We start from the raw sequence: 72,089 nt of genomic DNA on the forward strand, positions 1-72,089 counted from the left end.
TTCATCTTCCCGCACCCCTGATTCCTCATCAGACCCCTCTAGCTTCATCTTCCCGCACCCCTGATTCCTCATCAGACCCCTCTAGCTTCATCTCCCTGCACCCCTGATTCCTCATCAGACCCCTCTAGCTTCATCTTCCCGCACCCCTGATTCCTCATCAGACCCCTCTAGCTTCATTTTCCCGCACCCCTGATTCCTCATCAGACCCCTTTAGCTTCATCTCCCTGCACCTCTGATTCCTCATCAGACCCCTCTAGCTTCATCTTCCCGCACCTTTGAGAAGTAGTTTTCATCATGGAGGCCATACCTCTAGGCACATGCTTTCTTAACTATGTAACATGAAGTATGTAAATCACTTTGTGTTGCTGTTTCTATAGGAAATATAATATTTTCATACTAATGTGGGTGAAAACTCGTCTTTCAGGATGAACATGTGATGTCATTTTAGCCTCCAAGGTAAAAAAGTCCGTTTTAGCTGCTGAACAGGAAGAATTGGTCATGAATATATGTACTGTAAATATATATGTGTGTTATACGTTCACGTAACCTGGTCTGTCGGCGCGGTCCCAAGGACATGAGCTCCGTACTATGGAGCAGAGACGCGGGAATAGTCTCTGTGTTACTCGTAATGTTCTTCATGGGTGAGTGACATCTTCCGGTCAGTTTTTCTTGTTTTTTGGTGGTGGTGGTGGTGGTGGTGTTGGTGGTGGTCTTCTTTTAAGAACTCTACGAGGCACCGACTGCATGGGATGTCTATGTCATGAATTTATTATGGAAACTTCTCCAGTGACCAGTCACCCACCCCATAGTAGGCGCGTCCCTCCCCCCCCCCCCCCCCCCCACATCTATTTTGTTTCTATTTTCGTTGCTGCTAGAAACTTTGAAGATCCATCATGGAGAAGTGTTGCCTGTCAGTCTATGAACTTAATTTTTTCCTTAATAATAATATAATAATAATGTGTCTATGTTGTATTGAGTTCCGTGTCGTTAGTTTGACCCTCCTGTCTTCCTCTACCCGAGCTATGATAGGCTATAGCTCCTCCCATCTCTCTCATGTTAGCAGCCATTTTCTCCTGTAGTTCAGTACAAGCTTAGTATATCCTGCTGATATATATATATATATTTATATATATATATATATATTTATATATATATATATAGATATAGATATAGATTCCTTTTCACACCATTGTAACAAGCATTTCTACAAGATTTCTACCTGGAATAAACCTGGAATCTTGACTTGGTGTAAGTACTGGTAAAATACAGATACAGAGACCGCCTGTAAACTCTGCACTTACAGCCAGGATATTGAGTCAGAATAATGTCGCCCCATGTGGAAATGTCCAAAGTTTCCACTAAAAATGTCATTGACCCCCTACAGTGAATAGCACAAACTAAAAATTCAAAAAATGCCATCATTTCAGATTTTTTTGTAACATCACTTATCAGAAAAAATATATAAAATTATCAAAAAGTCACATAAACATTCTGTACAGCTCCACAGACCAGATAGGAAAAAAAATATTGGTGTCAGAATATGGCAATTCAGAGCGTTTACAACTTTTAAAAGTGTAAAAACTATATAAATTGGGCATCTAGTAATGGCGCTGACCTAAAGCACCACGACAAAGTCAGTTTTACCACCAGTGAATGGCTTCTAAATAAAACCTCTAAGGTCTGGACGCGACTCTAGCATTCAGTCCAATCAATGGAAACGCGGTCACGACTCCTGCGCACTCTAAAAGGAGACGAAAACTCAACAACACCTGTCTGTTCTCTGTGATCTCGCAGCTCCTCTTCCTCCTCCTGTGGACTCGTCCTCCCCGGCGTGCGGCTCTCCGGTCATCTCCAGCAGGATAGTCGGGGGCTCGGATGCTGTGGATGGGGAATGGCCCTGGCAGATCACTCTGATAAATCAGGGATACTTTATATGTGGGGGAAGCCTGATCTCCAACCAGTGGGTGATGTCCGCCGCTCATTGCTTCCACAAGTGAGTACATCAACTTACCACATGGCGGGAACTTCATAGGAACATAATCCCATCTGATTACTGGTGGTTTGTGCTGAGATCTACATGGTGAAATGATATGTTAGCTAGATACTTAAATAGCTACATAGGAGAGAGTAGATTTATGAGCCATACTTGTAGTCCGCTGTTGCCATCTGTCTCCTCCTCTGGATCAGCACTTTGGGGTTATAGGTCATAGGTCATGGGTTGGATTTGATGGACTCTTCTACCACCTACACCATGTAACTATCCCAGGACCTACATATAGTGATCCCTATACCCCGGCAGTGTGACGTCATTGTGTATAGTGCTATTACTCAGGAATAGAACAGCATTATGTAGGAAGTATATTGTAGTCTTATATGGACACTATATGGGAGTATTATATAGACACTGTATTATTTTATATATTCAGGGATTATATTTATTAGGATTTTTGCTCAGGGACCTACAGTATATCATTGTGTTTGTTACATTCTATATGTTCATTGTATTCTATTTCCAGACCTTTCAGTCCATATAACTACACTGTATACTTGGGGAGATACCGGTTATTATTGGTGGATAATCATACAGTCGTCTCCAATATCAGTGACATCATCCTACACCCGCTGTATACAGGTGTTGGGAGTAAAGGGGACATCGCTTTGCTGAAGCTCTCCAGACCGGTCACCTACACCCAGTACATCCTGCCCATCTGCCTGCCATCATCCAGCGTCACCTTCCCTTGCGGAATGGAGTGTTGGGTCACCGGATGGGGATCAATATCCTCAGGAGGTGAGAGACGAACAAACAACAATCTGTGGCTGGCAGCGGCTCCACCAAAGCCATCGATGTCTGGCACAGGCTCATACCCTGCAATGGGGCATCAATGAATCCTGTAGATCAGTAGCCTGTCTTTTGGGCCATACTCTACGTCAATGTGGTTAAGGATGAAGCATACGGAGCTATATAGGATGGCATATTACATTCCAATGAATCAGTACTGTCATCATCTTGGTCTATAGTTGTTGACTGATATCCGATATCCTTATCTCCTTGTCGTTGGGGAGTGTGATCCAGGTTTTCACATGTACTTACTGATTAAGATCCATTCATTCCTCCATTTCCTAGTGAATTTACCAAAACCAATGACTCTTCAGAAGGTGATGACTCCCATCATTGAAAGAGCAACGTGTGATGGGCTCTACCATGTGGGCTCCACCACCAGCAGCAGTGTCCCCATCATCCTGGAGGACATGATATGTGCTGGATATAAAGATGGAGGCAAGGACTCCTGCCAGGTGAGTGCAGATGGATGATGGATGGAGGCTGCCGCCCGTAGGGGCGCTGGGATGTGTACTGACCATTGGTATCAGATGGAGCAATGTGTATCCGTCTATGCTTAGTAGTCACGGGTTATTGTGAGTTTTTAGATTGAGATGCATGGCATTTATACTACGAAAACTTTATAGTATGGTCCCATATCACTGGACAGAACATAAAAACCCTACAGGCCATCCACCAGATCAGGATGGAGACATATTCATATGAAATATTCATGTCTTCCAGGGAGACTCCGGGGGACCCTTAGCTTGTAAGGTGCTGGGTGTCTGGTACCAAGCTGGAGTTGTAAGTTGGGGAAATGGATGCGCTGTAAGCTATCGCCCTGGGGTGTACACCCTGGTATCTGCCTATACCTCATGGATTCAAAGCTACGTATCAAATGTAACCTTCAGTAACCTTACAAATATCCCTCCGCCATCCCTTCCATGTGACACAGGACAAGGATCTACATCTACAACATCCTCAGGTAAGAAGGAGACGCTACTGGGACCTCATTACTCCGAGAAGGGTTTGAGTTAGATGCTTAGAAAAATTTGGGTTTGTCCAAAATGAACCTTAAATGAACTGCACTATGACATTTGCCGCTACAATAGTGGGACTAGTCTTTTGCTTGATAATGTCGCATTGTTTTCTGATACAGTTGTTGATGTAAAAAAGGCTAAGACTAATTCTTTGTGCACAATAACATTACTGATTATATAAAAATATAGAAATCTTGTAACAAATAAGAAAGCAGTAGCCTCTTCATTCACGTCCCCGCCTACCTTGGTAGAACTCGATAGACAGTTGTATTTCTAACCCATGTTAGATGTGTATGCAGGGGGAACCAGAATAGGGGGACACCTGACATTTCTATAAGTATAGAAGAAAGAAGAGCAGGCTGATATAATTATATAGCACATATAACATAGACTTTTTCCTTACCCGGTATATGAACGTATTATTAGGGGCTACGTGCGCCATACTGATACTGAATTGGTCATGTAGGGATCTGTACTTTAACCTATCAACAGATTATACAGCGCTATAATAAGAAATTCAGCCATTGGCACTTACAATTTTTGGAATTTCACTTAGTTTGTTAGGATTTTTATTGTAATAATTCCATGTTGATCCTCTGTTCTTGCAGTGACCAGGTCTTCACCCCAAACCACTGCCAACCAAACCAACTCCACCCCATCCCCAACTGCTGGTAACACTGGGGTTAAAACCTCCACATCAGCCACAGGTAAGGAGGAGACGCCACTGTGACCCCCAATACCCCAGAAATGTACAGTATGTATGCCATCGGCATTTTTTTAGGCTTGCATGTTCATTATTAGCTGAGCTTGAGAGGTGGGGGTGGTGGTGGTGGTGGTGGGGTTTATACTTACTGCTTTGGTCTTCTGTCTTTCTTCTATCTCTACCATCGCTGCTCAGCCAATCATCGGTGTCTTGCCTCATCCACAGATTGGCGTGTGGTGAAGATAAATGTGGTGAAGATAGATAGATGTGGCGAGATGTGGCGAGTGGTGAAGATAGATAGATGTGGCGAGTGGTGAAGATAGATAGACGATAAATAGAAGACTTGATAATCTCCCCCACCCACCCCAACAGAGCAGAGAGACTGTCACTTTCTAAGGTTCCCACTCTGCCAAGCAGGGGTCCCCTGATTAAATGCTCAATTGTCTCCCATTGATTTCAGTGGGGTTTATTAGTCGAGTCGAGCACGCAAGCTGCTCACTCAGCACCATTCATTATGATTTACATTGTAATAATTCCATGTTGGTGCTCTGTTCTTCCAGGGACCATGACTTTACCCCAAACCACTGCCAACCAAACCAACTCCCCCTCACCCCCAACCACTGCCAACCAAACAAACTCCCCCTCACCCCCAACCACTGCCAACCAAACCAACTCCACCTCATCCCCGGCCAGCAGTTCTGTGTGCGGCTCTCCGGTGGTCAGTAGCCGGATTGTAGGGGGCTCGGATGCTGCGGATGGGGAATGGCCCTGGCAGATCAGTCTACGGTACAAAGGTTCTCACATCTGCGGAGGGTCCTTGATCTCCAACCAGTGGGTCCTCACCGCTGCTCATTGCTTCGAAAAGTAAGTCTGACATATAGAGATGTTCTTTCCCATGAGCCACCAGGTAATGTGTTTTATTGATAATAATTTCCTCTGGTGATAACAGCTCCATTGATGCAGATGATTACTATGTCGCTCTGGGGGTATACCAGCTGTCCGTGATGGATAACCATGAATATAATGCATCTGTAGAGCAAATTATAACACACTCCGCATATACAGGTACAGGGAGTAGTGGAGACATTGCCCTTATCAAGCTGAAGAGCCCTGTCACCTACACCAGCTACATCCTACCCATCTGTCTGCCATCTTCCTCAGTCTCCTTCCCATCTGGCATGGCATGCTGGGTAACCGGGTGGGGAGACATCAATTATGGCGGTGAGTCTACAACAATATGTGATAGAAACATGGATTGCCAAAATGTTGTGTCTTATTTTGAATTGATGTTGGGGGGTGGTGGTATTTGGGAGCGGGGTTAGCAGGGTGACCCCTTAAAGCCCCCCCTGCCCCATCTAGTCCTCTAATCAGTAAAGTAAAGTAAATGAATCCTTTAAAAAAATCTGCAGCTTTTAGCGAGGGTTTCCCACTTCTTGCGGTGGCTTATCTGCCCTAAGAAAAGATGGAGGACGTTGAAGTCCAATCACTCTCTTCCCTGACATCTGACATTTATATCCGGCCTTGAAAATGCTTCTACAATGCGTTATATATAGTGTGGAGCTAAGGGTGGAGGGTGTGCTATATAGACTATGGGGGGGGGGGTTATTAACACTCCGGCCGGGCGTACGCCAATGGAGAAGGCACAGATTTGCCCCTCCTCCCTGGTGTACGCCTGACATATCCCCCCCTCACCCGATGGGCGGACAGGGGAGCAAAGCGGGGAGGAGGCGTGGACCCATTGCACACCAGATTTACCACTGTGTGCACCTCTGATTGAATCTGTGTGCATGCAGGCCAATTGGGGACGGGACCTAATTTGTTCTCTGCTTTTACACTTTCTTCTTGTTAGAAAAGCATCTTGACAATAAGCAGATCACCATCAGCTTCAATCTGGGAGAGAACCGGGGAGTAGGTGTTTGGTTTCTCCGCAGCGCTACCACACAAAACATTAAGATTAAAGGGAATCTGTCACTAGGTTTATTACTTAAATGAGAGCAGCATAAACTAGTGACAGAAATGCTGAACAGATGGGTGTATTACTTACATCATTCTGTTCACCTGTTCTCCTAATATGCAAGAGAATAGGATTCTTCCCGCACCCCTCCCCCCACCCTCCAGCTGCTGCCTGACAGCTGACTATCTATACACAGCATGGATAGATAACTGCAAATCAGCAGCTGGTGGGCGGAGTTTTCTGCTTCTCATGAATATCCAGGACTACTGAGCTCATGCACATAATGGAGAGGACTACTTATTGTCCATGTTATTCAGGAGGAGATCTCTGGATCAGCTGCACAGAACAATGTAAGTGATACATCATTCTGTTCAGCTTCTCTGTCACTAGTTTATACTACCCTGAGATAGGACGCCATAAACCTACTGACAGAGTCTCTTTAACGGGCTGTCTGTGTAATTGTAACATAAGATAAGAAATGAATTCTTTATTGTAGTTGATCTCCACTCTAACCAAAGATTTAAGAATATAGACTAGATGGAGCAGGTGGTCTTTTTCTGCTGACCACCTTCTATGTTTCTATGACTGGATGGATGAAGTTCCTCACAATCCCTTTTGTGATACCACAGAACACCTACCATATCCTGAGACTCTTCAAAAGGTGATGATCCCACTGATCGACTACAAATCATGTGACGCCATGTACCATGTAAACTCTCTTGTGAATATGAACATCAGCATCATCCAGAATGATATGATATGTGCCGGGTACCAACAAGGGACAAAGGATTCCTGCCAGGTACACTGATTCCTGGATGTAGAGTTTCTCGCTAGGTTGATGGGGATAGTTGACGGGATTCTTTTTCTGCTTGACTTGATATCCAATGTGCATGGATGGTCAATGGTTTACACCAAACAGTAACCCAGGATAAGATGATGAAACTCACTTCCCGTTGATCAGGTCTTCACCAAGTCTGTTTCTTTTCCTCTCAGGGAGACTCCGGAGGACCTTTGGTGTGTCACGTAAACAGTGCATGGTACCAAGTCGGCATTGTGAGCTATGGTGATGGTTGTGCCTTTGCAAACCGCCCCGGTGTCTACACATTGACTACGACCTACCAGACATGGATACAAGGCTACATCCCTGAACTAAATTTTACTAACCTGGGAAGGCTAGTTGGTCCCACTGTATCTGGAAATGGAGGCTCCAAAGTGCTGGGTCAAGAACTGGTTCTTCTGATTCTTCTTACCTTGAGTTTCATGGTTTATCATTTCATTTAGGTAATAGCTCTGAGCATTGGGTGGGAATATTACTGAGAAGTGAGCGACGAAGACAGACAAATGTTTCTTATCCCCACTCCCAAAATCTCTACCGCCCCCCCACCCAGACTGCTTTGCTATAGGTGACAGTAGGATGGTCTCTGGAGAGCTCTACTCCCCAATAGTGATGAGCGAACATGTTCGTAAATGTTCAAATGTTCGCACAAACGTGCCACTAATTCTTTGAGTTCGCCGATCACGAAAAATTTGTTTGACGAATCGGAATGGTTTTAACAATCATTTTTGAAGATATTCGAACATGCAAACATTTATTTTGCGATGTACGCAACTGCGTAAGCTTCCAATGAAGGCGTGAGGAAGGAAGGGCACAACAGGTAATGTAGTAGCCACGGTCACTACTGACATCACTGTGATTGGCTGTACGATTAATGTCATTACGTACGTTACGTACATGCTATAAAAACGCAACGCTGAGGTAAATTTTCTCACAGCCTTTCCTGATTCTTGTGCCGTTCAGTAGGGTGAGTGAAAGGAGCAGGGACAGCATCTGAATGTAGTTAGGCCGCAATATTCACAGTGGTAGTTAGTCAGTGTAGGGAGGGAGAGCTTTGTACCTGATAATCTGTACGCATGTGTGTAATGTTCGTGAATGTTCGGCGAACACGAAATGATCACAATCGTTTTTTTATGGTCGTGTTCAGGATCCGAAGCGAACATCAGGATGTTTGCTCATCACTACTCCCCAACTCTTCTGCTGTAGGTGTCCAGATGAATGATTATAGTGTGCAATAGATCTACGAAATGTAAAGCTGCTCCTGTGGTTATTGGTATATATGGTATGTTTATGTATGTAATGTATGTAGAATGTGTGGTACAGTATATATACAGTGTGTGTGCACTTTTGTATGTTAGGTGTATGCATTACATGTACATGTGAATTTATAAAGTAAGTGTATTCGGTGTGTGTGTGTGTGTGTGTGTGTGTATATGTATGGTTGTGTGTTTGTATTTATATGTACATTGGTTAGTATTGAGTGTTTTTACGTATAGTATATGCATATTGTATAGAAATATTCTCTGTATTCTCTTCTGAATATGAAATAAATGTGTTTTATGTTGTTATTTAACCTTTTTTTAGTCCTGAATTACTTTTACTTAATAAGAACCTAATGTACTTTAATAAGCAATGGCTTTAGAGAAGATGGACAATATAGAGGGATAACAGTAAAGAAGAAACAGTGTTAAATTAGGACCTTAGAAAAAAGAATATTGAGAAGAATAGTTTTAGAGTAAAGGCACTCAAGAGAGGAAGAACTTCAGAGAAGTTTGACCTCAGAGAAAGACATTATAGCAAGGCAGAAGAAGAATGACCTCTAGAGAGACAGAACTAAAGAGAAGAACTAGAGAGGAAGGGCTATAGAGAAGAAGCACTCTAGGGAGGAAGAACTAAAGAGAAGAAGCACTCTAGGGAGGAAGAACTAAAGAGAAGAAGCACTCTAGGGAGGAAGAACTAAAGAGAAGAAGCACTCTAGGGAGGAAGAACTAAAGAGAAGAAGCACTCTAGAGAGGAAGGACTAAAAAGAAGAACCACTCTAGAGAAAAAGGACTAAAGAGAAGAAGCACTCTAGGGAGGAAGAACTAAAGAGAAGAAGCACTCTAGGGAGGAAAAACTAAAGAGAAGAAGCACTCTAGGGAGGAAGGACTAAAGAGAAGAAGCACTCTAGAGAGGAAGGACTAAAGAGAAGAAGCACTCTAGGGAGGAAAAACTAAAGAGAAGAAGCACTCTAGAGAGGAAGGACTAAAGAGAAGAAGCACTCTAGAGAGGAAGGACTAAAGAGAAGAAGCACTCTAGAGAAAAAGGACTAAAAAGAAGAACCACTCTAGAGAAAAAGGACTAAAGAGAAGAAGCACTCTAGGGAGGAAAAACTAAAGAGAAGAAGCACTCTAGGGAGAAAGGACTAAAGAGAAGAAGCACTCTAGGGAGGAAGAACTAAAGAGAAGAAGCACTCTAGGGAGGAAAAACTAAAGAGAAGAAGCACTCTAGGGAGGAAGGACTAAAGAGAAGAAGCACTCTAGAGAGGAAGGACTAAAGAGAAGAAGCACTCTAGAGAGGAAGGACTAAGAAGATGAAGCACTCTAGAGAAAAAGGACTAAAGAGGCACAGGCATACACGTTTCGATCTACATTAATTTCTAAAGTTGTTTAAACTGCCGGATATCAAAGTGCCCAGAGAGTAATATAACCCTGTACAAACTCTCTATAAATATACTGTAGTCCTCTGCACATGACTGTAACTCTCTCCACGTGGTTTGTCTTCTTTTAGCTGTTTCTGAATTATGAGTGAAGTGACCACTACCATTACCCGGCCCATAGGACATGTCACAAATACCCTAGGAGGTAACGCAATCTGTAATGAAGATCAACAATGGCCGTACCCAACATCACAGCTCAAGATGAGAAACCGCGATACACTGGAGGACACAGGAGAGCTCAGGGGATGGTGATCCAGGTGTGGGGCCCATGGGATGGACGACAGAGCTATCTGCCATTAGCTAAATGCTACAATAATCTTATATGGAAGTGTATTCATGAACCCAACCAGACACGGGGTTATCGATTAACCTGCTGAGATGATTTACATATCTGTATTAGTCCCCGTACATAATGTTACAGCAAGAATTATCTATTCCTCTGCAGATAATGTAAGGAAAGAATGTACCGGGCAGTTCTCTTACATCAGGTTTCCGGGTAGCGGATACTGTGAATCTCCTATAAAACATTCTAATAGATAAGATGGACGGGACAGAAAATGTGCGGCCGTTCTCTTAAAGCAATGGTTCCTCTTTTGAGAACATTTGGTAATAGTGGGTTAATAGAAAGGGAAGATGCCGGGAGGAGTTCTTCCTTGTAGCTGCTCTCCTGAATGTTATATATGCCACCAATGGCGAGGAAATGCCCATAATGCCCCCCCTGTATCCAGCTGCCTGAGCCAGAGTGGGGGGTGCACCTTGCCTTCTTGCCAATATGTATAAAATTATGAAGGTTTTACTTCTGGGTTACTTTATTTCCAAGGTTAAATACTTGCTGCAAGCAGAGGACAGACGTCCCCCAAGGTGCATAAAAAACCTCTCTAATAATAAAGGACACCATTCACACCGGAAATACGTTGGGGGATGAGGGTCCTGGGTTTCTATGGGCCAAGGTTGGACTTCTTTTTATAATAGATTCACTGAAGTCGACTCTTCAGCAGATTTCTGTCGACTGTATCTGTGCGGGCGGAGGATAGCGCATGGCGTATGGATAGCTTCTCACCTACCATGGACTGCCGGCACTACTGACTCCTGCTGTATAACAGGGGAATGTGTGAGCTGGATATGCTCTCTGTATGGATAGCTTCTCACCTACCATGGGCTTGGTGGCACTACTGACTCCTGCTGTATAATAGGGGAATGTGTGAGCTGGATATGCTCTCTGTATGGATAGCTTCTCACCTACCATGGGCTTTGGTGGCACTACTGACTCCTGCTGTATAATAGGGGAATGTGCTTCATACTGGAGTGAGCTGGATACGCTCTCTGTATGGATAGCTTCTCACCTACCATGGGCTTGGTGGCACTTCTGACTCCTGCTGTAATGGGGGAATCTGGTCCATACTGGAGTGAGCCGATATGCTCTCTGTATGGATAGATTCTGGCCTACCTTGTAGCTTGGATTACCGGGCTTGGCAGCACTGCTGACCCCTGCTGTATAACGTGGGTATGTGCTTTATCTGGTCCATACTGACTGAGAGCTCATTGTCTCTGATCCCTGGGGAACGTCACAGAATTGTAATATTATGCCATGATATCCACCAGGAGACTCAGCGTCGTAGAAGTGGTGTGGTACAATAGCAGTGACAGCCACAGGTTAGAGGGCATCTGATGGACAACTTAGTCCTGGCCTGGTCAATTTTACAGGAGATTGCTGGCAGCTGTATGTGGCCTGCGGACACCAGACCAGAACTCAAATTAACTCTTTACCATCTAAGTAGATGTCTACAACCAGTTGAGGTCCTAAAGCCGATTAGGCAGAACTCTTGTGAGAGGTCCCATTTCTAGACCTCAAAAGATATAGAGAGTAATTAGTTGTACTGAGATCGCCAGTCAAAGGCCCCATTGGTAGGATAATGATTTCAACCTGTTTTTGTGTGTCAACAAACCATGTGATCAACTTATCTTAAGGCAGTTTTATTGCTCTAAAGGGAACCAGGAGCGGACCCCACCTGACCCCCTGGTAGAGCCCCCCATATATACCCCTTCCTGTCGGTCCCGTCACAGAGAAATTGCCAGCTGCTCGTCCGTGCACCCAATATGCAGATTAGAAGAGATAGAGTCCAATGTCCATAGGAAATCGCTAAGCAGGACTAATAGGACTCATCTCTTCTAATTTGCATGTTGGGTGCACAGAAGAGCAGGCAGCAATTTCTCTATGGCGGGACTGGCATCGGGAGCGAGATCGACAGGAGGGGTGTATAGGGGGCCCTACGAATGGGTTTCACCCGAAGTGTGGAGGTGACAGGTTCCCTTTAAAAGGTACCTCTAGGGCCTGTCCTGGGGCCTGGGTGTTCAGACCCTGACCAATTGCTAGACTAAGGGTGCGTTTACACAGACAGATTTTGGAAGCCAAAGCCAGGAATGGATTTGAAAAGAGGATAGATCTCAGTCTTTCCTTTATGACCTGATCCCTGTTTATGGTCTGTTCCTGGCTTTGGCTTCAAAGATCTGTCAGATAAATCTGTCTGTGTAAACGCACCATAAGCAAGAAGAATAACATAGCTGAGCATTGCTTTTCTCCACTTCTAGTGCACTTGTCCCAAGATGGTCCGATAAGTTTACATTATGAGATGTTCTCGGTCAAGCCACAGAGCTGGGATAGAATGTGCGTATAATGAACTTCTCCCAGTATATTTTAGCAATTAGTTAGGATCTAAACCCCAGACACCAACCAATCAGAACTTTTCCCCTAGGACATTTCAAAAGTTTTTTGAACACTCTTGTCCCTTTATAGAACCTCATACTGTACTTTCTTCACTGTTGACCACTGTACTTGGCCTGGCTGTGGCCTGGAGCCGTTGGCTGATCTAAGCACTCGGAGATGGCCATTGGCCATGAGGAACTTGTGGTGGCAGACCTCAAGGCAAAATTCTCTGTTTAGACCGCTGTCCATCATCACAAGTTCAATCTGTAATATCTCTCTTTGAGAATAGAAAGCAAGTTGTAGATTGTGCTCAAGAGATGGGTAAGTGATGGAGGGAGACCATTGAGGGAGACTCCTGGCCCACTGTAGCTTGGGTTCAGGATCTGGATGAAGACCCAACACTATGGTCCTCACTCCATCCGCCGTTCTTAATCTCTCATAGGCTTAAATCCAAGAATTACATAATAAAAGATTGTACAGTGTGAACAAGAACTAATAGTACTGTAAGCCGTCACTTTCCTGAGATATCGGAGGGCAAAGTCATTGTCAAAGCAAACTATCTAGAATTGCTTCATGCACCAACCTCCATGTGATGTCTGATAGCAATTGTCAACCGATAGAGGTTTATGATATACCAATAAAGAGTGATAAGGGGGCTAAAGTATGGTCCCCCCCCCCCTCAAACAAACCATATAACCATATGTCCAACATAGGCAAATCCTTCCAAGAAATGATAGCAGCCACCAAGAATCCACCCGAGGAGCTATCATGGACTTTGCTTCGTATATTGGAGATTTCAGTATTTTGTCTAAGTTATATATTTACCAGTAGGTTGAAAAAGTCAAGTAATACAATCTATACAATCTGTACAAAGAAGCTATAAATAGATAAAAAATAATGTTTGCTTGTAAATCAAAGTTCTAGCGTGAGAACATCCCACACAGCAGCGACACCTTCTATATCTGAGGAGTCCACTGCTCATCTTCCAGAGGCGACAAAGTCATCAGTGTGAAGACATGGAGAAGAGCCTGCTCTATATACTGGTAGCGCTATGCCTAGGTAAGAGACTTTCATATATAGGTGCAGGTAACACCTTCTACATCATCTATGAGATGGGTCATCATTGTCCATTTCCTGGTAACCTTTTTTCACATAATGTTTAGACCAGTGCTTCTCAAACTTTTTCTACTGGAGCCTTACCCAACAGACCAAGGCAATGCCTGGGCCTCACGAGACTGACCATGAGGGTGCCTGGGCCTCACCCAACAGACTAAGGCAATGCCTGGGCCTCACGAGACTGACCATGAGGGTGCCTGGGCCTCACCCAACAGACCAAGGCAATGCCTGGGCCTCACGAGACTGACCAAGAGGATGCTGGGGCCTCACCCAATAGACCAAGAGGGAGCCTGAGCCTCACCCAATAGACCAAGAGGGAGCCTGGGCCTCCCCACACTGAGCATGAGGGTTCCTGGGCCTCACTATTTGTGGTGAAAGTCCATTTAAAAGCTGAAAATAATGCTAGGGCTCCTACCACCCTTCTCCCAAGTTCTATATACTAATAAAGCAAGTACAAAATAAATTAATAATGTTGTTAATATAGAGATTTCTGCAAATAGCAAAAGGACTGTGCAGATCATAGTTACTTTGTGAAAACTGGCTCCTCAGCTGGGCCTCACCAACAACTAGGGGGCGCCTCACAGTTTGGAAGCAGAAAATAATAAGAAAGTGTAAGGATCTGAGCAATTGACAGAATGTAATGAGAAGCAGGGTCGAAGCATCTCCAGAACGTCCGGTCTTGTGTTAAGGGAATTAAATCAGATAATTTAATTTATTTAAATTTTTTTGTGATTAGCTTCAACAATTCTAGCAGAGGGGTCAGGGCCCTTTGTTCTTGTACTTACCAAGCATCCAGGCACGTTCTGTATGTCTAGCTGATCAGCCCTAAATGATTTAGTACCCCACTGTGCCCCGCTCCAGTCTGTGGACAGTTCCTATGTGGAGCTCTGGTGACCAATCCTGGTACCCTGGAGTTCACTGTTCATTCTGGTCCTGACCACTGACAGGAGCGAAAAGCAGGTAAGTATTACTCCATCACATGCAGAGGAGCAGGTAAGTAGTGATTTTATGTACTGACACTTATCTCCTTACAGTCCATGAGCTGGGCAATATGCATCTAGAGCTGGCAGTATAGTGTGGAATATTAATCAGCATGAAATCCAAAATTAATTTTACAATTCAGTGAAATCTCCAGAAAAAAATATTGTGAGGCTCATAGGATGCTGGAAGTGACGGCTAGCCCAATAGATGCTGGAAGTGAAAGCTATCCCAATAGATGCTGGGAGGGAAGACTAGCCCAATAGATGTTGGAAGTGAAGCCTAGCCCAATAGATGCTGGGAGGGAAGACTAGCCCAATAGATGCTGGAAGTGAAAGCTATCCCAATAGATGCTGGGAGGGAAGACTAGCCCAATAGATGTTGGAAGTGAAGCCTAGCCCAATAGATGCTGGGAGGGAAGACTAGCCCAATAGATGTTGGAAGTGAAGCCTAGCCCAATAGATGCTGGGAGAGAAGACTAGCCCAATAGATGCTGGAAGTGAAAGCTAGCCCAATAGATGCTGGGAGGGAAGACTAGCCCAATAGATGTTGGAAGTGAAGCCTAGCCCAATAGATGCTGGGAGGGAAGACTAGCCCAATAGATTCTGGAAGTGAAGCCTAGCCCAATAGATGCTGGGAGGGAAGACTAGCCCAATAGATGTTGGAAGTGAAAGCTATCCCAATAGATGCTGGGAGGGAAGACTAGCCCAATAGATTCTGGAAGTGAAAGCTAGCCCAATAGATGCTGGGAGGGAAGACTAGCCCAATAGATTCTGGAAGTGAAAGCTAGCCCAATAGATGCTGGGAGGGAAGACTAGCCCAATAGATGTTGGAAGTGAAGGCTAGCCCAATAGATGCTGGGAGAGAAGACTAGCCCCATAGATGTTAGAAGTGAAGGCTAGCCCAATAGATGCTGGGAGGGAAGACTAGCCCAATAGATGTTGGAAGTGAAGGCTAACTTGATCAATTCTTGGACTGAAGACTAGCCCAATAGATGCTGGGACTTAAAAATAACCCAAAAGATACTGGGATTAACGACTAGCCCAATAGGTTCTGGCAGTGAAGGCTAGCCTAATAGATGTTGGGAGTGAAGACTAGCCCAATAGATGCTGGGAGTGAAGGCTAACTTTATCAATTCTGGGACTGAAGACTAGCCCAATAGATACTGGGATTGAAGACTAGCCCAATAGATGTTGGAAGTGAAGGCTAACTTGATCAATTCTGGGACTGAAGACTAGCCCAATAGATGCTGGAAGAGAAGCCTAGCCTAATAGTTGTTGGGAGTGAAGGCTAGCCCAACAGATGCTGGGAGTGCAGGCTAGCCCAATAGATGCTGGGAGTGCAGGCTAGCCCAATAGATGCTGGGAGTGCAGGCTAGCCCAAGAGATGCTGGGAGTGCAGGCTAGCCCAATAGAAGAAAAACCCTCATAAATCTCATACTGCCTCAATCCTGAGCCAGTGCTGGGGTGTACCCTGGTGGATGTGCCATGATGACATCTCGTACGTTGGATTCAAGATGCTGCAGCCATCACGATCACTTGGCCGCTTAAACTATTGATTGGATATCTCTTCCTATATTCTGTGTATAGTAAAGTCAGTCTCCAAACAGGGACAAAGTGGTTGCAGATCTGTAGAGACATTTATTTGGGAAATTAGTGGTGGTCTGATGTCCACAGGATAGGGGATAATATACTGGTAGGTGAGGGTCAGTCAGATACAAGAATATTGTCCTCTTCATAAATGGAGTGCAAGGCCAGGCCTCTATTCATTTTCTATGGGCTGAGCTCCGTGTCTGATTTCATTAGCCCATGGACACATTATGTGTGGGCCTCCACCTTTCTGGACATATTATGTATGGGCCTCCACCTTTCTGGACATATTATGTATGGGCCTCCACCTTTCTGGACATATTATGTGTGGGCCTCCACCTTGGTGGGCATATTGTGTGTGGGCCTCCACCTTTCTAGACATATTATGTGTGGGCCTCCACCTTGGTGGGCATATTGTGTGTGGGCCTCCACCTTGGTGGGCATATTATGTATGGGCCTCCACCTTTCTGGACATAGGTGTGGGCCTCCACCTTTCTAGACATATTATGTGTGGGCCTCCACCTTTGTGGACACATTATGTATGGGCCTCCACCTTTGTGGGCATATTATGTGTGGCTCTCAACCTTGGTGGGCATATTATGTGTGGGCCTCCACCTTGGTGGGCATATTATGTGTGGGCCTCCACCTTGGTGGGCATATTATGTGTGGGCCTCCACCTTGGTGGGCATATTATGTGTGGGCCTCCACCTTGGTGGGCATATTATGTGTGGGCCTCCACCTTGGTGGGCATATTATGTGTGGGCCTCCACCTTGGTGGGCAGCCTCCCTCCCTCCTGGTCCCAGTTAGTGTGCTGTCACCTCTATGTGACGTGTGGTGATGCTACTGAGACCACTCACCACACATAGCAGAGCAATAGAGGGAGAGGGTCTTCTCGGTGGTTTCCCCTTATGTAATGATGGATTTTCTTACTTTCTGTCTTTCCCTCAGCCTCGTCCCCCTCCAGGGCTCAGCCATCATGCGGGTCTCCAGTCTTCTCCAGCCGGATTGTCGGTGGTAAGGACGCTGTGGATGGAGAGTGGCCCTGGCAGGCTAGTTTCCAGTATACCGGCATCCATCTCTGCGGAGGGTCCTTGATCTCCAGCCAGTGGGTGCTGAGCGCCGCTCATTGCTTCCCAGCGTAAGTTTCCTCCATCCATCTCCTGACCTCTTATCGCCTCAATGGCATCAGGAATAGAATCTATGAAGACTTTCCCATCCCCCCGCTATTCTCCGTCATCTACTGTTTACAATGTTCATCTTTTATTCTGCGATCACACGGCTGCTTTAACCTATAACGGGGAAAAACGCTGCAAAGAGTCCACAGAAACATTGCAGCTTAGCTCATCCTAGGTGGGGGTTAGTGGTTCGGGCCCATGATCGGGGGTTTATGCGATAGCCTGGCTATGTCCTGTAGATCCCACAAAACCCAGGAAATCAGGCTGCCAGCATTTCATTCAGTATAAAGTATAAAGCAGGGGCACTGCTGGGAACTGCAGGGCTGTCCAAGCCCTGATCCCCAAACAAGCAGTACTTTGCATACAGACCACACCTTTTATACCTATTAGAATATACAATTACAAGCAGGTTGTTATTAGGGAACCACGGTAGCTGGTTGGTGTTAGTTCACTGTGTGGACTTGGGGAGATATAAGGTGAAGGCCTCCAGGTGTTGCAGATACAATTCCCATCATGCCCGGAGGTGGGTGGGGACAGGGTGTCTGTGGGTTACTGATCACATGTTACAGTAATGAAGCACATAGATGCAGCTGTGCCGGGATGAAGCAGATGGCACTGGAGGACTGTAGGACTGACCATGGTGAAGGTTCCTATACGGGCAAAGAAAAGAAAACCTGCTTCCTTCTATATTCTAGATAGACACAAGTGCCACTCATTTCTCTGTGATTTTTCAGGGAGTTGCTTCTTGCTGACTATGAGGTGCAGCTGGGAGCGTACAGCCTCGCCCTGGACAATCCGCACAGCGTCCGGAGGAAGATCAGCACCCTTCACAGCCATCCCAACTATGATATCACCCCCCCTGAAGGGGACATCGCTCTGGTCAAGCTGGACAGTCCGGTCACCTACACCGATTACATCCTGCCCATCTGTCTGCCATCATCATCCTCCGCCACCTTCCCCTGCGGCATGGAGTGCTGGGTCACCGGCTGGGGACATGTAGACTATGGGGGTGAGTGATGCGGAACTTTCAGAGTTACATCCAGGGGGCAGAGGCCTCAGTTCACACAAGATGAAACCAAGTAACATGTGGTAGATTAAAGGGGAACAATAACAATTGTTTTATATGAACTGGTGTCAGAAAGTTATATAGATTTGTAATTTACTTTTATTTAAAAATCTCCAGTCTTCCAGTACTTATCAGCTGCTGTATGTCCTGCAGGAAGTGGTGGATTCTCTCCAGTATGACACAGTGCTCTCTGCTGCCACCTCTGTCCATGTCAGGAACTGTCCAGAGCAGGAGAGGTTTTCTGTTTCTATGTTTTTATTAAGTTTTTCAAAAGCATTGTAGACAAAGCAAATTTTTGCAAACAAAGTATACAATTAAACCGACATGTTGTATATTTAAACATAAGGAGAAATCAAAGAAAATAAACATAACTCATTAAGAAAAACATTAATTCAAGCAGTATTCCCGCAAGCCATTCACAAAAATTTGATAAATTTGCATGTATTATGTTCATACATGTTTTGTAATATGTTCATAATAGTTAAGGTGAGAAAAGTGGACTAATCGTCCACGGTGACCACATCTCTCTGAATTTTAGAATAGTGTTGTTGCCATAGGCTATAGCCTCCTCATATTTATACGTTTTGTTTATTTCTTGAACCAATTCTGATTTAGTTGGTATATCAGGTGTTTTCCACCGTCTGGTGATTAGTAGTTTTGCTATCGTTATAAGCAAGCAGAATAGTGTCCTGTGTTGAGGTATTATGTGTTGTATTTCCAAAAATAGTATTGCTAATTGGGGTGTTATAGATATTGGGTATTTGAAGATTTCACACATTACATCTGAGACCTCTGACCAATATCTAGCTACAGGAGGGCAACCCCACAAAATATGAATTAAAGAGCCATCATTGCCACAATTCCTCCAACATTTTTGTGAAGTTGAGGGGAACATTTTGTGGAGCCTTAAGGGGGTATAATACCATTGTAACCTGGTTTTAATACAGTTCTCAACGTGTGCTATACAGTGAACAGCTTTATATGACCAACGGAAGGCTCGTTTCCAATCGTCCTCCGAGGGTGATATATTTAGGTCTGATGCCCATTTTTCAAAAGGGCCTATGGGTTCAAACTCCATATGGTTGCCTAACAAGTTATAAATATACTTAATGCTTTTTGGTTTCATATTGAATAATCGGATGATTTCCGAACTACATTTTAAGGAAGTATGTTTCCTTGTCATTAAATAGTGTCTTATTTTTAGGAATTTATATAGGTCTTCTTTGGGCAGATCATAAATTTTCTGTAGTTCTAGATATGTGTGGAAAATGCCCTCCTGGAACAACTGGTTCACCTCCGACAAACCCCTTGCAATCCAATTGGATAAATCAATTTTAGGAACAGCAACATGGAGTACGTCTAGTGGTAAATGTGGCAAAATGATATTCTGTCTTGTACCTATAGCGGTATGGGAAATAATCCAAGCTTTTAAGCTTGCTATTGTGGTGCAAGAGTGAATTCTCGGAGTGGGTAAGTGCCATAAATAAGCATATAATAATGACTTTAGTGAATATGGTTTAACTAAATATTGTTCGACAGTCATCCATGGGGGGGTTGTATCATTCTTAAACCATGCGTATGTCTGCGCTAAGATTGTGGCCCTATGATACAGTTCAATATCCGGTAGCCCAATTCCGCCTGCTGAATTATGTTTGTGCAGTAGTTTATATGATATTCTGGGCCTTTTAGAGCCCCATAAATATGATAATAAAATGGTTCTAGTAGCAGAAAAGAATTTCTTTGGTACGCCTATGGGAACATTGCGAAATATATACATCAGTTTAGGAAGCAAAAACATTTTGAATGCATTGAGTCTACCTAGCCACGACAGTTCCACCTTGTTAAATTGAGCTATATCAGTTCGTAATGTGTGCAGAAGTGGCACATAATTTTCAGTGTAGAGGTTTTTTAATGGAGATGTTAGAGAGATACCTAGGTAAGTTAATTTAGAATTTTGCCAATCAAGAGGGTATAGAGATTTTAATTGGTTTAGTTTCCCTGTGGGAATATTAATTGGGAGTGCTTGTGTTTTATTAGTGTTTAATTTATAATACGAGATCTTTCCAAATTTCTCCAGGGTAATTAAGATATTAGGGAGAGAGACCACTGGTTCAGATACCGTTAGTATAATATCATCTGCATAAAGAGAGAGAGTGTGTTTCTCCTCTCCAATAGCAATCCCTCCAATATTTTCAGAAGATCTGAGTACGGTGGCCAGCGGCTCCAAAGTTAAAACAAAAAGGAGTGGGGATAACGGGCATCCCTGTCGGGTTCCATTAAGTATTTGGAACGGAGATGACAGCGATCCATTAACAAAAACTTGTGCTGACGGTGCTGAGAAAATAGCACCTATGGCTTTTTCTATAGGTCCAACGAACCCCAACTTCCGGAGCACCGAGAAGGCATAAGACCAATTAACCCGGTCGAACGCCTTCTCGGCGTCCAACGAGAGAACCAGAGCCTCCTCCCCAGTTTTTTCTAAGTAGTGAACAATATTAATTAGGCGTCTGGTATTCTCTGTACCCTGACGGCCTTTAACAAAGCCGGTTTGGTCATTGTTTATTAATTTAGTCATTATGGGCGCTAAACGTAAAGCAAAAAGTTTTGCATAAATTTTCATATCGCTATTAAGCACCGAAATTGGGCGATAATTTTGTGGAATGTCTGGGGCTTTACCTGGTTTAGGGAGAGTAATTATTAGCGCTCTCTGGTTCTCTATGGGAAATGAACCGCTGTCCACTATACCCAAGTAAAATTTGTGTAAGGTAGGGGATAGGATATTACTAAATGTCTTATAATACATATTTGTAAGTCCGTCAGGACCTGGGGATTTCCCTAATGGAAGTTGTTTTATGACATTGTGTATTTCCGTTATGGTGATGGGTGCATTTAATGTTTTTAATTGTTCCTCAGATAACTGAGGGAGATTAATTTTTTCCAGAAAGGAGTTAATTTCTTCCTTGGTGGGTTTGTGTAAAGATGGGTCTGAATTAAGGTTATATAATTGCGTGTAGTAATCTCTAAATAGGTCAGAGATTTTCTGTGGGTCTATCACTTTGCCCGTACCCGAACTGTCCAACATATATGGAATTTTTGTTTTGAGGTGTTTGGCTTTTAATTGGTTGGCCATTAATTTATTTGCTTTGTTGCCTTGGGAGTAATATCTGATTTTCAATTTCTTCATGTGTTTTTCAAAATCAGATAATAGACAATCCGCTAGTTGTCTTCTAAGCGTAATGAGTTTCTCAAAATGTTGTTTCTCTTGTCGTTTTTTGTTTAGGGATTCAAGTAGCTGTATTTCTTTTAGTATGGTGTTTATTTTTTGTGATTTTTCTTTTTTAATCTGGTGTCCTAATTTAATAAATGTTCCTCTAATATATGCTTTATGAGCGTTCCATATATATGCAGGGTCTATATCATCAGAGGAGTTAATTGAGAAATATTCTATTAGGTCAGATTCAACTATTTGTCTATAGTGAGGATGTGAAAGAATAAAAGAGTTACATCTCCATAGGTACGTTGGCGTAGTTTTGGTGAGTTCATGGATAGATAGAGTGATTGGGGCGTGATCAGACCATGATATGTCCCCTATGGTGGAATCTTTTATTTGATAAAGAGTGTTTCTATCCGTCAGGAATAGATCTATACGTGTATAGCTATTGTGTGAGCAGGAGAAAAAGGTGTAATCTTTTTCGCTGCTGTGTTTGGCTCTCCAAGAGTCAAATAGGTCCTCTTTCCATAGAAAATTACTAAACTCGTGTGAGGAATGGTGGGTCGTGGAGGTAGTATCGAGTTGGGGATCTGGTATCAAGTTAAAGTCCCCACAATATATTACTCTTCCCTGCTGGATTTTAGAAACATGTCTATGAATCTTCTGGATAAACTTAAGTTGGTGGCTATTGGGAGCGTATAGGTTAACCAAGGTGTATATTATATTATTTATGTTACAGACTAAGATTATAAATCTGCCGTCAGGGTCTTTTTCTATCAAAATCGGATTGAATGCAACCGTGTTACGTACTGCGATGCATACACCTCTCGACTTTGAAGAAAAATGCGATTGGTAAATATAGGGGAATTGTGTGTTACGCAATCTGTGGGCGTCCTCTTTCAGCAAGTGGGACTCTTGCACACATATTACGTCACCTCTGAGAGATTTGGCTTCCTTCCATAAATAATTTCTTTTTTGTGGGCTATTTAAGCCTCTGACATTTAAAGATACAATTTTTAGTACCATAAGTAAGAATACCGTGTGATTTTCAATGAGATAGTCTTAGAAGAGAGATGTGGTCTTGAAGTGAGATTATACCAGTTCACCTTCATGAATAATTGCAAGAATCTGAAAAAGAAACTCAAATAAAACAAGTAAAATTTTAGAAAACAGAGGAAGATTATTCCTACATAACGTGGAACAAAAAGATACATGTTGTAAAAGTAACCAAATACAACATCAACGGGGTTCACTATTCACTTTGAAACCGAGAGTCAATAGATGTACTTATAGGTCAAATAGTGCAAGCAGTCCTACTCCAGAACGCTTCAATCGGGATCTCTACGTGATCTGACTCTTTCCCAGGGACCTTCCACACGGGCTGGGTACGCTGAATTTTTTCTGTTCGTGGTCATAGGTATGTCCAGGTTTTTGAAGAATTCTTTTCCTTCTTCAACTGTTTTGATGACAATTGTTTTGTTGTCTCTTTGTATGAGGAGACGTACAGGAAATCCCCATCTGTACATGATGTTATTTTCTCTGAGTGTAGAGGTGATAGGTGAAAGCTGTTTACGAAGTTGTAGTGTGGCTGCGGATAAATCTGCATAGATGGTAATCTTCCTGAATTTATCGGGTAGTTTTGGATTATTTCTCATTGCTTGCATTACCGCTTCCTTAATGTGGAAAAAGTGAATTTTTGCCAATACATCCCTAGGGATGTCAGATGGTAAGAAGCTAGGCTTGGGGATTCTGTGTGCCCTGTCGATAATAAGGTCTCTATTTGAACAGGATGGAATCAGGGTTTTGATGAATTCTTGGATAAATTTGGTGATGTCCCTGGGCAAAATTGATTCCGGAACTCCTGAATTTGATGTTGTTGCGACGGGACCTATCTTCTAGGTCCGCTACCTTCGCTTTAAGTGCAAGAACGTCCTCCTCTAATACTTCATGTGAATCAATGAGATCGTTGTGAGATGATGCAATTTTTTCCATTCCGTTCTCTACTTTATCTAGGCGCTCTTCCACTACTTCCACAGATGTTTGAACAGGTTTCACCATCTCAGCCATGTCTTTTTGCAAAGATTGTCTCAGTGCCAATAACATGTTTCTCATTTTGTCTTCTGTTATAGGTACATTTGTGGTTGATATTTCTAGTAAGGAATCTTTTTGTGTCATGTTTACGTTTTCTTTGTTTTCTTTTTGAGCATCTGACGTCTCAGAGATGTCTTCACTTATTTGCATTCTGGGTTTTTGTTTCAGTGGGCTCTCAGTGTCAGGAGATGATAGTAAAGGAGATTTGTCATTTTGTTTTTGGAGATTGGTGATAATAGTTGTTTCGCTATCGCTGCATGTGTCCGCAGTATTGTTTGAATCATTTTCGAAGTCATGTTGATTTGGAGAGGACGATGGAACTGAGTTACTTCTTCTTCTTAAGGGAACTTCACTGTTGTTAGAGATTTCTGTTCCCACTAAGTTTGGGGAATCTGGTGTTTTAGATACAGCGCCATTATTCTCTTTAGAAGTAGGAGAAGAGAAGTGAAAGTCAATTAATTTTTTCGGCTTTGAGGCCGTTCTAGTTCTCTTCCGTATCATTGTAAGCACCGCTGCGTAAGTTGGTTTAGAGTCCTTATATCGTATTTGTTATTTAATTATAGGCAGTATGATGTAGTAAAGCTGAGAGTTGTTCAGAGGTGTAATACACAATATAGCCACTAGGTGGTGTAATTGCACTTTAGAAGATATGCAGAGTGGTTATAACAGGCTTGCAGGTAATACCCAGTATAGAGGACAGTCCTTTGCTTTATAGTATAATTGCAATGTGGTTGTTCTCAAATTCCAGCTGAAAGTTGAGCAATACTGTTGTTCACTGTGAGGAGATTATTTCTTCCTAGGAGTGTTTATGTACTTTTTTTGTATGGCAAAAGTCTTTATTTAGCCAGGAGTGATAGTTTCTGTCTCTATGTGGCAGCTGCTCACTCACACAGGCAAAGTCTATAATCCAGCAGAGGCTTGGGGTCTATGTGTTATTTAGGGGGGTGCAACAGAGTATCCCCCTTATCTGTGGCTGTTATGCTGGTTGTATGCTGCTTATATATATTTCTGGTCTATGGCCGCCAGACCGGAAGTACGCCGCTGCTCAGTAATGAGGAGAAGATTACCTTATATTCTCCTGAGGTACCTGGACGTTTGTGCAGGGGTTAATGCGGTTTTTGTGGCGGTCCGCTATGTTGTGGAGAGGTCTGTGCCTTCACATACGTTTTTTAATCGTCCGTCCGCGGCCGCCGGACCGGAAGTGCGCTTGTCCTGGATGCGGCCGCTACTCGAGGCCGGGGATGCAGCAGTGCTTGTAGGCCCAAAATATAAAAGTGCCCCAAAATGATCAGGAGCGACCCATAAGGTGTATCTGGGGCCGCTGACAGCGTGGAGAGGTTTTCTGGCTTTAAAAATATTTTATTTGCTGTCCCACGTCGCTTTAAAGTAGCTTTGCCTCTGGAGCTGGTCTAACCTGCAGCCATCAGTCTCGGTAGCCAAGCCACGCCCCCGCAGGAGAGGTTTTCTATGGGGATTTGCTGCTGCTCTGGACAGTTCCTGACATGGACAGAGGTGGCAGCAGAGAGCACTGTGTCAGACTGGAGAGAATACACCACTTCCTGCAGGACATACAACAACTGATAAGCACTGGAAGACTGGAGATTTTTAAATAGAAGTGAATTACAAATCCATATACCTTTCTGACACCAGTTGATTTTAAAGAAAAAATATTTCACCAGAGTACCACTTCAATGACCAAAAAATGGTCGGAATGATCTGGCGCCAATTTAAAGCTTGCATTATGTTTTTTTCCTTCCTAGATGTCAGTCCAAATACAATATCTGTGTTTTTATAGCTTTTCTATTGTTCTACTATTTTCTTTTTTGGCAAATACCTATGATTATGGTTATGTTCACGCAGGGTACGTACAACGGCCGGAAATAACTGACATGTCAATTATTTCTATGGCCGTAGCAAACAACGGCCGCTGTTCAATACATTGTGTGAATAATGTCCGTTGTTTGCAATGACGTCAATACAACCATTTCTGTGTGACAAGAACGGTTGTTGTTTTAGTTAAAGCAACGGCCATTCTTGGCTTAAAAAATACGTAGTGTGAACATAGCCAGAGATTGACCTATTGTGACTCTTAGAACGGTTTTATATAACTATATAATGTAACAAAAAATCAGCAATCCTGTCATTTTTTTTCCTCGCTTTTCTTTTACGCCAATCACAATGCAGGAAAATTTTCTTCCATTTTATCAGATCTGTTGTTTATAGTGACCGGAACTCTCGGTTTCTCGCTCTTCCCATATTACATGGGACCTTATTTTACTTCCTCCAAATCAAATAATCCCTGAGACCGTGTGTAAGAACTCATCATATTAAGGGACTGACTGACTCTTCTCTGATCATTTTCTTAGTGGAATTGCCTGAACCCCTGACCCTTCAGAAGGTTGCGGTACCGCTGATAGACCACCAGACATGTGACCAGTGGTATCACATCAACTACGAAAACAGCAGTTCTGAAATCATAGTGTCCGACACCATGATATGTGCGGGACACAGCTACGGAGGGAAGGACTCCTGTCAGGTGAGACCGAGATGGGTATACATAGAGTAAAGATTGGTGATGAGCGAGCATGCTGGTCCGAGCTTGGTACTGGATCGAGTATTAGGGCACTCAATGGTTCTCGTTACTCGGACGAACATCTCGCGATACTCGAGAAAATCTCATCATCCGTTTCCTGTAAGTTTGGGCGCTATTTCTCAGCCAATAAACATGCAGGACACTCTTTGGTACATCCTGCAATCACGTGGGACCCATACATGTGGATAGCAGCGATCGGTTGGCCAGATCAGATGACCCTGCTATATAAAAAGCGCGGCCGGCAACGCTCGGCTCATATGTATGCTGAAAGCGATTAGGGACAGAGCTGCTGCTGGTCAGGGAGAGCGTTAGGGAGGGAATTAGCATTCCTGTAGGCAGGCAATACTAGCGAAACAACCAAACAGCCCTTGTAAGGGCTTAAAATCTTTATTTTTTTTTGGAGTACTCCAGACTGCTGGCTGGGACTTGCAGTGCAGCTAACACGATTTTAGCAGCACACTGTGGTGACCGGCTGCCAGGGCCGTTTCTAGGTAGTTTTGACTACAGGGCGAATCTTGCTAAAAGCGCCCCCCCCCCTCATCCCCTCTCAAGTGTTGTCGGGGAGGGGGGGAGGGCGTTGTTGCTATGAAGAAGCAGTGTGTGTATTATGGCATTGAGCAGTGTTATTTAACCATTTTCAACTGAAACAAAAAAAAAGTCAGTGACTCACAGGTGACGTCATTTTCCTTTCCCTCTCCATCTGGCCCAGGCCTCCATGATGATTTCTTGCAGCTACAATTCATCTCTTCTAAACCTGCCAGACAAACATCTTAGGCTCCGCACTTCAACAACTTTCCCTTTTTATGACGTCTGGGCTCTGCCCCATAGTAATAACCCCCCCTCCCGTGCTGTCCCTAATAATACCCCCTGTGCTGTCTCTATAGAAATAATCTTCCCTGTGGTCTGCCCCATAGTAATAATCCCCCCCCTGTGCTGTTCTCATAGTAATAATTCCCCCCTGTGCTCTGTCCCCATAGTAATAATCCCCCCTGTGCTGCCCTCATAGTAATAATCCCCACTGTGCTCAGTCCCCATAGTAATAATCCCCCTGTGCTCTACCCATAGTAATAACCCCCCTGTGCTTTGCCCAATAGTAAAAATCTCCCCCCCCCATGTTCTGCCCCATAGTAATAATCCCACCTTCCATGTTCTGCTCCATAGTAATAATCCCCCTACAATGTTCTGCCCCATAGTAATACCCCCCCATGTTCTGCCCATAGTATTATTCCCCCCTCCCATGTTCTGCCACATAGTAATAACCCCCCTACAATGTTCTGCCCCATAGTAACCCCCACCCATGTTCTGCCCCATAGTATTAATTCCCCCTCCCATGTTCTGCCCCATAGTAATAATCCCCCTACAATGTTCTGCCCCATAGTATTAATCCCCCCTCCCATGTTCTGCCATATAATAAATAATCCCCCCTCCCATGTTCTGCCATATAATAATAATCCCCCCTCCCATGTTCTGCCATATAATAATAATCCCCCCTCCCATGTTCTGCCATATAATAATAATCCCCCTCCCATGTTCTGCCATATAGTAATAATCTCTCCCCCCCCCCATGTTCTGCTCCTTAGTGATACCCTTCATTGCCGATCACAACACAAAAAAAAAACACATTATACTCACCTTCTTGCATACAGCGGGTCCCTCTCTCATCAGATCTTCTCTTCTGGCCTGCCAGGAGCCACTCCTGCCTCCCCGCCCGCCAGCCACATTATCTGCCTCCCCCGACCGCAGCTCCTGCCTCCCCGCCCGCCGGCCACATTATCTGCCTCCCCCGCCCGACCGCAGCTCCTGCCTCTCCGCGCGCCGGCCGCATGATCTGCGCAGATTGCCGGACTGCAGCTCCTCCCCGGCCCATCACCTGACAGCAGGCCGCCGCCCCCGAACACATCTTCTCTATCCTCAAGCAGGCGAATTACGTCATATCACGGCGCCTGCTGGAGGATAGAGAAGATGTGTTCGGGGGCGGCGGCCTGCTGTCAGGTGATGGGCCGGGGAGGAGCTGCAGTCCGGCAATCTGCGCAGATCATGCGGCCGGCACGCGGAGAGGCAGGAGCTGCGGTCGGGCGGGGGAGGCAGATAATGTGGCCGGCGGGCGCGGAGGCAGGAGCTGCGGTCATGCGGGGGAGGCAGATCTTGTGGCCGCTGGGCGCGGAGGCAGATAATGTGGCCGGCGGGAGGGCTGGCGGCCGGCGGGGGCGTGCGCAGCTGGGTGAGGTCTGGGAAGGTGCCACCAGCGCCCCCTAGCTGTCGGCGCCCTGTGCGGTCGCCTGGCCCGCCCGCCGCTAGAAACTGCCCTGCCGGCTGCTTGCAGAAAGGGGACAGCAGGTGGTGCATACACCCCCCTAAGAAATCCTCAGTACTATTACATTTTTTTGTGGCTGGTGCTGCTGCTATTGTACATTGTATTGCTGTGATTTGTAGTACACCTGCAGAGAACTTCACTGCTCATTGTCCTGTGTAACAGGTGACATACACCATATACCACCACTTACACACAGACTATATGACAACCTTCAAAAACTAGTGTGACCAGTATCTTTTCTTATTTCTTCATTTCTTCGTGCAGCAATATCCAAGTTCACTGCTAATTGCCCACTGTAAGAGGGTGGCATACAGTATATAGCTGCAGTTACCCACATATTGTATTTGACATCTTCCAAAAACTAGTCTGACCAGTATATTTTAAGAGGAAGAGGGGTGGGCAGAGGGAGAAGCAGGGCCAGAGCAAGAAGATCAGCAACTGTTTCACAGAGTCAAACTTCCATGGCCAGGCCTAGATGTTGGCAAGTCTGGAGGTTCTTTAAAGAAAGTGCAGATGACCGACGGACTGTAGTGTGCAACGTGTGCCACGCCAGGATCAGCAGGGGAGCCACCACTACCAGCCTAACCACTACCAGCATGCGCAGGCATATGAGTGCTAAACACCCCACTCAGTGGAACCAAGGCCGTTCAGTGACTGCAAGTCGCACCCCTGCTCTTTCCCCTGTGTCAGGTGCTGGCTCTGTCAGTCCCCCCCACACAGGCCCCAGGCACGAGCGCCTCCCACCCTACACGCACCCCTTCACCTCCACTATGCTCCAGACCCTCCAGCAAGGTGTCCAAGCGCAGCGTTCAACTGTCACTACAACAAACCTTTGACTTCCCATTTGACACCACTAGCGCCAGAGGACGTAGTTCTGTGTGCCAAAAAGCGGAAGAGAGGAGCGGTGAAGCAGGCAGCTTGTCAAGGGGCAGGGGAACACTCTCCAAGGCCTTTAACAGTTTCATGGAACCCCAACAAGACTATGTCACCCGTTCCCAGTCTAGATAGAGTAGGGGGGAGGCCTTCAGAAAGATGGTGAGAGAATACCTTGCTGACCATACCAACGTATACAATCTGTGGGTAACTGCAGCTATATAGTATATGCCACCCTCTTACACAGGGCAATTAGCAGTGAGCTTGGATGTGACTGCAGTAAGAAATGAAGAAATAGGAAAATATACTCGTCACACTAGTTTTAGGAGGTTGTCGTATAAAATCTGTGGGAAACTGCAGCTATATAGTATATGCCACCCTCTTACACTGGGCAATCAGCAGTGAGCTTGGATGTGACTCACCGCTTCTCTCCACCGCTGATTTTATTTTGAGCTTGAGTTGGACTTGGAGGTGCTGGGCTGCCCTGCCGCTAGCATGTTGTCAGAGCATCATCACTGATAAGCGCACCCGCCTGCCAACTGACAGCGCTGACAGGTTGACATTAATAAAAATGAACAAAACCTGGATTTCACCTGAATTCAACTCCCCACCCGGGGAAAGCAGCTCAACATGAGGATTCTTTGTATATCCTCTCCTCCTCCTCTTTCTCCTCCAATTCTCAGCCAACAGCCAATTCTTGTTCCGCCATGCTGTGTCTGGCATAATTGTTGAGAGGCTCACCTGCTACCGCTTCTACCTTGGCCACTCTGTCCTCACCGCCATGCTGTGTCAGGCCTAATTTTTAAAAGAATAAATGTGAACAGCGCTCCATAGTGTAGTATCCAAGGTAAAGGGTGAGAGCCTTCAGAATAAACAGAGGACTCTCACCTAATCGTGTTGTGCAAATGCAAGGCACAACGCTCGGTAAAGGTATAAGTTGGACCGCAGCCACTCCCAGCAACCAAAAAATGGGTACTAAAATTGGAATTGTTACATTTTAGGCCTAATTTTTGGGAGATTCCACGCCAGCCTCATCTAAAGGCCGGTAAAGGCCACTTTATGGTGTTTTTTTATGTTGAATTTCAATTTTCAAATCACACCGCAGACATTCACTCCCTAGCTTCTTCTCGCAACTTACGGGGGCCTCAGGGTACACCACTGTTGAGACTGCAGCAGTGTGAACAGGTGATCACGTAGAGAGAACATACAAACTTCATACAGATGTTGTCCTTGGTGGGATTGGAACCCAGGACCCCAGCGCTGCGAGCTTGCAGTGCTAACCACCGAACCACTCAAATTCAAATTTAAACTCAAATTCAAACTCAAACTCAAATCAGTGGTCGGGAGAAGTGGTGAGTCACATGATACAGGGAAAATTACCCCAACTGCTAAAGTAATCAGGGGGTTTCATGCCCCAGCCCAGGTCAGTCTAGTAACTTAAAAAGACAAGTTATCAAGGGGGGAGGAGGGGAGCAGTCAGCTTGTCAGGCACTGGCAGGGGAAACACTCTCAAAGGACTTTGACCCTCAAAATGACCTTCAGGCCTTTGACCGTGGTTGCATGTGCCTTGCCCATCTTGGTCTGGCTCAGTACTATTATCCTGAGGTTGACCACCAGGCTGTTGCCCAGAATTTGGCATAATGGTGCATTTAGGCAGCCTCAGAGGCATCCATACATGCTGCCCCTGCTGTTTCCTGTCCATTTCTGTTGTGTTTCCATTATTTTCTGAGGTTGACAGGTTTTCATGCAACCTTCCCTGGCCGAGCTTGGGTCCCCTGCAAAAATGCTTTTTTGGCGATTTGTTTTTAAGGGGAATTTAAATAATGTGGTTGTGTTTTGTCACCAAAATAACAGCCGCAAAATGGCCAAAAAAAGACCCTGAGATACATTTACTAAGGAGTCTAATGTGTGCAACTATTCTAATGGGGATTGGTGTGTATTTTGTTCCAATATATTGTGACTGATTTATTAACATGTAGCACTGACATAGTAAATGTATCTAAGTAAAAAGAAGCAAAAAAAACAAAAATTGTGCAAGCATATTCACCTGGTACTGACCAGACGTAGGCCTGCACCTGTTTGTGGGCGCTAATTCTGGATTATCCGAACTTTTGGGTGAATACCCAAAAGAGGCAGATTAGAAAAAAAGATGCATCTAAAAAATATTTGCCTATCGATTACTCGAAAAACCTAATTATTACCTAAAAATAGGCGCAAACCTTTTGATAAATTTCCCCCATTGTGAGAAAATAGTCTATAGCTTGGAAAAATGAACTTAGTTTACTTTGTATTTCAGTCAGCCACACACTGCCTCCTATATACAGGAATATAACTACTATAATACTACTCCTATACAGTATACAGGAATATAACTACTATAATACTGCTCCTATATACAGGAATATACTACTATAATACTGCCCCTATATACAAGAATATAACTACTATAATACTGCTCCTATATACAGGAATATAACTACTATAATACTACTCCTATACAGTATACAGGAATATAACTACTATAATACTGCTCCTATATACAGAAATATAACTACTATAATACTGCCCCTATATACAGGAATATAACTACTATAATACTGCTCCTATATACAGGAATATAACTACTATAATACTACTCCTATACAGTATACAGGAATATAACTACTATAATACTGCTCCTATATACAGGAATATAACTACTATAATACTGCCCCTATATACAGGAATATAACTACTATAATACTGCTCCTATAGACAGGAATATAACTACTATAATACTGCTCCTATATACAGGAATATAACTACTATAATACTGCCTCCTATATACAGGAATATAACTACTATAATACTACTCCTATACAGTATACAGGAATATAACTACTATAATACTGCTCCTATATACAGGAATATAACTACTATAATACTGCCCCTATATACAGGAATATAACTACTATAATACTGCTCCTATATACAGGAATATAACTACTATAATACTGCCCCTATATACAGGAATATAACTACTATAATACTGCCCCTTATATACAGGGATATAACTACTATAATACTGCTCCTATATACAGGAATATAACTACTATAATACTGCTCCTATATACAGGAGTATAACTACTATAATACTGCTCCTATATACAGGAATATAACTACTATAATACTGCCCCCTATATACAGGAATATAACTACTATAATACTGCTCCTATATACAGGAATATAACTACTATAATACTGCTCCTATATACAGGAATATAACTACTATAATAATGCTCCTATATACAGGAATATAACTACTATAATACTGCTCCTATATACAGGAATATAACTACTATAATACTGCTCCTATATACAGGTATATAACTACTATAATACTCCTTCCTATATACAGGAATATAACTACTATAATACTGCTCCTATATACAGGGATATAACTACTATAATACTGCTCCTATATACAGGAATATAACTACTATAATGCGGTTCAGGGAAGAAACAGAGTGCTGCACCTCACACATATGGCTGATACTAGTGCCGCTTGGCTAAATAAAAAACACATCAGAATTTTGTGTATGAATTGATCAAGCCATACTGCCCCATGTACCTCGTGCCGGTATCTGATACACATGGGTCCCTACACTAAGTCCACACCGTGCCAGTCAGTGGCCACCAACCCCGCAGGCGTGCACAGTCAGGGAACGGGGCCCATGGGACGGCCTGCGACCCCTATGCCACAGGACCAGACCCAAAAACACCACACCAGAACCCGGCCAGCACCGCCGGCGGAGAAGGTCGCCCCCAAACAGCACAAAGGAGTCTGAACAGCTAGCACTCCTTTATAAGACCCACATGACCAAAATTAGCAGGATATGTCTGTGCTCACATGTCTGGACCTTATGTCTTCCCCATTCTGTGAGAGCAGCAATGGTAAGTGTAATACCATATCCATACTTGTGTCGTTTGGGGGCAGCCTTCCCCGCCGGTGGTGCTGGCTGGGTTTTGGTGGGGCTTTTTGGGTCTGGTCCTGTGACATTGGGGTTGCAGGGCCGTTCCATGGCCTCCCTTCCCTGCATGTGCACGCTTTGCGGGGTTGGCGGTCGCTGACCGACACGGTGTGGAGTTAGCGTAGGGACCCGTGTGGACCAGAGGACCTGCGCGGGGGTACACGGGGCAATATGGCTTGATCAATTCATATACAGACACTCTGGTGTTGATTTTTAATATAGGCCTAGCGGCATTAGTATCAGCCATAGATGGGATGTGCAGCCGTTCCATTCTCTCCAGTTCGTGTATTATAGTAGTTATATTTCCTGTATATAGGAGCAGTATTATAGTAGTTATATTCCTGTATATAGGAGCAGTATTATAGTAGTTATATTCCTGTATATAGGGGCAGTATTATAGTAGTTATATTCCTGTATATAGGAGCAGTATTATAGTAGTTATATTCCTGTATATAGGAGCATTATTATAGTAGTTATATTCCTGTATATAGGGGCAGTATTATAGTAGTTATATCCCTGTATATAGGAGCAGTATTATACTACTATAATACTGCTCCTATATACAGGAATATACTACTATAATACTGCCCCTATATACAGGAATATAACTACTATAATACTGCTCCTATATACAGGAATATAACTACTATAATACTGCCCCCTATATACAGGAATATAACTACTATAATACTGCCCCTATATACAGGAATATAACTACTATAATACTGCTCCTATATACCGGGCTATACTATAATACTGCTCCTATATACAGGAATATACTACTATAATACTGCTCCCTATATACAGGAATATAACTACTATAATACTGCCCCCTATATACAGGAATATGCTACTATAATACTGCTCCCTATATACAGGAATATAACTACTATAATACTGCCCCTATATACAGGAATATAACTACTATAATACTGCTCCTATATACAGGAATATAACTACTATAATACTGCCCCTATATACAGGAATATAACTACTATAATACTGCTCCTATATACAGGAATATAACTACTTTAAAACTGCTCCTATATACAAGAATATAACTACTATAATACTGCTCCTATATACAAGAATATAACTACTATAATACTGCTCCTATATACAGGAATATAACTACTATAATACTGCTCCTATATACAGGAATATAACTACTATAATAATGCTCCTTTATACAGGTATATGACTACTATAATACTCCTTCTTATATACAGGAATATAACTACTATAATACTGCTCCTATATACAGGGATATAACTACTATAATACTGCTCCTATATACAGGAATATAACTACTATAATACTGCTCCTATATACAGGAATATAACTACTATAATACTGCTCCTATATACTGGAATATAACTACTATAATACTGCCCCCTATATACAGGAATATAACTACTATAATACTGCCCCTATATACAGGAATATAACTACTATAATACTGCTCCTATATACCGGGCTATACTATAATACTGCTCCTATATACAGGAATATACTACTATAATACTGCTCCCTATATACAGGAATATAACTACTATAATACTGCCCCCTATATACAGGAATATGCTACTATAATACTGCTCCTATACACAGGAATATAACTACTATAATAATGCTCCTATATATAACAATATGAGTACTGCGGTACTGTATAAATTTCATTGCAATTTCTTTGTTTTAGGGAGACTCCGGGGGACCGCTGGTGTGTAAGGTCAATGGCGTCTGGTATCAGCCTGGGGTTGTAAGCTGGGGAGATGAATGTGCCCGACCGGACCGCCCTGGGGTGTACACCCTGGTATCTGTCTATCATTCCTGGATCCAGTCCTTTATACCAGAGCTGAGGTTGTATAATGTGACCAACATCCCAGAACCAACCGCCAAATGCAGAGGGAACATCAACATGTCGTGTTATCTGCTGATCCTTCTCCTTATAGTGACCTCAGTGCTCCGACATCTGTAGCTGATATCCGGGATTTCACAATGTGGATTTTATGGGGCAGATTTAATTAATGTTAATATATCTCTGATCTGCAGCATGAAACCCACAGTACATGAAACCCACAGTACATGAAACCCACAGTACATGAAACCCACAGTACATGAAACCCACAGTACATGAACTATAAGCATTTGTATCAATTATCATATTGAATTAATTGGATGAAAGTGAAGGCACCAAGCACAACTTAACACGGATAATAATGGGGGCACTAAGAGCAACCCAACGCAGACCAGAGTGGGGACACTAAACCCAACACAGACCAGAGTGGGGTCAACAAACCCAACGCAGACCAGAGTGGGGGCAACAAACCCAACGCAAACCAGAGTGGGGACACTAAACCCAACACAGACCAGAGTGGGGGCACTAAAACCAACACAGACCAGAGTGGGGACAACAAACCCAACACAGACAAGAGTGGGGACACTAAACCCAACACCGACCAGAGTGGGGGCACTAAGCCCAACACAGACCAGAGTAGGGGCAAAAAACCCAACACAGACCAGAGTGGGGGCAACAAATCCAACGCAAACCAGAGTGGGGGCAAAAAACCCAACACAGACAAGAGTGGGGACACTAAACCCAACACAGACCAGAGTGGGGGCACTAAAACCAACACAGACCAGAGTGGGGACAACAAACCCAACACAGACAAGAGTGGGGACACTAAACCCAACACCGACCAGAGTGGGGGCACTAAGCCCAACCCAACACAGACCAGAGTGGGGGCAACAAACCCAACACAAAGCAGAGTGGGGGCAACAAACCCAACACAAATCAGAGTGGGGGCAACAAACCCAACACAAATCAGAGTGGGGGCAACAAACCCAACACAGAGCAGAGTGGGGGCAACAAACCCAACACAGAGCAGAGTGGGGGCAACAAACCCAACACAGAGCAGAGTGGGGGCAACAAACCCAACACAGAGCAGAGTGGGGACACTAAACCCAACACAGAGCAGAGTGGGGACACTAAACCCAGCGCGAAGTAGAGTGAGGACACTAAACCCAACACAGAGCAGAGTGGGGACACTAAACCCAACACAGAGCAGAGTGGGGACACTAAACCCAACACAGAGCAGAGTGGGGACACTAAACCCAACACAGAGCAGAGTGGGGACACTAAACCCAACACAGAGCAGAGTGGGGACACTGAGCCAAGCCTACTCAGAGAAGAGTTTGGGCACTAAACCCATCTCAACATGGAGCAATATGGGGTACCAAGTCTATCCTAACACAAAGAAAAGTTTGGGCACCAAGCCAAGCCTTCACTTTGTAGGGGCACCAAGCCCAACTGAACATAGAGCAGAGTGGGGGCACCAAGCCACTCCCAACACTGACAAGTGTGAGGCACCAGGCCTAGCCTACACAGAGTGCGGCCATCATGCTAAGCCTACACAGAACAGAGTGAGGGCACCAAGCTCATTCCAACACAGAGCAGAGTGGGGGCACCAAGCCTAACCGAACTCAGAAGAGTGGGGGCTCCAGAGATGAGCAAATTTGTATTGGTTCTGATTCTATTGAAGTGTTTGTTGGTTTTGTTTCTATTTTGAGTCCCAATCACTTACGATGATGATGACGATCATGTACGATGCTCCGAGGTCTCCTAGGACTGGACGCCTATTTTCATGCTTTTGCATGCCGAGCCAGCATTAGAAATGTCAGAGTGACAGCGATACATATGGACTGCTGGATGATTTATGTTTTGTTTTTTGTTTTTTTTAATAAAATGATTCCCATTGGGGAGATAAAACAGGTTTTGCGTTAAATAAGCAAGACGAATCATAGCAAGTGTGTGTGGCGGGGGATGGGACATACCATGTGCTGTGTGCAGGAGACTGGGAGCTAGAGAGACAAAGCCCAGGATGTACCAGCATGCAGTGCGCCTCCAGACATCGGCGCTCTCCATAGATGATTCCCTCACGTCTCAGCAGCAGCTTATGGTAACCCTTTGCTTACTTTGCTGCTTCTGTTTATTTCACCTCTCCTCAGATTGCATCAAGGGAAAGGAAGTCCTGTGTGTGTACTACTGGCAAACAGCTCTACCCTGGTCCTGCCCCTTCAAATAGAGAGAATAGCTGTGCACCAAGGAGGGGTCTCTCTGGGGCTCAATAACTGCATTCTGGTGCATGATGTAGTCACTGACCACACTGCAGGTACAGACAGTCCAGCAGCTATCAGTGCCTACTTTGCAATCACCCTAAATAGTGGTCCTCAACTGGGTGATGCTCCTTTCCTATGAGAACGTGAGGAATAGGGAATAGGACAGAGAAACAGAGTCACACGAGACAGGTCACACCAGGAGAACATGTTAGGAACACAATCACAAAAAAAGAGACATGGTCAATACCAAGCAGAGGTCACAAAGTCCAGGAGGTGCACGTCAAAACCAAATCACAAAGCAAAGGGAAATCCAAGGTACAGGCAGAGGTCCTGGAGGTGCATGTCCTCCAAGATACAGGCAGAGGTCCTGGAGGTCCACCTCATCCAAGATACAGGCAGAGATCCAGGAGGTGCACGTCCTCCAAGATACAGGCAAAGGTCCTGGAGGTGGACGTTATAACCAAATCACAAAGCAAGGGGAAATCCAAGGTACAGTCAGAGGTCCTGGAGGTGCACGTCATCACCAAATCACAAAGCAAAGGGAAATTCAAGGTACAGGCGGAGGCAGATAAACAGGTGTGTGGCTACAGAGACCAAATCACAGGCCCCTTCTGCTTATAGAGAGAAGCTTAAAGCGACTCTGTACCCACAATCTGACTCCCCCCAAACCACTTGTACCTTCAGATAGCTGCTTTTAATCCAAGATCTGTCCTGGGGTCTGTTCGGCAGGGGATGCAGTTATTGTCATAAAAACAACTTTTAATCCGGCAGCGCTGTGTCTAACGGCCAGGGCTTACATTTGTATATGCATTAGGCTGGCACACCCTCTCTGTCCTTCCTCCCCACCTTCCTCATCATTAGGAATGCTCCAGGCAGATTGTCTCCTATTCCCCACCTGTATGTATAATGAACATGGGCTGGATCGTTAATACACCTGTGCAAAGCTCAAACAGCAGTAAATGTTCCTGGATCATTCCTAATGATGAGGAGGGAAGGAGAGGTTGTGCCAGCCTAATGCATATACAAATGTAAGCCCGGCTGTTAGACACAGCGCTGCAGGATTAAAAGTTATTTTTATGGCAATAACTGCATCACCTGCTGAACGGACCCCAGGACAGATTAAAAGCAGCTATCCGAAGGTACAAGTGGTTTGGGGGGTCAGATTGTGGGTACAGAGTCGCTTTAAGGAGATCTGGAAGACCAGGGTCGGAACTGACTGACCAGGACAGTATTCCCAGACTGCAAAGTGTGCCGAATGTACCGTAGCCTCCTCATACCCGTTTACCATGGCAGCCTGGGGAACTGATGTGTCAGAAGAGGGCAGAGACAAGTATGTCACAAGGTTTCTAGACAGGGATGCCTATTGTCTGGATATACATCTCCTGAAATTCCAGGGTCGGAGTGGCCCAAACGGAGGTTACCCCATTTTGCCGATAATATGCTGATATTTATAAAGTCTGCAAATATACACCTAAACTTCCTACAAACATTATTAGACTTTAGACTGTTAAAAAATAATGCATGGCCACATGGGACGGTGGATTACAATTCCCTCATATACGACATTATAATCTGGCAGCTTCATTTCGACACGTCCAGGATTGTTTTTTTTTAATACATCTTCAGCATTAGCATCTAAGTCTGATCTACCCAACTATCCACAGACATAACGGCCTTCTCTGAATGAGGGGAGATACTGGAGGACAATGATAGGTCTGCAAAGATCAAAGAAGGTTATGAAACGGTTAAACCCTCTATTATCAATAACCGATGGAGGAAGATGTAATATCATATTATACATAGGGCCACATATAACCTTGATTTACCGTATACTGATGCCCCAGATCATCATTTACGCCACTGACCCAAATGTGACGTGCATGATACAGATCTTCACCATGGTCTGTGGACCTGTCCGAAGATCACGCTAACATGGAGGGAAGTTAGAAAATATATCTGGAAAGTGAATACACCAGACTGCCCTAAAGTCTCCATTTTCCAATTTTGTCCTCTCGATTCTTCTCTTGAGAGCTCTTGATGTGTCCCTAATAAGAGAGTCAATTTGGCCCTACTGGTGAAATGTATTTTTCGTCATTGGGTATTGACTCCCTCAGGACCCCAGACTACAGAAGAACCTAACGATACTACATAAGAGCGACACTGAAAGAGAGGTCAACAACAGGTTTCTTTAGGAACTGGAGACGGGTTCTGGAGACCTTTCTATGTTGGAAAGAAAACAGATCATGAGGACCCTACAGTATACCACCTGGCATTGTAATGACGACCTCAGAGGTGTTTTATGGTATAATATCAAAAAGTCACAAACTGAAACCAATAGATTCTTTTGTCTCCATAAGGTTTGGATTTCTTGTTGAATTTCATCAGTCCGGGGGGGGGGGGGGGGGGGGGGGGTGGTGTGGAAGCGTAGCCTATATACTTATCGTTATTCTCTGTTTTATTCCTAGTTTGCTATCGTATTGTTATAATGATTCGTCACATTATGGGCCAATGCCAAGAACTCATCTCACACATAATATACCCACCGCCACTGCTTTCTTATCTGACTCTCTTGGCCGACCTAAGGAGTCCTCGGGATTATTGCCGTGATTCATATTGCTCTGCGTCTCGTTTTCCTTCAATAAAATGTGGTTTCAAAAACATAAAAGTTTAACTGAGGCAAATCCTTCCAAGACTGAAGGACAGCCAATGAGAATCCACCCAAAGACCCATCATGGTTGGACACGTGGACTTTGAATTTTTGAATATTTTGAAGTTATTTATTTACTTGTAGAATGGAAGATGAAAAATGCCAAGTAATAAAATCTTAATAGCAAATAGAGGCCATAAATAGGGAAAATACCGTTTGCTTGTAGACCAAAGTTCTAGTGTGAGAACAACCCACACAGCTAGGACACCTCCGATACCTAAGGAACTGCTGAGAGTCCACTGCTCACCTCCCAGAGGCGACACCAGAGTGAAGACATGGAGAAGAGCCTGCTCTATATACTGGCAGTGCTACACCTAGGTAAGAGACCTCTACTATCACTGCATGTATGAGAGGTGGGGGTATGATAGGACTACAGGTAACACCTACTGCCTTCTCCGTGAGATCTGTGTCATCGATGTTATCTGGACTGGTTGCTGATAATGTGAACATGTACATACAATGTAGCCCCATTGAGTTTACGACAAGCTCAGCTCTGCTATATCTGTTCTATTAAATGGATTATCCAGCGTTAGAAAAGCATGGCCACTTTCTTCCAGAGATAGCACTTATATCACAGATGGCAGTGGTAGTTTTCCTTCCATCAAGGCTTTATTTAATTCCGACGATTTCTAAAATTCGGCAGTCTGCAGGGGGAAAATTGTTTACAAGTAGGAACTTACCTCTCCTCTTGCCCACAGTGAGTGACCACTGGACCTCCACCTGAAGTCATTTTCCCCCTAGTTGTGATGCCTGTCCTGGCTGATGGACTGGCCGATCCACCAATCAGTGACTGGAGTGGCGTCCTGCCCCAGTGGCCAGTCCATCAGCTGGGTCATGACATGGACACCCTGGAGGTCCCAGCAGGGGTCCCACGGCCAGGTCTGCAGCTTACTGCGGGCACAGGGAGAGGTTAGTTGTTACTTGTAAACAATTTCCCCCCTCTCCCTGCAGGCTGCCGGCTTTTAGAAATCGTGAACCTCTCCTTTAAAGGAGAAGTCCAGGGAAAATTTTTATTAAAGTATTGTATTACCCCCCAAAAGTTATACAAATTACCAATATACACTTATTACAGGAAATGCTTATAAAGTGCTTTTTTCCCTGCACTTACTACTGCATCAAGGTTTCACTTCCTGGATAACATGGTGATGTCACGACCCGGCTTCCAGAGCTGTGGCTGCTGGAGAGGATGATGGCAGGTGGACACTGAGGGACACTGGGCACTGGAGGAACACTGAGCATCCCTCTGCCATCATCCTCTCTAGCTGCCACAGCCTGGGAGTCTGGTCGTGACATCACCATGGTATACAGGAAGTGACATCACCATGTTATCCAGGAAGTGACATCACCATGTTATCCAGGAAGTGAAGCCTTGATGCAGTAGTAAGTGCAGGGAAAAAAGCACTTTATAAGCATTTCCCGTAATAAGTGTATATTGGGGATTTGTATAACTTTTGGGAGGCAATACAATACTTTAATTAAAAAAAATTGCCGGACTTCTTCTTTAAGTAAGAAATGGTCTTTTCTTCTGTCTGGCAAGGTTTCTGGGGTCCCCTTAGTGCCCCGGTCTACAGCACCTCTTCTGCTATTCATCTTATTGGACACCTCAATAGTCTTGGTAACCTGATGACTTCTTGGTGCCCGAGATTCTTCTTCATTCCCCATTTCTTGGGCGCAGAGGCAAATTCATCAGTTTTACATCAGAAGTTTCCAGAATCCCAGATTGATTTTATCCTGGTGAATAATTTCTTCAGTTTTAAATAGTTTATAGACAAACCTGCGGGACCGCAATGGGCACCAGATTAATGGTGAACTATGAGCAGATTGGACGAATCTCACTTGCTGATAGCTCCCTATAGCGGCCGGGGCGCTGAGGAGGAAGGTATGTCTGTTACCTTTATCCTCGGTGCCATTCCTGTGCTGTAACTTGTGCTCGGTAAGCTGTTAGGAGCACTGGGGTGTGGATACCATCCCTCTGGGACGGGCCAGCCAGAGGATTTGTCTAACCTGCTGATAGTTCCCCATTACTGCCAATGTCCACAAACCTATATATGGACGAGCTTGAGAATCTATATCTTATCAATATATATATAACCAATCAACAAACTAATAATTTTTTTTTCCAGTATACATCAATGACCTTCTTCTAATTTGACCTGGTCCTTGAGATGAACTTTAGCATTTCCTTACAGATGTTAAAGGGAAGCTATAAGGAAACTAGATGAATCTAGCCTGCTGCTGCTGATAGCTCTCTATCGCACCTGGGGCGCTGAGGAGGTGTGTCACTTACCTTCATCCTCGGCGCCATTTTTATGTGGTCTAGCAGAGCTGTTTGGAGCATTGGGGAAAGGGAGCATTTACAAAAGTTTATTAAAGTAAAGTAATTAAAAAAAAAATAAAAAAAAATATATATATATATATATCTCTATATATATTAACCCTTTCATGACCAAAGGTCATTGATGCATGGATGTCCTGGTCACATGGAACCAATGTTCCTCCTCACCTTCTAAGAGCTGTAACACTTTTATTTTTCCTCCTAGAAGGCTGATTGGGGTGTCATTTTTTTCCCATCACCATTATTAGAATATTTTTTATTGCTTTTTATAAAAATTTTTTTTATCTATACATAATGATAAAATAAAATCAATCCTGATGTTTTTTTTTTCTTTCTCTTTTTGTTTACACCGTTCACTGTGCAGGAATAAAATTGTTATATTTTACTAGATCAGACAATTCTGCACTTTACGATGAAAATATGTTTATTTTTTTAACATACTATTATTTGTATAATGGGAAAGAGGGTGTTTTAAATTTTTTTATTTTTTTTCATTTCAATCTTAGCAAAAAAATAAACAAAAAAACTCTCATAGACTTAAACATGAGAAGAAGAAAAATGCAAAAATGAAAAGTGCACCATGAAGGGGTTAAAGTTTATTCTATTAAAGCTTCAGCACTTGTTATACTGTAGTTAAGCTTTATATAACCCAGACTGAGCGAGTATTTTCTGGTAATGGGATTTCTGGTTTCGCAATGAACTGAATAGCAGAGAATCAATGCCAGGAAGCTGCTGTAAAGGCCGATAAGAAACGTCATTAGATGTGGGATTAAACAGTGTCACAGTTCCCAGGAAACCAGAGAACATTAACAGAAGATGTGCCAGGCTGCATGTCTCTTTGCCTTTAAAGATCTGTCAGATATCCGTGCCATATGTGTGCCATCACGGTCCTAGTGGTCCAGAGTTGTGAGCGATATGCTTCATGGCAAAGTACCCGTGGGGGGTCTCCTTCTCTCTGGTCTCGGTCAGTGTGAAGCCGCCACTGTTTGATGCCACAAGGGCCACATCACACACAGAGCAGCCATTAATGTCCTCTGATGGAGCACCCGTATAAGAGCAGGAAAGAAGACAGAGAACCCAATGACTCAATGATAGAGGGCAATATGGTCCAATGGTCCTCTGAGCCGTTATGCTGTTGGGTTCCTCTAGGTAGGAAGCATTGCTTAATTCATTCTCTTTCCGCCCCTCAGCCTCGTCCCCCTCCCGGGCTCAGCCATCATGCGGGTCTCCAGTCTTCCCTGGCCGGATTGTTGGGGGAACGGACGCTGTGGATGGAGAGTGGCCCTGGCAGGCTAGTTTCCAGTATCTGGGCACCCATTTCTGTGGAGGGTCCTTGATCTCCAGCCAGTGGGTGCTGAGCGCCGCTCATTGCTTTGCATCGTAAGTTATCTATACTGACGTATAAGGTCTCTTTTCCGTATAAATAAGGTCTTTCTCTCTGCCGTAACTTTTTGTTTTTGCGATAACCTGTCCCGTAACTCCAAACAGTAACTCACATGAGGAGACTGTGTTACGGCACTGTTCCCTGAGTGTGTCTGGTGTAATTCCACACCCCATCATCAAGGCACGCCATTTAAAGGGAAAGCATCAGCAGACATAAATTATTGTATAATAGGTCCAAACTGCCCTTCACAAAGCTGTCCACACCACCCTCTGACCATCCTCCTTACCACCCTCTACCCTACCCTCTGACTGCCCTCCACATAACCCTTCCACTGCCATCCACAAAACCCTCCGACCACCCTCCACACTGCCCTCTTACTAACCTACACACGGCCTTAAACTTCACCCTCCACACCGCCCTCCATACTGCCTTCTGACCGTCCTCCACACCACCCTTTGACCTTCCTCCACATAGCCCTCCACATCATACTCCAATTCCCCCTCCACACCACCCTCCATATCTCCCTCTACATCATCCTCCCCTTTGCCCTCCACTTCACCCAGCACATCGCCTTTCACTTCATTCTGCCCTTCACACTACCCCCTGGCTGCCCTCCACACCACTCTAAACTTCCCCCTCCACACCAACATCCACACTGTTCTGCACACCACCCCCTGACGACCCTTCACACCACCCCCTGACCACCTTCCACATCGCTCTCCACACCGGCCTCCGCGCCGCCTTGCACACCACCCCCTGACTACCCTCCACACCACCCCCTGAACACCTTCCACATCGCTCTCCACACCGGCCTCCGCGCCGCCTTGCACACCACCCCCTGACTACCCTCCACACCACCCTCTGACCACCTTCCACTTCCCCCTCCACGCCGCCCTGCACACTACCCCCTGACTGCTTTTAACATAAAAATAATGTCTACTTAAAATCTAGAAAAAAGTTACAAACAGGAGGATCCATTGGTTGAGTCTGATCAGTTGTGTTTCTGAAGTCTCACTTATCCCCGGTTATTTTTCAGACCCTTCCCCCTTGCCGGCTATGATGTGGTGCTGGGAGCGTACAGCCTCTCCGAGAACAATCCTCACAGTGTCCCGAAGAAGATCAGCGCAATTAATAACCATCCTGACTATTCAAGTTCAGCACATGAATGGGACATCGCTCTGGTCAAGCTGGACAGTCCGGTCACCTACAGCGATTACATCCTGCCCGTCTGCCTGCCATCATCGGCCATCAGCTTCCCAAGTGGCATGGAGTGCTGGGTCACCGGCTGGGGAGATGTAGACTATGGAGGTGAGTGATGCCGAGCTCTTCACCCCAGCATGTAGCTAACTCCATAGATGATTGATTAATACCCTATAACCAATGGTAATTGCCTACACCTTGTACAATGTCTTATCGAGAAGCCAGCTATACTTATAGGAGAACTTTCCTCGGAAGGTGCCGTCTCCTCTGATCTTCATGAATAGACTGGGGCATGATAATGGGACTAACTAACCCACCCTTCTCTGATCCATTTGTTAGTCGGTTTGCCAGAACCATTGACACTCCAGAAGGTGGCGGTACCATTGATAGACCACAAGACGTGTGACGAGATGTATCACAAAGACTCAGGTGTCAGCGGCTCTATTACCATAGTGGACGATACCATGATATGTGCCGGATACACAGCGGGAGGGAAAGACTCCTGTCAGGTGAGACATGATATTCTCATACCCAGATGTCATCAATACATAGATATGGATAGTTGTAGTAGTTCCTATATTATAAACTGCAGAATAGTTACAGTGAACCAATCGTTTCTAATGACATTTAGTGATAAGCCGTCCTGTATGTACATAGGGAGCAGCGCTATATCTGCTCATTGTTAATCTTCTATAAAGCATTTTCAGCAGATTTCTGCTCTATAATTTGTTTTTAGCTAGATTTCTGTCTTTCTGCATAGTGTGAGTGTAGCCAGGCACCCCCCCCCCCCTTGCTTTCTGCCTGTCACCCCTCTCTATACACTTGTATTGCTTGTAATCTGATCCCTCAGTTGCTACATATTGTAATTGGTAAACAATGGTTATTGATGAGATGGTTTCCTTGGATGACAGTTTAGACGAAAGAAGCTTCATAATAGAAGGGATTATTTTCTTTTTAATATCCATTTGTAATAATGATTCTAGATAAAGACATTGATATTACAGTAACTAAATACTAAAAATATCAAGAACAGTCTCGGTTCTTCACTGTAAAGTGTACGAAAAGTGTACACTGCCCCTATATACAGGGATATAACTACTATAATACTGCCCCTATATACAGGGATATAACTACTATAATACTGCCCATATATACAGGAATATAACTACTATAATACTGCTTCTATATACAGGAATATAACTACTATAATACTGCCCCCTATATACAGGGATATAACTACTATAATACTGCTCCTATATACAGGAATATAACTACTATAATACTGCTCCTATATACAGGAATATACTACTATAATACTGCTCCTATATACAGGGATATAACTACTATAATACTGCTCCTATATACAGGGATATACTACTATATACTGATCCTATATACAGGAATATACTACTATAAGAATGCCCCTATATACAGGAATATAACTACTATAATACTGCTCCTATATACAGGGATATAACTACTATAATACTGCTCCTATATACAAGAATATAACTACTATAATACTGCCCCCCTATATACAGGAATATAAATACTATAATACTGCTCCTATATACAGGAATATAACTACTATAATACTGCTCCTATGTACAGGAATATAACTAGTATAATACTGCTCCTATATACAGGAATATACTACTATAAGAATGCCCCTATATACAGGAATATAACTACTATAATACTGCTCCTATATACAGGAATATACTACTATAATACTGCTCCTATATACAGGAATATAACTACTATAATACTGCTCCTATGTACAGGAATATAACTACTATAATACTGCCTCTATATACAGGAATATAACTACTATAATACTGCTCCTATATACAGGAATATAACTACTATAATACTGCTCCCTATATACAGGGATATACTACTATAATACTGCTTCTATATACAGGAATATAACTACTATAATACTGCTCCTATATACAGGAATATAACTACTATAATACTGCTCCTATATACAGGAATATACTACTATAATACTGCTCCTATATACAGGAATATAACTACTATAATACTGCCCCTATATACAGGAATATAACTACTATAATACTGCCCCTATATACAGGAATATAACTACTATAATACTGCTCCCTATATACAGGAATATACTACTATAATACTGCTCCTATATACAGGAATATAACTACTATAATACTGCTCCTATATACAGGAATATAACTACTATAATACTGCCCCTATATACAGGAATATAACTACTATAATACTGCTCCTATATACAGGAATATAACTACTATAATACTGCCCCCTATATACAGGAATATAACTACTATAATACTGCCCCGTATATACAGGAATATAACTACTATAATACTGCCTCCTATATACAGGAATATAAATACTATAATACTGCTCCTATATACAGGAATATAACTACTATAATACTGCCCTATATACAGGGATATACTACTATAATACTGCTCCTATATACAGGGATATAACTACTATAATACTACTCCTATATACAGGAATATAACTACTATAATACTGCTCCTATATACAGGAATATACTACTATAATACTGCTCCTATATACAGGAATATACTACTATAAGAATGCCCCCTGTATACAGGAATATAACTACTATAATACTGCTCCTATATACAGGAATATAACTACTATAATGCGGTTCAGGGAAGAAACAGAGTGCTGCACCTCACACCTATGGCCGATACTAGTGCCCCTAGGCTAAATAAAAAACACATCAGAATTTTGTGTATGAATTGATCAAGCCATACTGCCCCATGTACCTCGTGCCGGTATCTGATACACATGGGTCCCTACACTAAGTCCACACCGTGCCAGTCAGTGGCCACCAACCCCGCAGGCGTGCACAGCCAGGGAACGGGGGCCATGGGACGGCCCTGCGACCCCCATGCCACAGGACCAGACCCAAAAACACCACACCAGAACCCGGCCAGCACCGCCGGCGGAGAAGGTCGCCCCCAAACAGCACAAGTCTGGATAAGGTATTGCGCTCACCATAGCTGCAGCAAACAGAATGGGAAAAAACAGGAGGGATTAAAACCATGTGCACTCAGGTGTCTCCTGCTAATTGCGGTCATGTGGGTCTCACTAGGAGGCAGGGGCGGGCTGGGCCGGGGGGCAGGGTGGCATCTGCCCCCCGGGCCGGCCTTCCCCAGTACATTACAGGGCCGCACTGAGGCTGCTTACCGCCCCAGCGCTCTCCTCTCTGCCTGTGCTGCAGGGCCGCTCTGTGATGCCAGTGGCAGCTGAAGCTGCTCCCCGCCCCCCCCCGTTAAGCCCCGCCCCCTGTGTACCGTCCCATGTTCCTCCTGGCCCGGGACTTCCTGTATTACACAGTGTGGAGAGGAGGAGGCCGGCTGCTAACCTCCAGCTCCAGGCTCCTGCTCCCTGACCATCCTCCTCCTGTCCTGCTCTCTGCTCAGCAGCTATAAATGCAGGAGATAGGAGGGAGGTCGGGACAGAGAGGAGAGGGCTGTCTGCTGAGCTGGGCTGACAGAGGCAAACACACACACACTAGCATCTGTTCCCCCAACCCCCTGTAGCTGCTGCCCTTTACCCCCTATAGCTGCACCCTCTTCCATAGGCTGCATTGCCCCTCTGCACCTGTAGTTGATATGTACCACCTAAGGCTGCTGTGTGAGCCTTCCCCCCAGACTGCTGTGTTCTCCCCTTCAGGCTGCTTTGCCTCTCCCCCCCCTTTCAGGCTGCTGTGTCCCTCCTCCCCCCCCCCCCCCCACACACACTTCAGACTGCTGTGCCCCCCCGTCAGGCTGCTGTGCCCCCCCCCCCTTTCAGTCTGCTGTGCCCCCCCTTCAGGCTGCTTTGCCCCCCCCTCCCCCCCCCCCCCACACACACATTTCAGACTGCTGTGCCCCCACACACAGAATGATACACACTCATAGAGAACAATATACGGTCATACAGAACCATACAGAACAACACGCACCCATACAGAACAATACGCACCCATACAGAACAATACGCACCCATACAGAACAATACGCACCCATACAGAACAATACGCACCCATACAGAACAATACGCACCCATACAGAACAATACGCACCCATACAGAACAATACGCACCCATACAGAACAATACACACCCATACAGAACAATACGCACCCATACAGAACAATATACACCCATACAGAACAATACGCACTCATACAGAGCCATACAGAACAATATACACCCATACAGAACAATATACACCCATACAGAACAATATACACCTGTACAGAACCATACAGAACAATATACACCTATACAGAACAATATACACCCATACAGAACAATATACACCCATACAGAACAATTTACACTCATACAGAACCATACAGAACCATATACACCCATACAGAACATACAGTACAATATACACCCATACAGAACAATATACACCTGTACAGAACAAAACGTACCCATACAGAACAATACGCACCCATACAGAACAATATACACACATACAGAACCATACAGAGCAATATACACCAATACAGAACAATATACACCCATACAGAACAATTTACACTCATACAGAACCATACAGTACAATATACACCCATACAGAACAATACACACCCATACAGAACCATACAGAACAATATACACCCATACAGAACAATATACACCAATACAGAACAATATACACCTATACAAAACCATACAGAACAATATACAGTACACCTATACAGAACCATACAGTACAATATACACCCATACAGAACAATATACACCAATACAGAACAATATACACCCATACAGAACAATATACACCAATACAGAACAATATACACCCATACAGAACAATACACACCTATACAAAACCATACAGTACAATATACAGTACACCTATACAGAACCATACAGTACAATATACACCCATACAGAACAATATACACCCATACAGAACAATATACACCTATACAAAACCATACAGAACAATATACAGTACACCTATACAGAACCATACAGTACAATATACACTCATACAGAACAATATACACCAATACAGAACAATATACACCCATACAGAACAATTTACACTCATACAGAACCATACAGTACAATATACACCCATACAGAACAATACGCACTCATACAGAACCATACAGAACAATATACACCCATACAGAACAATATACACCAATACAGAACAATATACACCTATACAAAACCATACAGAACAATATACAGTACACCTATACAGAACCATACAGTACAATATACACCTATACAGAACCATACAGAACAATATACACCCATACAGAACCATACAGTACAATACACACCCATACAGAACCATACAGTACAATACACACCCATACAGAACCATACAGTACAATACACACCCATACAGAACCATACAGTACAATATACACATACAGAACCATACAGTACAATACACACCCATACAGAACCATACAGTACAATACACACCCATACAGAACCATACAGTACAATACACACCCATACAGTACAATACACACCCATACAGAACCATACAGTACAATACACACCCATACAGAGCCATACAGTACTATATACACCCATACAGAACCATACAGAACAATATGCACCCATACAGAACAATACACACATTTTGTAGGGTATTTTGGAGCATATTATATAGTAGTCAGTATGTTGGAGGTCACCCAGCTTTCCCAGCATCTTGTAGTCAGTAAAATGGAGGTCACCCAGCTTCCCCAATATCTTTCACTCAGTATAATATGGTCATCCAGCTTTCCCACCATCTTATACTCAGTGGCTGGTAGCCTCGGGGAGCTGTATAGTATATCACCACAATTGTGCTAATTGGTTCCCTTTAAGGAGCACTCCAGCCCTTACCTATTATTACCCTCCCCACATCAGTGCAGGGACGGTAGATGGCACCCCGGGCCTGTACTTCTGCCAGCGGCGATGTTCCAACAGTTCGGGTAACGTCTCCTTCCCTTCTGGTCATTTGTGACAGGGAATTCCTACTGCTCTGTGTGAAGGGGCCAGAAGTCACCTTGTCAATGTAAGTCTATGGGATGGTTCCGTGTCAGCGCTGAGCCGTCCCATATACTTATACAGTAAAGAGATCCCCGACCCCGTCACAGCGAGCAGTAGGAATTCCCTGTTTACAAATGACTGGAAGGGCTGAATGTGTTATCCGAAGTGTGAGAACATTGCCGCTGGAGGAAGTATTGGAGTGGGTGGCATCTACCTTCCCTGCACTGATGTGGGCAGCGTAATAAGTGAGGGCCTAGAGTGGTCCTTGAAGGATGGGCCGCTAGCCGGCTACTCATGGGCCAGTGCTGTGTGCTTGCCCCCCAGGCTAAAATTTGCCAGCCAGCCCCTGCCAGGAGGAGTGCAATACACGGAGAAAAGAGAGAAACAAAATACGGTTCAGAGAAGAAACAGAGTGCTGCACCTCACACCTATGGCTGATACTAGTGCCGCTTGGCTAAATAAAAAACACATCAGAATTTTGTGTATGAGTTGATCAAGCCATACTGCCCCATGTACCGCGTGCCGGTATCTGATACATATGGGTCCCTACACTAAGTCCACACCGTGCCAGTCAGTGGCCACCAACCCCGCAGGCACGCACAGCCAGGGAACGGGGGCCATGGGACGGCCCTGCGACCCCCATGCCACAGGACCAGACCCAAAAACACCACACCAGAACCCGGCCAGCACCGCCGGCGGAGAAGGTCGCCCCCAAGCAGCACAAGTCTGGATGAGGTATTGCGCTCACCATAGCTGCTACAGACAGAATGGGAAAAAACAGGAGGGATTAAAACCATGTGCACTCAGGTGTCTCCTGCTAATTGCGGTCATGTGGGTCTCACCAGGAGGAGTGCAATACACGGAGAAAAGAGAGAAACAAAATGCGGTTCAGGGAAGAAACAGAGTGCTGCACCTCACACCTCTGGCTGATACTAGTGCCCCGGCGGTGCTGGCCGGGTTCTGGTGTGGTGTTTTTGGGTCTGGTCCTGTGGCATGGGGGTCGCAGGGCCGTCCCATGGCCCCCGTTCCCTGGCTGTGCACGCCTGCGGGGTTGGTGGCCACTGACTGGCACTGTGTGGACTTAGTGTAGGGACCCATGTGTATCAGATACCGGCACGAGGTACATGGGGCAGTATGGCTTGATCAATTCATACACAAAATTCTGATGTGTTTTTTATTTAGCCAAGCGGCACTAGTATCAGCCATAGGTGTGAGGTGCAGCACTCTGTTTCTTCCCTGAACCGCATAACTACTATAATACTGCTCCTATATACAGGAATATACAGTAACTACTATAATACTGCTCCTATATACAGGAATATAACTAATATAATACTGCTCCTATATACAGGAATATAACTACTATAATACTGCTCCCTATATATAGGAATATAACTACTATAATACTGCTCCCTATATACAGGAATATAACTACTATAATACTGCCCCCTATATACAGGAATATAACTACTATAATACTGTCCCCTATATACAGGAAAATAACTACTATAATACTGCTCCTATATACAGGAATATAACTACTATAATACTGCTCCTATATATAGGAATATAACTACTATAATACTGCTCCCTATATACAGGAATATAACTACTATAATACTGCTCCCTATATACAGGAATATAACTACTATAATACTGCCCCCTATATACAGGAATATAACTACTATAATACTGTCCCCTATATACAGGAAAATAACTACTATAATACTGCTCCTATATACAGGAATATAACTAATATAATACTGCTCCTATATACAGGAATATAACTACTATAATACTGCTCCTATATACAGGAATATAACTACTATAATGCGGTTCAGGGAAGAAACAGAGTGCTGCACCTCACACCTATGGCTGATACTAGTGCCGCTTGGCTAAATAAAAAACACATCAGAATTTTGTGTATGAATTGATCAAGCCATACTGCCCCATGTACCTCGTGCCGGTATCTGATACACATGGGTCCCTACACTAAGTCCACACCGTGCCAGTCAGTGGCCACCAACCCCGCAGGCGTGCACAGCCAGGGAACGGGGGCCATGGGACGGCCCTGCGACCCCCATGCCACAGGACCAGACCCAAAAACACCACACCAGAACCCGGCCAGCACCTGACACCTGAGTGCACATGGTTTTAATCCCTCCTGTTTTTTCCCATTCTGTTTGCTGCAGCTATGGTGAGCGCAATACCTTATCCAGACTTGTGCTGCTTGGGGGCGACCTTCTCCGCCGGCGGTGCTGGCCGGGTTCTGGTGTGGTGTTTTTGGGTCTGGTCCTGTGGCATGGGGGTCGCAGGGCCGTCCCATGGCCCCCGTTCCCTGGCTGTGCACGCCTGCGGGGTTGGTGGCCACTGACTGGCACGGTGTGGACTTAGTGTAGGGACCCATGTGTATCAGATACCGGCACGAGGTACATGGGGCAGTATGGCTTGATCAATTCATACACAAAATTCTGATGTGTTTTTTATTTAGCCAAGCGGCACTAGTATCAGCCATAGGTGTGAGGTGCAGCACTCTGTTTCTTCCCTGAACCGCATAACTACTATAATACTGCTCCTATATACAGGAATATAACTACTATAATACTGCTCCTATATACAGGAATATAACTACTATAATACTGCTCCTATATACAGGAATATAACTACTATAATACTGCTCCTATATACAAGAATATAACTACTATAATACTGCTCCTATATACAGGAATATAACTACTATAATACTGCTCCTATATACAGGAATATAACTACTATAATACTGCTCCTATATACAGGAATATAACTACTATAATACTGCCCCCTATATACAGGAATATAACTACTATAATACTGCTCCTATATACAGGAATATAACTACTATAATACTGCTCCTATATACAGGAATATAACTACTATAATACTGCTCCTATATACAGGGATATAACTACTATAATACTGCTCCTATATACAGGAATATAACTACTATAATACTGCTCCTATATACAGGAATATAACTACTATAATACTGCCCCCTATATACAGGGATATAACTACTATAATACTGCTCCTATATACAGGAATATAACTACTATAATACTGCTCCTATATACAGGAATATAACTACTATAATACTGCTCCTATATACAGGAATATAACTACTATAATACTGCTCCCTATATACAGGGATATAACTACTATAATACTGCTCCTATATACAGGGATATAACTACTATAATACTGCTCCTATATACAGGAATATAACTACTATAATACTGCTCCTATATACAGGAATATAACTACTATAATACTGTTCCTATATACAGGAATATACTACTATAATACTGCCCCCTATATACAGGAATATACTACTATAATACTGCTCCTATATACAGGAATATAACTACTATAATACTGCTCCTATATACAGGAATATAACTACTATAATACTGCTCCTATATACAGGAATATAACTACTATAATACAGGGCTATTTACACTATTTCCACTTTGTGGAGATCTCAGGATTGTGACTTATAGATTATATATAAAGAAACAGAGAGTGCGGCAGGAATGATACATGAGACCCTCTGCTCATCGCGCACTGTTTTGTTTCAGGGAGACTCCGGAGGACCTCTTGTGTGTAAGGTCGATGCTTCCTGGTACCAGGCTGGTGTTGTAAGCTGGGGAGATGGATGTGCTGCACCCAACCGTCCCGGCGTGTACACCCTGGTATCTGCCTATCAGTCCTGGATACAGTCACACGTATCAGACTCATGCACAGAATGCAGAGGAAACATGAACATGTCGTGTTATTTGCTGACGCTCCTTCTTATAGCGGCCTCAGTGCTCTAGTATCTCTAGCTGATAATCTACAGGAGCAGCTCCGACCTTTTTATTTTCCAGTCTTAGACCTTTGCACTTTATTATTGCTTATATTTGAAGAAATCAGATTTGTGTGTAGATGTGGGTCACTAGAAGCTCTCCTGGTATTCAAGACTAAGCAAATGGGGAAATATTTGTGGTCCTGTAGCCCTCTATAATAGTATATACTTAATCACGAATGATTCTTTTTTAAGAAGAAGCTGTATATATGTGCCTAGGGTATTGCTATGAGGAGGGTGGGTTATATGTGTGCAACTTAATTCAATTGTTTCTAGCACTGAAAAAGTTTATCATTATATTACTACAAGCAGTATGGGGATTAAGGAAAAGAGGTATTTCCTATCTTATACCAATTTTATTTTCATTTAATGCGTTGCAGTTTGGTAAGCCCAAGGGAAGGGCAATCCTTCAGCCATGCTTCCCTAGAGGTTTCCTCCACAGGGTTTTTTTCCTCTTTGGGAGTCAAAGATTAGTTTTGTTTAGCACTATTTGTATAGTTTTTTTTTCTATGTTACATGTCATTGAACCGAATGCCACAACTTGTAAATAAAGTATGAGCTTACGGCCAGATCGTATACGGCACCGTGAAAAATGAACAAGACAATTGTTTGAGGACGGAAATGTTGAAACTCACGGCCGTGGATTTCCATGCGGTCCCGTGCTAAGTACTTATTTCAGCCAAATTGAACTTGATTTTTCGATCCAAAAGGTTCTGTGAGTTTTATTGGGCTGGGCGAAGATTTCCAAGTAAATGACCTGCCTCAGATCGCTTCGAAACAAGCTAGGGAAGCATAACTGTACTGCGGGTGTATGTTCGCGGTTCGTACGCATCCGGCCGCATGTCTATTTTTCCCATGCCCGTAGTTTCAGCCGCACATGTACGGCGGCGTACGAACTACGGCCGGACTCATACGCAGTGTGAACATAGCCTAAAACATGATAGTCAAGACAAAGGAGATGGCACTGTGTAGGGCTAATAGAAGTAGCTGCCTCATCTGTACAGTATAGAACATAACTGACAATATCATAATAACAATGGCATGCTCCCAGGAACACAAATTAAAGGGGATAACATGGCTAAGAAAAACATGGCCGCTTTCTTCCAGAAACAGCGCCTCTCCTGTTCTCAGCGTGGATGTGGTTTTGCAGTTTGGTTCTATTGAAGTGAATGTGGATTTATTGTAATACCACACACAACCTGGGGACAGGAGTGGCGCTGTTATTGCAAGAAAGTAGCTGTTTCTTATCCTGAATAAGCCCTTTAACTTTGTCAAATGGTTTCCTTCAATACTGCACAAACGTTCCGTTAAGATGTAAGAATTTGTGCAGTGTTGCGCGAGCATAGTGCACGATCCGGCTTGATGCTTGACCTAGCGCCTTGTGGTGATCGCGGCTTGGTTTAAAAAAGCTGCAGTTGCAACCCGTTTTTTCATCCGTTTTTTGCAAAAAAAAACGGATGAAAAAAATGGATGTATTTGTGTGCATCCATTTTGATCCATTTTTCCATTGACTTAAATTGTAAAAGAAAACGAATCAAAACGGATGCACACAAATGCATCTGTTTTTTTTCATCAGTTTTTTTTTGCAAAAAATGGATGAAAAAAAACAGACTGCAAAAATGCAGTGTGAACCTATCCTTACTCAAATAGTGTGAAAAGCTAAATAAAGTTTCTAAACATACAAAGAACACTTCCCTATTAAAAGAATCAATCACCCTCCTTTTCCCATCTTTAAAAAAACAAACAAACATAAACAAATAAAAAACACGAAACACGTTTATTTATTTATTATTGGTCCAGCACAGTGATCGGTGGAAATGAGAAACGGTCCCAAAGGGCAGACTGGCTGATTTCTGGTAAAGGCTGCAGTTCACAGCTTCACCACTCGGTGTCTCCCTCTCCCCTATTCTCCCCGGGAATGAATATGTCCACACACAATAAGAAGGGAATAAAAGCAAGAAAAGTATACAGATAAATACAGGATACAAGACGCAAATACAAAGCTAATGGTGCGTTGACACAGACAGATTTATCTGACAGATTATTGAAGCCAAAGTATAGAGACTATACACAGAGAACAGGTCATAAAGGAAAGACTAAGATTTCTCCTCTTCTCAAATCCATTTCTGGCTTTGCCTTCAATAATCTGTCAGATAAATCTGTCTGTGTTAATGCACCATAAGTCAGACACACTACAGTATACTAACATTACTTACAGTGTACTCTGAGAGGAGAGATGACGTTACACACCATCTTCTTCTGTTGTTCCACTGTGCTAAACAATTATTGATAAAACTATATATATATATATATATATATATATATATATATATATATATATATATATATATATATATATATTCCATTGAACTATCTTTTATCTAATACATCATGTACAGGACAGTAGGGTGTACAGTATACCCACACCTGCATTACCCTTACTACCACTAACACTACCAGTTCTGTTCTCTTCTATTTTCCGGTTGTTACCGAAACAAAAAAGGAAAAAGGAAGAAAATCTGTGACAAATATCTCTTGTGTCCGTCTTCCTTCTGATCTTCTTAGACCACTGGCTATTGCCAACATTACTCCACTGCTTTCCTGGTTGAAGAGACTCTATTGTTCACAACGAGCACCGGAGCCCACGTGCAGGTGCCCCATGCTGCTGTCACTTTGGCCCCACAGGACGCCTCACCCCGCCATGCTCCAGTTTGCTCCTGATCTGCCCAGTGTCCTCACCTCCTAGGCTCTCTGTGATATAAAGGAACAAAGCATCCCTGATTGGCTGTGCACATAATCACCTGCATATAAAGCTGCACCTGTCCTCACATTCCCTGTTGGAGCCCGTGCATGCTTCCCTTAGTGTGTGGTCCCAGCTCTCTGTATTCCTGCCTGTGGTTCCTGCTATCTCTGGTCCCAGCCCTCTGTATTCCTGCCCGTGGTTCCTGCTATCTCTGGTCCCAGCTCTCTGTATTCCTGCCTGTGGTTCCTGCTATCTGTTTTTCCTGCCTATGTGTCTCCAGCTGCACCTCACCAGGGGTAGTGACCTGGGGGTCTCCTGCCGCAGCAAATCCAACCCACCTGGTGAAGACCAGCGGCCCCTTAGACTCTGCTCCCTGGTGCGGGTTACACTATCACCAGCAGTGGTACAGCAGGTCCACGACTCTTACCGTCCCCATATTTTGAAACCCCAACATGGTCTCAGACTTTTCTAACTCTCGTCTCAGTCTTTTCACTCTTCCTCGCCCCCCCCCCCCCCCCCCTCGATTCCCTGAGCTGATGGATGAGGAGGATGCAAAGAGCATAGACCCTCATGGACATCTCGGGGCGAGCTTGGTCCATTGGAAGAGGTTTATTGAGGATGTGGCATTGATTTGGGATGGCTATGGGAGCTCTCTGCTGGAGTTTTCCATATAACTAACCACAACTCCCTTGGCCTCTCCTTTACCCAGACCTATGGCACTACGCTCATACATTTTTGAGATATCTCTATCTTTATTGAAGAGGGCAAAATTCTACCAAAAAATGACAGGAAGGATGTGGACTCTAACAGCTTTATCTATACATCTAGCTGCTATCATCTTCCTACCTGGTGGTCCAATATTCCTCAGAGCCAAGTCATCAGGGCACGCCGTAATTGCTATGATAGGGAAGTAGAAAGACTACATGAAGAATTCACAAACAGGGGCTATAATTCTATGGAGATTAAGAATACTGCCAAAATTATCGAGAAGCCTCCTCCAACCAACAGCACAGTCCTCAATTGGGGGGAGGGAGATAACTCCCTAGTTTTCTTAGTATCCCCATCATCAGAAAATACAATAGGCAGGCTTAGGTTTTCAAAAGAATAGTCAGGAAGCACCGGCCATTTCTTCAACAGGATAAACTTATTGGATCTTTAATACCTGAAAATCTAATTTTTTTTTTTTTTTAAAGCCGGCACCATTGGTACCCCGACCATAAAATGATCTCAAAAATAGTACTACTTGGTTAGCAGCTAAAATTTTTGGATTTTTTATCTATGTAGAGATTGCAGGACTTGCAGACTGAGGAACAATAAAAAACATATAGGGGGACATGTATCATCTGGCTTATTTTTTTTTTTTTCGACGTAAAAAGACGATTTGCGAATATTTTATTCGCAAAACGGCTGATTTGCGAATAAGATATTTGCAAATCGGCTCTTTACTCCGGGTATGCCAGGGGGCGGGGAGGGGGTGTGGAGGAGGCGGAATGGGGGGGGTGCGGACTCATAGTCCGCGCGATTTATCTTTTTTTTTTTTTTTTAAGATACGCCAAAAACCTACTCCAGCCCCCAGGTGGCATAGGTTTTTGGCCGTGCGCACCGGCTCGCACAGGATTTATGTAGAGGCAGTCCGTCTCTACATAAATCTCCGTAGCGCCGGAGATGCGGGGGCATTTTTAAGTTCGGACTTAATAAATGTCCCCCATAGAGTCCAATAACAACACAGACGGTTCCCAATCATATCAGAGTTAATGTAATGTGTGTTATTTAAGTGAATGGCCCCCTTCCCCGTGTTCCCCAGAATTGTGGTGCATTATACTCACCGACCCTGACCTCCATCTTGGGTCGACGATGTCATCTTTGGGAGGGAGCAACGTCATGTTCGGGAGGCTGGCCCAATTGCTCCAGCCGTCCATCATGCCACCCCCCCTCTGCCGCTTCATCAGCTGCTCAGCCGCGATTGGCTGATGGCGCTGGGGTCCACACGCAATGGAGTATGTACAATGCACCACACTTTCGGGAAGGGGGAAAAGGGAAAAGGGGACCATTCACTTAAATAACACACATTACAACGTTGTATAATTTTGTAATGTGTGTTATTTAGTGAATAAATGTTAAACGCCGCACTACCCCTTTAAGGTTTACTAAACTATTTATCAGTTTTCATAGTTGCATGGTGCTGCTAGTATAGAAGAACATTGCGGTTTTTAGAACTGAGCAGAACTAATGTCACATATAGATCACATGATAGATCACCTGATATGGAGAGTTGAGATCACATGATAGATCACCTGATATGGAGACTGAAGATCACATGATAGGTCACCTGATATGGAAATTGAAGGGCAGTCTCCAGGAGTTCCTTTTTAAGAAGCAAAGTCCCTATACTGGTCTCTTCCTGATGAAGGAAAGCGTGGTAGCTCCTAGTGTTACACGCTGACGGCCGGAGTATGCCCACACTTCAGAGAAAAGAGAGACATGTGCGCCGCGATCCCCATAACCACGCCCCCATAGCAACCCTCCATAGCCACGCCCCCATAGCAACCCTCCATAGCCACTCCCCTACAGTCACCACATGCTGCTGACTGAATAGTACCCCATATAGTATCCAATCCCCCATATAGTGCCCCATATACAGTGGTGCCTTGGGTTAAGAGCATAATTAGTTTCGGGACGGTGCTTGTAATCCAAATCCACTCTTACACCAAAGCAAAATTTCCCATAAGAAATCATAGACAATTGGCTCCACACCCCAAATATAATGATTTATTATTCTTAATAACATGTAAAACAGATGAAACAAACATTCAGAAACAGCTGAATCTGTAATATTATAAGTTACTGTACAGTAATGGAGAGGATGGGAAACACAAGGGCGGACAGAGACTGCAGGGAGCAGGGAGGAATGAGCTGGACAGATGTGGAGAGATTACCTCCACAGTCCTGTCCCTTGATGTAAGCCCCAGCCTGAAGTGGATCTGCTTTGATTTGGAAGGTGAGGAAAACTTCCTGGGTAAGAGTACAGTGCTGTAGACCCCGCTATGCAGACCATGCCCCTCCCCCACTCCCCCTCCTTTCCAGTACAGGGAGCTCTTACACCAAAGCAATGCTCTTAATCTAAGTTACTCTTAAACCAAGGTACCACTGTAGTTTCCAATCCCCTATGCATTGTCCCAGAACAGGCCATTTTGTCTGTTATTCTATCCCTCCATTTTTTGTCATAACCATTCCTGTTCTGGAAAGCTATGGTCCACTGCAAACTGTGTGTATTGTGTCACTCCTCTCAGTGTTCAGGTCTACTATTCCATTCATTTCTTGTATGCATATTCTGTTATCAGTGCCTAAGGGTATTATGTCACCCCCCAGTGTTCAAGTATGGTACTTCTCATGTATATTTCTCTGTATATGCCTAATGGTGTGATGATGCAAGGGCTGGTGTGTCACGTGACTGCCTGTGCCAGATGACGTCACTGTTGCCGGGCAGACTACTGGGCCGGAACTTCAGCCTCTGCGCTCTGCCTCCTCCCATGTCCTCAAGACCACGCCAGTGCGCAGCAAAATGGCGTCCTGCAAGGAGTGCACACCTGCTACTGCTGTACTCGTGCTACTGGAGCCTCCCGTCTCTCTGCCAGCGTTCGACTCGGCATGTCTGCTGGCTCCGCTGCCCTCGGATAGTGACAGCAGCTGGGGATCCGTTCGGTCCGAAGACGGGGATTCAAGTCGGGCCTCCACGCCGAGTTCCCCTGGCATAGGTGAGGAGATCTCTTCCAGCCTTAGCGGCCCTTCAAGCCCCGATCACTCCGACTCCTCCAAGTACACCTTCTCCACCGGACCGTCCCTCTCCTCCGAGGATTCCCGGATCCTGGACGAGTCCTCAACGGTACCTCCAGATCCTGATCCCGGGGGTAAGACTGTCCTTAAAGGCCCTATCTTTACGGGCCTATGGCAGCCTCCTGGGCGCGACTCCTCGCCACTGCCGCAATGGGTATTCGGGCAGGACCCCAAAGTGATGCAGATCGTGGATGACATCCAGCGGGCCCTCGCCCTCTTGCCGCCTGCCACTAAAACTGCTCCCACCATGGCTACTATGGTACCTGCAGCCTCTACTTCTGCCTGGCAAACCACCACAGCTTCCAGTGCCAGCGAGGTACCCCCTGCCAAAACCGGCCTAGCGCTGGAACTGCCTCCTGCAGTGCCCTATCCAGGCCAGGTGCAGCTCCTCTGGAGAGGAGACGGGGGACTGTCACCAAATTTTACAAGCAGCGGGGCTATGGCCTGGTGATGGACTCATACACCGGACTGCTGGTGCTGGTCAACAGACGAGCAGTGATGCGGGATTACCAGCCAGCCTACCTCAACAACCTTGCTCCTGGAGAGGTCATCAAATACACCCTGATAGGGTCCCCAAACGGTCCCTGGGCCGCAGCTGTCACTAGGCCCAAAAATCCGATGCAACGGCCCTTCCTGCCAACTCCCTCAGAGCAATGGGATGAGGACTGGACAGACTTCAAACCTCTGGGTACCCCCACTGCTACCCCCAAGGCTCCGGTCCTAACTTCTATTGCCCCCACTGCCGTGGCTAAAGCTGCTTCTTCCACCACGTCGGTCACCTACCATGTGGCTCCCATTATCTCCCCCATTACTACTGTGACCCCCAACATTGTGGTCACCACCGCATCCAGCGATGCTTCTGCTCCAGGCCCTCCACACTTCTACTACCCGTGGGAGAAGAAGTCCGCTGGGGGCCCTTCTGCCTCCTCCAACTAGGCTCCATTCGGGAGCTAGGCCCAGGTGGTCATCCTGACTGTACCAAAGTTCTTAAACTGTTCCAGTAACTATTATGTTTCAAGTTGGAAAAGTTCTATGCAACGTTTTAGGTTCGTGCCTGGTCCTCCTGACCAAGAACTTTGTCTATTATCCAGCTGTGTGCTGATGGACACTCAAATTGTTGCATTGTTCTCTAGTGCCTGTCCCAGAGCCTTTACATGGACAATAGTCTATATTGCCTAAAGAGACTCTACCATAACAGAGACACTTACCCAGTTCTTCCTAAAGCACTTTTCATGATTATGTGATTGCCAGAAGGTTATTATTGCACTTCAGTAGTCAAAAGTATATTTTCTTGTCAGAGTCATATATATATTTCCTACCTCTGAGTAAGCAGAAAAGTCATTTAGATAGTCTCATAGTAAAGTGTGGTTTTTTGAAAATGTATATCTTCTCACAGTGTATATTTTGAGCCAGTGTTCTTCAAGACCTCGCAGTAAACGTTTGTTGTCCTCTATGTTTCCCTTCCTTGTGTCTCCATTGTTTGTTCACCCCTGTCTTGTCCCAAAACAGTAGTTGCTACACATAGTCATACTCAACATTTACATTTGTTCATACATATTGCACCTTGGATACCTTTTTCGTGTGTTTGGCCTGAGGAGTGTTTGGGTTGCCTGATTGTTTGTATGTATGAGGGATCCCAAGTGTATGCTTGCTTTTGTTATTTTATTCTTTCTCTTCCAGGTGTCCAAGTCACTTCACACAGACACCCAAGGCAGTACACAGGTCTTCACGTTCTTTTTCCAGTAGGGTAACGTATTTCATTGGAAACCTACTGTCCAAACTGACTGGAATTGAGGGTCGCCCGCCAACAGTTAAGTAGTCCTGACGCACATGTCAGATGGTCCACACGCTATTTACCTGTAACCAGAGTACGTTAGGCACCCCTAGGTGAAGTGCTGCCACTAGGGTTTTTCTTTCTCTTCATATTCTCTCTTGTCACCTGTGCCTTGAGCGTGGGAAACACACACCTACATACTCACTCACACTCAAATTCCTTCCTCTTGTCTTGTTGTCCTGGTCCTTTATGTTCATTCATCCACATCTACCTCAACTTGTGGTTCGCCGAGGTTGGCTCATTTCTAGTAGGGAGGTATGCAGTGTCCCAGAACAGGCCATCTTGTCTGTTATTCTGTCCCTCCATTTTTTGTCATAACCATTCCTGTTCTGGGAAGCTATGGTCCACTGCAACCTGTGTGTATTGTGTCACCCCTCTCAGTGTTCAGGTCTACTATTCCATTCATTTCTTGTATGCATATTCAGTTATCAGTGCCTAAGGGTATTATGTCGCCCCCCCCCCCCAGTGTTCAGAGAGACTGTTGCGACTATTTACCACCGTTACAATAAATATACAACTTCCGTTGTTTCTGAACCTTGGCATTGGTGTGATAATTGGTGCCCTGACTAAGGACAACGAAGAATCGCATGCCTAGTCTCCGCTCGGTCAGGAGCCTGGTTTCCAGCTGTGACCCCTCGTGCCTAAACTGTGACAACCCTCTGCTCAGCAGCTGCCCCGGTTCCTGCCCACAACAACAGCCTCACAGTGGAGTGGCCCCTAGGGGCCCGGGCATCGCACCTATATGCCCCACATTATATCAATTCCCTTCATATAATGCTCCACATAGTATCCAATACCTCTAATATAGTGCCCAATATAGTATCCAATCCCCTCATATAGTGCCCCACATAGTATCCATTCCCCCTTATATAGTGCCCCACATAGTAACCATTTCCCCATATGGTGCCCCACATAGTATCCAATCCCCCTTATATAATGCCCCACATAGTAACCATTCCCCCATATAGTGCCCCACATAGTATCCAATCCCCCTTATATAATGCCCCGCATAGTAACCATTCCCCCATATAGTGCCCCACATAGTATCCAATTTCCCTAATATAGGGCTCCACATAGTATCCAATCCCCCTTATATAGTGCCCCACATAGTAACCATTCCCCCATATAGTGCCCCACATAGTATCCAATCCCTCTAATATAGGGCTCCACATAGTATCCAATCCCCCATATAGTGCCCACATAGTATTCAATCCCCATATAGTGTGACCCCACCAGAAAAAGAACAAATCCGTAACTCACCTGTCAGCCAGTCCCAGCAGCTCCTCTCCCGGCAGAGCACGAACTCCCATAATCCTCCGGCACAGGCAGGAGGGTATAGAGACACTGACTATGTCCCGGATGTGTCCTGCAGCCTCTATCATGAATTACAGAGGCTGCAGGGACACCCGGCACTGGCAGTGTCTCTATACCCTGCTGCCCGCACTGGAGGATGATGGGAGTGCGTGCTTTGCCAGGAGAGGAGCTGCTGGGAGCTGCTGGGGTGAGAAGACACTGGTATCTGTGAGAAGACACTTGTATCTGTGAGAAGACACCAGTATCTGTGAGAAGACACTGGTATCTGTGAGAAGACACTGGTATCTGTGGGAAGACACTGGTATCTGTGGGAAGACACTGGTATCTGTGAGAAGGCACTGGTATCTGTGAGAAGACACTTGTATCTGTGAGAAGGCACTGGTATCTGTGAGAAGACACTGGTATCTGTGAGAAGACACTGGTATCTGTGAGAAGACACTGGTATCTGTGAGAAGACACTTGTATCTGTGAGAAGGCACTGGTATCTGTGAGAAGACACTGGTATCTGTGGGAAGACACTGGTATATGTGAGAAGACACTGGTATCTGTGAGAAGACACTGGTATCTGTGAGAAGACACTGGTATCTGTGAGAAGGCACTGGTATCTGTGAGAAGACACTGGTATCTGTGGGAAGACACTGGTATATGTGAGAAGACACTGGTATCTGTGAGAAGACACTGGTATCTGTGAGAAGACACCGGTATCTGTGAGAAGGCACTGGTATCTGTGAGAAGGCACTGGTATCTGTGGGAAGACACTGGTATCTGTGGGAAGGCACTGGTATCTATGAGAAGACACTGGTATCTGTGAGAAGACACTGGTATCTGTGAGAAGACACCGGTATCTGTGAGAAGACACCGGTATCTGTGAGAAGACACCGGTATCTGTGAGAAGACACCTGTATCTGTGAGAAGACACCTGTATCTGAGAAGACACCTGTATCTGTGAGAAGACACTGGTATCTGTGAGAAGACACCTGTATCTGAGAAGACACCTGTATCTGTGAGAAGACACCTGTATCTGTGTAAGAGTGCACCAGTCTCAGGTCCCTGGTATAAACAGGGCTGTGGAGTCCAAGTCGGAGCTAGTTTTTGCGGCAGTTATAGTGGGAAAAAAATGTTATAATTTAGTTTTCATATGAATTTTTTTTATAAATGTTCCTCATCAATATATTTTACGTTCTATCCATCTAAGGACCTTTCCTCTATATATCAGTAATAAAGCACTGGCCCTATTAGATAAGGGTGGTCGGAGAATATATCAGTAATAGAGCACTGGCCCTATTACATAAGGGTGGTCGGGGAATAGATCAGTAATACAGCACTGGCGCTATTAGATAAGGGTGGCCGGGGAATATATCAGTAATACAGCACTGGCCCTATTAGATAAGGGTGGTCGGGGAATATATCAGTAATAAAGCACTGTCCCTATTAGATAAGGGTGGTCGGGGAGATGTTGTCGGTCAATATTTTGCAGTTTGTTTCTAAACTGGCAGAGTCCATTGTGTGTGTGTGTTTGTTTAGGGGGGGGGGAGAGATCTGTTCTCTTCCTGGATGGTGGATGACTGTATATGAGCAGCAGTGTAATATGGAGATATCCTGTGTAATATAGAGGAGGAGGAGAAGGAGAGGACATAAGTAGTGTAGCAGTAAATTTCGGCAGTCAATGTGGTGTTTTCTCTCTGGGCAGGGGCGTAACTAGAAATGGCTGGGCCCCACAGCAAACTTTTGATTGGGGCCCCCCCCTCCTCGACCAACCACTATGCCATCAACACACCCAGCTCTACACAGGTTCTATACACCATATAAATTACACTGCAGTTATATTAAGTGACTCACAGGGGAAGCCTTCTCTCATTAGAGTTGTTTCCTTTTCATTTTCTTCTCCATCTGTCCTGGGCCATTATAAGAACTCCGAGCCACGAATCCACAGAATCTGCCAGACAGACAAATTAGGCTCTGTGTAGACAGCTTATAGATTGCCCCTTGTTCAGTCCTCCATATAGATGGCCCCATGTGCATCTACTATAGTAGAGATCCCCCCCTGTGTAATCCATTTATAGTAGATGACACCCTCTGTGCATCACCTATATCAGAGGTAGGGAATCTCTGCTCTCCAGCTTCTGCAAAACTACAACTCCCATCATGTATGGACAGTCAAAAATAAAGCTGTAGTTTTGCAATAGCTGGAGAGCCAAGGTTCCCTATCCCTGCCCTACAGTATATGGTCCCCTCTGTGTAGTCCTCTTAGATGACCCCTCTGTGTCAACCCCCCCACTGTAGTTCCCCTTATAGATGCCCCCTAGTCCCCTTCATAAATGGCCCCTCTGTGTAGTTCCCCTTTTAGATGGCCCACATTCCCCATAAAAGTAGCCCCCAGTGTTGTCCATCCCCGCCCCGCATATAGGTAGCCCCCATTGTTGTCCATCCCCGTCCCGCATATAGGTAGCCCCCAGTGTTGTCCATCCCCCATATAGGTAGCCCCCAGTGTTGTGCATTCCCATCCCCCATATAGCCCCCAGTATTGTGCATCCCCCATATAGCCCCCAGTATTGTGCATCCCCCCATATAGCCCCCAGTATTGTGCATCCCCCATATAGCCCCCGGTATTGTGCATCCCCCATGTAGCCCCCAGTGTTGTCCATCCTTAGCCCCCAGTGTTGTCTATCCTTAGCCCCCAGTATTGTGCATCCCCTTCCCCACATAGCCCCCAGTATTGTGCATCCCCTTCCCCACATAGCCCCCAGTGTTGTGCATCCCCTTCCCCACATAGCCCCCAGTATTGTGCATCCCCTTCCCCACATAGCCCCCAGTATTGTGCATCCCCTTCCCCACATAGCCCCCAGTATTGTGCATCCCCTTCCCCACATAGCCCCCAGTATTGTGCATCCCCTCCCCCACATAGCCCCCAGTATTGTGCATCCCCTTCCCCACATAGCCCCCAGTATTGTGCATCCCCTTCCCCACATAGCCCCCAGTATTGTGCATCCCCTTCCCCACATAGCCCCCAGTATTGTGCATCCCCTTCCCCACATAGCCCCCAGTATTGTGCATCCCCTTCCCCACATAGCCCCCAGTATTGTGCATCCCCTTCCCCACATAGCCCCCAGTATTGTGCATCCCCTTCCCCCCATAGCCCCCAGTATTGTGCATCCCCTTCCCCACATAGCCCCCAGTATTGTGCATCCCCTTCCCCACATAGCCCGCAGTGTTGTGCATCCCCTTCCCCACATAGCCCGCAGTGTTGCCCCTCTGACTAAAAAAACAAACACATAACTCACCTAACCCCACGCTCCCCCGTCGGTCGCCGGTCTCCTCTTCTCTCTGCCTCCGCCCGATGAGCAGCCCTCTGGTGAAGTCCCGGCAGCGTCATCGCTGAGCGCTCAGTGTGCGCCGCGGCGGCTGGGACTTCCGGTTTGTGTTCTTAGTACCGGAAGTCCCAGCCGCGGCGCGATGACGCTGCCAGGACTTCACCAAAGAGCTGCTCATTGGGTGGGACACTCTTGTGATCGCAAGCAGAATGCTTGCTTGCGGTCACAAGAATGATTGACAGGGCGGGAAGCCTATGGCTTCTCGCGCTGTCAGTCAGAACACTGAACACCCGGGAGGCCCGCTCGGCCGCCGGGTGTTGCAAGCGGTCATCTTCCAAGGCCAAGGCCTGATGTTAGGGGCCCCGTAGCAGCCGCTACGGCTGCTACGGCGGTAGTTCCGCCCCTGTCTCTGGGAGAAGATTGTGTGTTTTCCTTTAGAGTGCTATGACTGCAGCTCTGTGTGTGTGTGTGTGTGTCTGTGTGTGCGCTATGGCTGCAGCAGGCTATGTGTGTGTGCTATGACTGCAGCAGGCTGTGTGTGCTACAGCTGCAGCAGGCTCTGTGTGTGTGTGTGTGTGTGTATGCTATGGCTGCAGCAGGCTGTGTGTGTGTGTGTGTGTATGTGTGTATGCTATGGCTGCACCAACCTGTGTGTGTGTGTGAGTGTATATGTTTGTGAGCGTGCTACGGCTGCAGCAGGCTGTGTGTGCTATAGCTTCAGCTGGCTCTGTGTGTGTGTGTGTGCACGTGCGCTATGGCTGCAGTGTGTGCTATAGCTGCAACTGGCTCTATGTGTGTGTGTGTGTGTGTGTGTGTGCTATAGCTGCAGCTGGCTCTGTGTGTGTGTGTGTGTGTGTGTGTGTGCTATAGCTGCAGCTGGCTCTGTGTGTGTGTGCTATAGCTGCAGCTGGCTCTGTGTGTGTGTGTGTGTGTGTGCTATAGCTGCATCTGGCTCTGTGTGTGTGTGTGTGTGTGCTATAGCTGCAGCTGGCTCTGTGTGTGTGCTATAGCTGCAGCTGGCTCTGTGTGTGTGTGTGTGTGTGTGTGTGTATGCTATGGCTGCAGCAGGCTGTGTGTGTGTGTGTGTGTGTGTGTGTGTATGTGTGTATGCTATGGCTGCACCAACCTGTGTGTGTGTGTGAGTGTATATGTTTGTGAGCGTGCTACGGCTGCAGCAGGCTGTGTGTGCTATAGCTGCAACTGGCTCTATGTGTGTGTGTGTGTGTGTGTGTGTGTGTATGCTATGGCTGCAGCAGGCTGTGTGTGTGTGTGTGTGTGTGTGTGTGTATGTGTGTATGCTATGGCTGCACCAACCTGTGTGTGTGTGTGAGTGTATATGTTTGTGAGCGTGCTACGGCTGCAGCAGGCTGTGTGTGCTATAGCTGCAACTGGCTCTATGTGTGTGTGTGTGTGTGTGTGTGTGTGCTATAGCTGCAGCTGGCTCTGTGTGTGTGTGTGTGTGTGTGTGTGTGCTATAGCTGCAGCTGGCTCTGTGTGTGTGTGCTATAGCTGCAGCTGGCTCTGTGTGTGTGTGTGTGTGCTATAGATGCATCTGGCTCTGTGTGGGTGTGTGTGTGCTATAGCTGCAGCTGGCTCTGTGTGTGTGCTATAGCTGCAGCTGGCTCTGTGTGTGTGTGTGTGTGTGTGTGTGTGTGCTATAGCTGCAGCTGGCTCTGTGTGTGTGTGTGCTATAGCTGCATCTGGCTCTGTGTGTGTGCTATAGCTGCAGCTGGCTCTGTGTGTGTGTGCTATAGCTGCAGCTGGCTCTGTGTGTGTGTGTGTGTGTGTGTGTGTGTGCTATAGCTGCAGCTGGCTCTGTGTGTGTGTGCTATAGCTGCAGCTGGCTCTGTGTGTGTGTGTGTGTGTGTGTGTGCTATAGCTGGCTCTGTGTGTGTGTGCTATAGCTGCAGCTGGCTCTGTGTGTGTGTGTGTGTGTGTGCTATAGCTGGCTCTGTATGTGTGTGTGTGTGTGTGTGTGTGTGTGTGCTATAGCTGCAGCTGGCTCTGTGTGTGTGTGTGTGCTATAGCTGCAGCTGGCTCTGTGTGTGTGTGTGCTATAGCTGCAGCTGGCTCTGTGTGTGTGTGTGTGTGTGTGTGTGCTATAGCTGCAGCTGGCTCTGTGTGTGTGTGCTATAGCTGCAGCTGGCTCTGTGTGTGTGTGTGTGTGTGTGTGTGTGTGCTATAGCTGGCTCTGTGTGTGTGTGTGTGCTATAGCTGCAGCTGGCTCTGTGTGTGTGTGTGTGTGCTATAGCTGGCTCTGTATGTGTGTGTGTGTGTGTGTGTGCTATAGCTGCAGCTGGCTCTGTGTGTGTGTGTGTGTGTGTGCTATAGCTGGCTCTGTATGTGTGTGTGTGTGTGTGTGTGCTATAGCTGCAGCTGGCTCTGTGTGTGTGTGTGCTATAGCTGCAGCTGGCTCTGTGTGTGTGTGCTATAGCTGCAGCTGGCTCTGTGTGTGTGTGTGTGTGTGTGTGTGTGTGTGCTATAGCTGGCTCTGTGTGTGTGTGTGCTATAGCTGCAGCTGGCTCTGTGTGTGTGTGTGTGTGTGTGTGTGTGTGCTATAGCTGGCTGTGTGTGTGTGTGTGTGTGTGCTATAGCTGCAGCTGGCTGTGTGTGTGTGTGTGTGTGCACTATGGCTGCAGCATATTGCAGCATGTGGAAATCTTTTGCATCTGGTCAGCTTAACCTGTCCCGTTTTATACCTCTTAGCCTCGCCCCCTCTGGTCACCTTATACCTCCCCCAGGTATTCCCTCCTCAAAGCTAATTGCTTTGTTCCCACACAAAGCCCCCAGCTACATTCCCTCCCCCTGGCTCCCCTCTGGCGGCCATCTTAAAAATATGACAGTGTCTCTCTATGTCACCATACACATCACTATCTCTTCATATTTCCCTACTGGACTCGTTTCCTGGTTGTGGTTGCAGAGACACCCCCCTATAGCTCCTCGCCAGGAGGCCCCTTTACCCCTACTCATCACTCTTACTATGCTCAGGAAATATACATGTAATGGTGGATGATTACAAGAAACCTTCCGCCATCACCAAGGGGCTTCTTGTGATGCAATTGTGTCATATAATTGTGGTGGAGACTGAGGGCTGGGGGGAGATAAATGGATTTTTTTCTAATGTATCCTTGCAGAAAGCTTTGCCCTATCCAATAGATACTGATACTGATAGGGTAAAAAGCTCCTCTGTAACAATGGGCACAGAAAGCATCCAAATCTCTACGTCTTGTTTGCTTCATATCCCCCCCCCCCCCCCCCAACATAAATTAGTTTTGACAGTTATTTAAATTCTACAAGGTGCCGACGTGCCTGGCTGCCTGGTAACCCTGCGCTGCCCGCACCGTATACCGTACGCGGTCACCCGTCTCTGCCCGTTGTCTGTTCTCAGGTTTCTTAGCAGCTTTACCTATCCATCCATCTTCTTGAAGGATTTATGTACAGGAGAGAATTTTCTGCCTTATATTTCCTTATAGGTTTCTTTAGCTTATTTGTTTTTTTATTTGCATTCTTTGTATTGTAAACTTTCGGTTACTAAGTAATGGAGACTCCCTATGAAATGCTGAGAACCGGAGCCTATATATAACGGGGGGCACATAGGTCCGAGCCACCAGACGGACAGGAT

General features: G+C 44.9%; 2 protein-coding genes across 2 annotated transcripts; both read left to right on the forward strand.

The window, feature by feature from the left end:
* The first annotated feature begins 1,914 nt into the window (after positions 1 to 1,914).
* On the forward strand, positions 1,915 to 36,181 carry LOC138801882 (transmembrane protease serine 9-like). Its single transcript, XM_069984976.1, has 14 exons — positions 1,915 to 1,993; positions 2,517 to 2,788; positions 3,125 to 3,294; positions 3,563 to 3,803; positions 4,467 to 4,565; positions 5,122 to 5,425; positions 5,511 to 5,782; positions 7,145 to 7,314; positions 7,509 to 7,778; positions 13,742 to 13,811; positions 17,385 to 17,574; positions 18,346 to 18,620; positions 26,346 to 26,515; positions 35,469 to 36,181. Exons 1-14 carry the CDS (start codon positions 1,968 to 1,970, stop codon positions 35,745 to 35,747), a joined length of 2,808 nt encoding a protein of 935 aa, XP_069841077.1. The 5' UTR covers positions 1,915 to 1,967; the 3' UTR covers positions 35,748 to 36,181.
* Positions 36,182 to 40,775: 4,594 nt separating this feature from the next.
* LOC138801646 (serine protease 27-like) lies at positions 40,776 to 56,140 on the forward strand. The gene is made up of 5 exons (XM_069984687.1): positions 40,776 to 40,913; positions 44,121 to 44,310; positions 45,351 to 45,622; positions 45,854 to 46,023; positions 55,166 to 56,140. The coding sequence occupies exons 1-5, from the start codon at positions 40,871 to 40,873 to the stop codon at positions 55,400 to 55,402; spliced, it is 912 nt and encodes a 303-aa protein (XP_069840788.1). The 5' UTR covers positions 40,776 to 40,870; the 3' UTR covers positions 55,403 to 56,140.
* Positions 56,141 to 72,089: the final 15,949 nt, after the last annotated feature.

This window comes from Dendropsophus ebraccatus, chromosome 9 (assembly GCF_027789765.1).
Source record: "Dendropsophus ebraccatus isolate aDenEbr1 chromosome 9, aDenEbr1.pat, whole genome shotgun sequence".
Classification (NCBI taxonomy): domain Eukaryota; kingdom Metazoa; phylum Chordata; class Amphibia; order Anura; family Hylidae; genus Dendropsophus; species Dendropsophus ebraccatus.

Excerpts from the sequence above, each read along its gene's own strand:
- LOC138801882 (XM_069984976.1), top strand. The coding sequence starts at position 1,968 with ATGTCCGCCGCTCATTGCTTCCACAA. Across the intron at positions 5,426-5,510 it reads GCTGCTCATTGCTTCGAAAA|CTCCATTGATGCAGATGATT; the intron begins GTAAGTCTGACA and ends TGGTGATAACAG. Across the intron at positions 7,315-7,508 it reads GGACAAAGGATTCCTGCCAG|GGAGACTCCGGAGGACCTTT; the intron begins GTACACTGATTC and ends TTTTCCTCTCAG.
- LOC138801646 (XM_069984687.1), top strand. The coding sequence starts at position 40,871 with ATGGAGAAGAGCCTGCTCTATATACTGGCAGTGCTACACCTAG. Across the intron at positions 44,311-45,350 it reads GCCGCTCATTGCTTTGCATC|ACCCTTCCCCCTTGCCGGCT; the intron begins GTAAGTTATCTA and ends GTTATTTTTCAG. Across the intron at positions 46,024-55,165 it reads GAGGGAAAGACTCCTGTCAG|GGAGACTCCGGAGGACCTCT; the intron begins GTGAGACATGAT and ends GTTTTGTTTCAG.